At 33.3% G+C, this 72,089-nt stretch overlaps 6 protein-coding genes and 1 pseudogene across 7 annotated transcripts; 1 reads left to right on the forward strand and 6 right to left on the reverse strand.

Moving 5' to 3' along the window:
- Positions 1-13,898: 13,898 nt before the first annotated feature.
- Positions 13,899-14,740, reverse strand: LOC132800011 (protein FAR-RED IMPAIRED RESPONSE 1-like). The gene is made up of 4 exons (XM_060812890.1): positions 14,644-14,740; positions 14,323-14,491; positions 14,035-14,262; positions 13,899-13,983 (listed from the first exon to the last, which is right to left on the reverse strand). The coding sequence occupies exons 1-4, from the start codon at positions 14,738-14,740 to the stop codon at positions 13,899-13,901; spliced, it is 579 nt and encodes a 192-aa protein (XP_060668873.1).
- A 2,662-nt stretch (positions 14,741-17,402) lies between these two features.
- LOC107413084 (UDP-glycosyltransferase 79B9) lies at positions 17,403-18,981 on the reverse strand. Its single transcript, XM_048465196.2, has one exon. It carries the CDS (start codon positions 18,910-18,912, stop codon positions 17,554-17,556), a length of 1,359 nt encoding a protein of 452 aa, XP_048321153.1. The 5' UTR covers positions 18,913-18,981; the 3' UTR covers positions 17,403-17,553.
- Positions 18,982-23,027: 4,046 nt separating this feature from the next.
- Positions 23,028-23,744, reverse strand: LOC132799847 (UDP-glycosyltransferase 79B2-like). The gene has a single exon (XM_060812577.1). The coding sequence runs from the start codon at positions 23,617-23,619 to the stop codon at positions 23,218-23,220; it is 402 nt and encodes a 133-aa protein (XP_060668560.1). The 5' UTR covers positions 23,620-23,744; the 3' UTR covers positions 23,028-23,217.
- Positions 23,745-24,358: 614 nt separating this feature from the next.
- Positions 24,359-26,466, reverse strand: LOC107432493 (UDP-glycosyltransferase 79B9). The gene has a single exon (XM_016043636.4). It carries the CDS (start codon positions 26,204-26,206, stop codon positions 24,824-24,826), a length of 1,383 nt encoding a protein of 460 aa, XP_015899122.3. The 5' UTR covers positions 26,207-26,466; the 3' UTR covers positions 24,359-24,823.
- A 6,398-nt stretch (positions 26,467-32,864) lies between these two features.
- LOC107432491 (UDP-glycosyltransferase 79B9) lies at positions 32,865-34,551 on the reverse strand. Its single transcript, XM_016043635.4, has one exon. The coding sequence runs from the start codon at positions 34,495-34,497 to the stop codon at positions 33,061-33,063; it is 1,437 nt and encodes a 478-aa protein (XP_015899121.2). The 5' UTR covers positions 34,498-34,551; the 3' UTR covers positions 32,865-33,060.
- A 23,563-nt stretch (positions 34,552-58,114) lies between these two features.
- Positions 58,115-60,692, forward strand: LOC107432514 (uncharacterized). 2 transcript variants are annotated; one of them, XM_016043665.4, is made up of 4 exons: positions 58,118-58,651; positions 59,226-59,444; positions 60,106-60,131; positions 60,217-60,692. In XM_016043665.4, exons 1-4 carry the CDS (start codon positions 58,277-58,279, stop codon positions 60,449-60,451), a joined length of 855 nt encoding a protein of 284 aa, XP_015899151.2. In that variant the 5' UTR covers positions 58,118-58,276; the 3' UTR covers positions 60,452-60,692. The 2 variants fall into 2 exon arrangements, with proteins under 2 accessions (XP_048321159.1, XP_015899151.2); XM_048465202.2 differs by lacking the exon at positions 60,106-60,131 and having other exon boundaries at positions 58,115-58,651; positions 60,217-60,354.
- Positions 60,693-64,494: 3,802 nt separating this feature from the next.
- LOC107432527 (UDP-glycosyltransferase 79B6-like) lies at positions 64,495-66,579 on the reverse strand (annotated as a pseudogene).
- Between the last annotated feature and the right edge of the window lie 5,510 nt (positions 66,580-72,089).

The raw sequence follows: 72,089 nt of genomic DNA on the forward strand, positions 1-72,089 counted from the left end.
TAAAAATGTAGGAGATAAAGCTGTGAAAATAAAATAAAGCTGAAATCAAACATTGACCATATAAATACGCGTACATTTAAGTCCGTCCATTGCCACAACAGTATACATTTATGTTCATGAATTACATAAACCTACCTTTGAAAACGACATAAAAAAATCTACAATTAATTGCATCTTAAGTTTTTATTCTCTCTTGGAAGCCACAATTGTCATCATGTTATTACTATTGGTTTACAAGCTCTTTCAGATCATCTACAGACTTATCAACATATCCACTCATTACTATTATGCACAAACTTAATTTTACCAACAATTACTTTTGGTTGACAATCTCATGCAGACCAAGTACAAACTTATCAATATACCCACTCATGAAACTAGGTTTCCCTAATACTTCCTACAACTTTACATGGTTCTTCTTCACCAAAATACCCTCTATTCATCACAGATTTTATAGCCTTGCTCAAACTCTCTTTTGTAAACCATCCTTTATCTTCCCTCTCCACTTTCTCCGCAACCTTCAGCTCTTCAACAAACAGGTTAGTATTAATCACCTGGTCACCCAAATGTGGCACCAAAACAACCTGTTTTGGTATTTTTTTCAGTACTTGTGTTGGAAAATATTGTGATATTTCCTGTATGATTTATTTAACATTTTTTTAACCTACAATCTTTAGAAAATGTAATTTGACATCATGTGGGTTATAAAATCGTTCATGATAAAATGGAAAATAAAATGTTGAAAACATGTGTCTAAGCTGTCGCTATAACATACCAACGGCATTGGCCTTTGTATTTTTTTTTAGGACTTGTATAGGAAAATATTGTTATATTCCTTGTACGATTTGGTTAACATTTTTTTAATCTACAATCTTTAGAAAATATAATTTGACATCATGTTGGTTGTAAAATCATTCATGATAAAAAGGAAAATAAAATTTAGAAAATATGTGTCTAAGCCGAAGCAATAACATGCCAACGGCGTTAGCTTTGGTATTTTCTTTTTCGACTTGTGTTGGAAAATATTGTTATATTTGCTGTATGATTAATTTAACATTTTTTTTATCTAGAATCTTTAGAACAAGTAATTTGACATCACGTGGGTTTTAAAATCACTCAGGATAGAAAGGAAAATAAAATTTAGAAAACATGTGTCTAAAGCCGCCGCTATAACATGCCAACGACGTTGGCTTTGGTATTTTTTTTTCGACTTGTTTTGGCAAGTGTTGTTATATTTCGTGTATGATTTATTTAACATTTTTTTAATCTACAACATTTAGAATAAGTAATTTGACATCAAGTGGGTTGGAAAATCATTCATGCTAAAAAGAAAAAAAAAATTAGAAAACATGTGTCTAAGCCAACGGTATAATATGCCAAAGCGCCAGCTTTGGTATTTTTATTTCCGATTTGTGTACGCTGGAAAATGTTTTTATATTTCCTATATGATTTATTTCACATTTTTTTAATCTTCAATATTTTGAAAAATTTATTAGACATCACGTGGGTTTTAAAATCACTTAGGATAAAAAGGGAAATAAAATTTAGAAGACATGTGTCTAAGCAGACGCTATAACATGCCAGTGGCATTTGGCTTTCGTATTTTTTCTTCCGACCTCTGTTGGAAAATGTTGTTATATTTCCTATATGATTTATTTAACATTTTTTTAATCCACAATCATTAGAAAAAATAATTTGAAATCATGTGGGTTGTAAACTCGTTCATGATGAAGAGGAAATATAAAATGTTGAAAACATGTGTCTAAGCCGAAGCTATGACATGCCCACGGCGTTGGCTTTGGTATTTTTTTTTAGGACTTGTGTTGGAAAATATTGTTATATTTCCTGTATGATTTGTTTAACATTTTTTTAATCGACAATCTTTAGAAAGTATAATTTGACATCATGTGGGTTGTAAAATCATTCATGATAAAAAGGAAAATAAAATTTACAAAATATGTGTCTAAGCCGAAGCTATAACATGCCAACGGCATTAGCTTTGGTATTTTTTTTTTCTGACTTGTGTTGCAAAATATTGTTATATTTACTGTATGATTAATTTAACATTTTTTTTATCTACAATCTTTAGAAAAAATAATTTGACATAACGTGGGTTTTAAAATCACTCAGGATAAAAAGGAAATTAAAATTTAGAAAACATGTGTCTAAGCCGACGCTATAACATGCCAACGACGTTGGCTTTGGTATTTTCTTTTCAACTTGTTTTGGTAAATGTTGTTATATTTCCTGTATGATTTGTTTAACATTTTTTTAATCTACAATATTTAGAAAAAAGTAATTTTATATCATGTGGGTTGTAAAATCATTCATCATAAAAAAGGAAAATAAAATTTTGAAAACATGTGTCTAAGCCGACACTATAACATGCCAACCGCATTGGCTTTGGTATTTTTTTTTTGGGACTAGTGTTGGAAAATATTATTATATTTCCTGTAGGATCTATTTAACATTTTTTTAATCTACAATCTTTAGAAAATTTAATTTGACATCATGTGGGTTGTAAAATCATTCATGATGAAAAGGAAAATAAAATTTAAAAACCATGTGTGTAAGCCGACGCTATAACATGCCAACGACATTAGCTTTGGTAATTTTTTTTTCCGACTTGTGTTGAAAAATATTGTTATATTTCCTATACGATTTATTTAACATTTTTTTAATCTCAAATATTTTGACAATATTATTTGGCATCACGTGGGTTTCAAAATCATTTAGGATAAAAAGGAAAATAAAATTTAGAAAACATATGCCTAAGCCGACGCTATAACATGCCTACGGCATTGGCTTTGGTACTTTTTTTGGGAATTGTTTTGGACAATGTTGTTATATTTTCTGTATGACTTATTTAACAATTTTTTAATCTCCAATCTTTAGAAAAAGTAATTTGACATCATGTCGGTTAAAAAATCATTAATGTTGAAAAGGAAAATAAAATTTAAAAAACATGTGTCTATGCCGAGGCTATAACATGCCAACGGCATTGGCTTCGGTATTTTTTTCCCGATTTGTGTTGGAAAATGTTGTAATATTTCCTGTGTGATTTATTTAACATTTTTTAATCTAGAATATTTTGAAAAATCTATTTGACATCACGTGGGTTTTAAAATCACCCAGGATAAAATGGAAAATGAAATTTAGAAAACATATGTGTAAGCCGACGCTATAACATGCCAACGACGTTGGGTTTGGTATTTGTTTTTTGGACTTGTGTTGGAAAACATTGTTATATTTCATGTATGATTTATTTAACTGTTTTTGAATCTGCAATCTTTAGAAAATGTAATTTGACATCATGTGGGTTGTAAAATCATTTATGATAAAAAGGAAAATAAAATTTGAAAAATATGTGTCTAAGCCGAAGCTATAACATGCCAACAGCGTTGACTTTGGTATTTTTTTTTCCGACTTGTGTTGGAAAATGTTGTTATATTTCCTGTATGATTTATTTAACATTTTTTAAATCTACAATCTTTAGAAAAGGTAATTTGACATCAAGTGGGTTTTAAAATCATTCATGATAAAAAGGAAAATGAAATTTAGAAAACATGTGTCTAAGCCAACGTTATAACATGCCAACGGCGTTGGCTTTGGTGTTTTTTTTTTTCCGACTTGTGTTGGAAAATGTTGTTATACTTCCTGTATGATTTATTTAACATTTTTTTAATCTACAATCTTTAGACAAAATTATTTGACATTATGTTGGTTGTAAAATCATTAATGATAAAAAGGACAATAAAATTTAGAAACATGTGTCTAAGCCGACGCTATAACATGCCAACGCCGTTGGCTTTGGTATTTGTTTTCCGACTTGTATTGGAAAATTTTGTAATATTTCTTGTGTGATTTATTTAACATTTTTTTAATCTACAATCTTTAGATAAAGTAATTTGACATCACGTGGGTTTTAAAATCACTCAGGATACAAAGGAAAATAAAATTTAGAAAACATGTGTCTAAGCCAACGCTATATCATGCCAACGGCGTTGGCTTTGGTATTTTTTTTTTTGGGCTTATGTTGGAAAATGTTGTTATATTTCTTGTATGATTTATTTAACATTTTTTTAATCATCCATCTTTAGAAAAAGTAAGTTGACATCATGTGGGTTGTTTAATCATTCATGATAAAAGGGAAAATAAATTTAAAAAACATGTGTCTAAACCGACACTATAACATGCCAACAACATTGGCTTTGGTATATTTGTTGTTTGACTTGTGTTGGAAAATGTTGTTATATTTCCTGTATAATTTATTTAACATTTGTTTAATCTACAATATTTAGACAAAGTTATTTAACGTCATGTGGGTTTTAAAATCATTGAGGATAAAAAGGAAAATAAAATATTAAAATACATGGGCCTACGCCGATGCTGTAACATGCCAATGGCGTTGGCTTTGGCTAGCTTGCTCTACTTTGGAATCTTTGAATATTTTCATAAATGTTGAATAATTCGTGGTCGTCAGCGAAAAGATTTGCTCAGAACACGAATATCCTGTCCCATCCAATTACATGCATCTAAACTAGCCAATCTTTGAACAGTGAAAATATCTAGGTAGTTAATTTTTGACAGAGAATCCTAACTTTTTGAGCAACATATCAATTTCGATCACCAACGTGTGGGATTTGCTATTAATGATCCCATACGATCTTAACTAAAGTCGACGCTATGGAGATATACTCACGTCGGCTTTGTATGTTTATTATTTAATTGTTTTCGTTATTATCCTTCGCCATTGGAAATTACAATCTCTTAATGTTGCTTACATTGTTCCATCCAGATAGTAAAAAAAAAAAAAACAAAAAAAAAAACAAAACCCAAAAATAGAACATAGGGTTTCATTCTCAGCACAAATACGCTATTTACCAGATCATTGTTCTTGGGACAGACTTGCATGTTTGTTTGAGCCGTTATAATGGTACAACTTATATTAAAGTTCAAACGGATTGTTCATAGTTATTTTCATAATAATCCTAACACTGTTTTGTTTTTATTTTTTTTATTTTTTTGTTGTTGTGTTATTTTCATTTCGGAATTGGCACCATGAGGTGTTTAAGGAAGTTGGGTAGCCTCCTCATCAAGGCAAAGATTTTGAAAGGTACAAGCTCATCCTGATTATCGGAACATATTTTAGAACTGAGGAGTTCAACAGGGTCGAAGTCATTCTGGTGGGTAGAAATGCGAAGTTAAAGTGATAAATACGGACAATGAACAAGAGTTGTCTGTTATAAGAAGAAAGGGATTTTTAGAGATGTTTTGTCTGCTCTTATTGGCGCCTTGCAACTCCATGTGCATGTTGACCTTCTCTGAAAATCCCTTGCATACTTGAACAGACAAATCTTCCTTCATTGTCTTTATTTTTCGCTCTTACTCCTTGTCTCTACCCACCAGAATCCCTTCGACCATGTTGAAATCTTCCGATCTAAAAGCTGTTCTGATAATCATGTTGAGCTTATTCTTCTCATAATCGATGCCTAGATGAAGAGGACTCTCAGTTTTCGTAATCACCTCATGCTGCCAAATCTGAAATGAAAATAAGACAAAAGGCGACGCTAGTAAATGTACGTAGAGTCGGCCTAGGTGCATGTTGTAATTCCCATTTGCTATTTTTGTAAATAGGGTTCTAATTTTGTTAATGTTTTTGTATACGTTGTGTAAAATGAGCCTAATAAATAATTAAACAAAATATTTCTTAAAATAACTTATAAATAAATACCGTCTGATAAGCAAGAAAGAAAATTTCTTAAAAAACCAAAAAACCTTACATAAATAAATTAAAAAAAATACTGACGCTACCTAATCCCTATAGCGTTAGTTTTAAAATCCTTAAATATAACAAGGAAAATAAAAATTAATCCGGCATAAGCCGACGTTATAAGATGCCAACGGCATTGGCTTTGGTATATATTTTTTTCGACTTGTGTTGGAAAATGTTGTTATATTTCCTATATGATTTATTTAACATTTGTTTAAAATCATTTGTAATTATTTAATCTACAATCTTTAGAAAAAGTTATTTGACATCATGTAGGTTTTGAAATCATTAAGGATAAAAAGGAAAATAAAATATTAAAATACATGGGCATATGCAGACGCTATAACATGCCAACGGCATTGGCTTTGTCTAGCTTGCCATACTTTTGAATGTTTGAATATTTTCATAGACGTTGAATAATTCGTGGTCACAGTCAGTGAAAAGATTTGCTCAGAACACGAATATCATGTCCAATCCAAGTACACGTGTCTAAACTTGCCAATATTGGAACATTGAAAAAACCTATGTAATTAATTTTTGACAAAAAATATAAATTTTTAAGCAACATATCAATTTCGATCACCAACGGGTGGGATTTGCTATTAATGGTCACATACGATCATAAACTTGCCAATATTTACATAGCGTCGACTTTGTACATTTCTTATTTAACTCTATTCCTTGTTATCCTTCGCCATTGGAAATTACAATCTTTTAATGTCGTTTAAATCGTTCCATTCAGATATAAAAAAGCCCCCAAAATAGAACGTAGTGTTTCATTCTCATCCCAAATACGCTATGTAAAACGTTGTGTAAAACGAGCCTAATAAATAACTAAAAAAAATATTTCTTCAAATAATTTATAAATAAATATCGACTAACACGCAGGAAAGAATATTTCTTAACAAGAAAAAAAAATGACATAAATAAATAAAGAAAAAAACATACCGATGCTACCTAATCCCTACAGCGTCGTCTTTAATATATTCTAAAATCATTACGAGATCAACAGAAATTACAATAGGGAAGATTATTAAAAATATTAAATAAAGATAAAAGAATATTAAAAATATTTATGAGATCAATGGAAATTACAATAAGGAAGATTATTGTTTGAATTGTTTTTCGAATATTCTTTTTTCTATATGATTTTTTAAAATGTGTTTAAAATAATTTGTAATTATGTATTCTAAAATCATTAGAAATATGTACTTGACATCACATTGGTTTTAAAATCATTAACTATAACAAGGAAAATAAAAAGTAATGAGGCATAAGTCGATGCTACAACATGTCAACCGCATTGGCTTTGCTTTGTGTTCTTTTTTCTGTTCGTATTTACTATGATTATTTTGTTAGTTTCTCTGTCAAGTGACGTTTTCAAAAACTGTGTCAATTACTCTGCATAATTGTCGAACGGGTAAGGGTTCTCAAAAATTGACAGTTTAGCAATTATGTTACAAGCGGCATGCGTATGGATGGGACAAGTTCTTTGAACTTTTGGGGAAATCGATCGGTGAAGAATAATAAGTGTCATTAATATTGATGGAGTGGACATGTTTTCCATCCCAGAGTTTCTTTAATTATTTACATTTGAATAATTAAGTAGATGATATTTTTCGAGCAAAAATATTTATTCTTGCCGTGTCAACTACTCTAATTAATGGTAAAATTAATACTGGAATCAATCAACCAAGGAATTGAAGCATTGGTAGTGTGGCATCCGAATTTCTATTGTCACACCTTAACATCGTTGTTTATCAAATCGACTTTTAAATGTTTGACTATGTAATTAATTTTTCTCTCTTGTTGACCCACTCAACGAAGAGATTCGCTATTGCTAATTTTGGAAAAGTGAATAAGGCTACGTTTGGTATACATAATACATATTGTTTTAAAAATAAGAATAGTTATTCAGAGAAATAGAAAATGGAAAAATGATTGATAATTCCTATTTATATGTTTGGTAAAAATATTGACTTAAAATTAAGATTTAGGCTTTATAAATATTGTCTTTTTCCAAAAAATTTAAATTTGATAAAAATTTATTAAAAATTAAATTTTATATTTATTTATATATTTATAGTATATGATAATCAATTTAAATTTAAATATGATAAGGATATTTTAAAATTTATTCAAATTAAAACATAGGAAAAGGGATTTTGAGGTTTTAATAAGGAATTGCTATTCCTTTAAATGGAGGCTTATCTATTCCTATGGAATAGCTATTACCAAATTCAAAAACTTACCAAACATAGGAAAAACAAAATCTATGGAATAGAAATTCTATTCTTATGTTTATTCCATAAACCAAACATATCCATATAAATCAATAACTCTAAGTAATAAATGGTCGTCAAAAAACCCTAAATGTGTACGCAACATATCAAATTGTATCTGACCAAACTGGGTTTCTGAGCAAATCGAGGACACTAGTCAACACTATTATTATGTGCGTTTTTCGATCCACAATCTTCTCTTTTACTGTGTCTACTACTTCACTGTGTCAACTACTATTTATAATGATACAACCTATATTAAAGTTCATATGAATTGTTCATTTTTACATTCAGAATAATCCTACCGCTGTTTTGTTTTTTTTTTATTATTATTATATTGGCTTTGGTTATATTTTCATTTTGGAATTGACACCGATGAAGTGATTAAGAAAGTTGAGAATCCTCCTCTTGACGCATCAGTTATGAGAAAGACAAGCTCATCATGATTCTCGGATCAGCTTTCACAACCAAGTATTTTGAAAGGGTCGAAGGGATTCTGGTGGGTAGAGGCATGGAGATGAAGCCAGAAATAGAGACAATGCAAGAAGATTTATCTGTTACAGAAAGAAAGGGATTTTTGGATAAGGTTCAATAGGAGATGGAGTTGAAAAGCGCGAAGGAGAGAGTAGAGAAACTGCCCATATGAACATGTACCAAATAATAATACGGGCATTCACGCTTTTCAACTCCATCTCCTATTGAATCTAATCTAAAAATCCCTTTCTTTCGGTAACATAGAAATCTTCCTCCATTGTCTCTATTTCTGGCTTCATATCCGCGCCTCCACCCACCGGAATCCCTTCGACCCTTTCGAAATCCTCGGTTGTGAAAGCTGTTCCGAGAATCATGATGAGCTTGTCCTTTTCAGAATTGATGCATCGAGAGGAGGATTCTCAACTTTTTTGAACATTGCATTGCTGTCAATCCCAAAATGAAAATATAACCAAAGCCAACGTAACTATGTGTCCACCACGTCGCCTTTGGTGCATGTTCTAATTACCATTGAATAAATAAATAAATATGGTTTTAAATTTGTTACAAATTGTGGATATGTTGGGTCAAATCCTTTGTCATAAAGCTTTCTAAACTAATTAAAAAATTTTACACGATCATTGGAACTGACAAATGCAATACAGTAACTATTTTTACTGATAATCTGTGCAAAACCTTACCACCATCAAACGAAATTACAAAGGCAATACGGTCAATAAATTATCCTAATTTTGTGGACGTAAGCCGACGAATGGTCGTTGACATAGTATCAGCGTTTATTCCTAAGACAAGGCTTGTGTATCCACGTAGCGTTGGCATTGGTACCCTTATAAACGTAACATATCTTTTTGTTGTAGCTTGATTCTTTACATGATTTGCAAATTTTTTTTTAAATACCTCAGTAATTACTTTGACCAAAATCGGTGCAACAACTTACAGGAATCAAACCAAATTATGAAGGCAATACGGTCAATAAATTATCCTAATTTTCTAGACGTAAGTCGACAAATGGTCATTTCATAGCGTCGGTGCTTTCCATAAGACGACGATGGTGTATCAACCTAGCGTCGGCGTTGGTACCCTAATAAACGTAACACATCTTTTTATAGTAGCTTGATTCTTTACATGATTTGCAAAGTTTGTTTTAATTCCTTAGTAACTATTTTGACCAAAATCGATTTAACAACCTATAGGAATCAAACGAAATTAGGAAGGCAATACGGTCAATTAATTATCTTAATTTTGTGGACGTAAGCCAAAGAATGGTCATTGACATAGCGTCGGCGTTTCTTCATAAGACCACAATGGTGTATCAACGTAGCGTTGGCCTTGGTACCCTAATAAACGTAACACATCTTTTTTTTTCTAGCCTGATTCTTTCATGATTTGCAAAGTTTGTTTGAATTCCTCAGTAATTATTTTGACCAAAATCGATGCAACAACTTTTAGGAATCAAACCAAATTACGAAGGCAATACGGTCAATAAATTATCCTAATTTTGTGGACGTAAGCCGATGAATCGTCTTTGACACAGCGTAGGGCGTTTATGCATAAGACGATGATGGTGTATCAATGTAGCGTTGGTGTTGATACCCTAATAAATGTAACACATCTTTTGTTCTAACCTGATTCTTTACATGATTTGCAAAGTTTGTTTGAATGCCTCAGTAATTATTTTGACCAAAACCGGTGCAACAACTTATAGGAATTAAACCAAATTACGAAGGCAATACGGTCAATAAGTTATCCTAATTTTGTGGACGTAAGCCGACAAATGGTCGTTGACACAGCGTCGGCTAAGACGATGATGGTGTATCAACGTAGTGTCGATGTTGGTACCCTAATAAACGTAACACATCTTTTTGTTATAGCTTGATTCTTTACATGATTTGCAACATTTTTTTAATTCCTCAGTAATTATTTTGAGCACAATCGGTTTAACAACTTAAAGGAATCAAACCAAATTACGAACGCAATACGGTCAATAAATTATCCTAATTTTGTTGACGTAAGCTGACGAATGGTCGTTGACATAGCATCGGCATTTGTTCATAAGATGATGATGGTGTATCAATGTAGCATCAGCGCTTGTACCCTAATAAACGTAACACATCTTTTTGTTGTAGCTTGATTCTTTACATGATTTGCAAAGTTTGTTTGAATTCCTTAGTAATTATTTTGACCAAAATCGGTGCAACAACTTACAAGAATCAAATGCAATTATGAAGGCAATATGGCCAATAAATTATCCTAATTTTATGGACGTAAGCCGATGAATGGTCGTTGATACAGCGTCGGTGTTGCTTCGTAAGACAAAGATGGTGTATCAACGTAGCGTCAGCGTTGGTACCCTAATAAAAGTAACACATCTTTTTGTTGTAACTTGATTCTTTACATGATTTGCAAAGTTTGTTTGAATTCCTCAGTAATTATAAATCGGTGCAACAACTTACAAGAATCAAATGAAATTATGAAGGCAATATGGTCAATAAATTATCCTAATTTTCTAGACGTAAGCCAATGAATGGTCGTTGACACAGCGTCAGCATTTATACATAAGATGACGATGGTGTATCAATGTAGCATCAGCACTTGTACTCTAATAAAAGTAACACATCTTTTTGTTGTAGCTTGATTCTTTACATGATTTGCAAAGTTTGTTTTAATTACTTAGTAATTATTTTGACCAAAATCGGTTTAACAACTTACAGGAATCAAACAAAATTAGGAAGGCAATACGGTCAATAAATTATCCTAATTTTGTGGACGTAAGCAGATGAATGGTCGTTGACATAGCGTCAACGTTTCTTCATAAGACGACGATGGTGTATTAATGTAGCGTCGGCGTTTCTACCCCGATAACCGTAACACATCTTTTTGTTGTAGCTTCATTCTTTACATGATTTGCAAAGTTTATTTGAATTCCTCAGTAATTGTTTTGACCAAAATCAGTGCAACAACTTACAGGAATCAAATGAAATTAGGAAGGAAATACAGTCAATAAATTATCCTAATTTTGTGGATATAAGCCGACGAATGGTCGTTGACATAGCGTCGACATGTTTTACTAAGACGACGATGGCGTATCAACGTAGCGTCGACATTGGTACCCTAATAAACGTAACACATCTTTTTGTTCTAGCTTGATTCTTTACATGATTTGCAAAGTTTGTTTTAAGTCCTCAGTAATTATTTTGGCCAAAGTCGATGCAAAAACTTACAGAAATCAAACCAAATTACGAAGGCAATACGATCAATAAATTACCCTCATTTTGTGGATGTAAGCCAACGAATGGTCGTTGACATAGCATCGGCGTATCTTACTAAGACGATTATTTTGGACAAAATCGATGCAAAAACTTACAAGAATCAAACAAAATTACAAAGGCAATACGGTCAATAAATTATCCTAGTTTCGTGGACGTAAGCTGATGACAATAATATGTCAACTTAGCATCGGGGTGTGTCCCCTAATGAACATTACATATCTTTTTTGTTCTAGCTTTATTCTTTACATGATTTTGCAAAGTTTATTTCAATTCCTAAGTAACTATTTTGTACAAAATTGGTGCAACAACTTTCCACCATCAAACGAAATTACAATGATGAGGGGAAATAAGCAAAAACTACCATACGTCAAATAAGGAACTAAAACGATGTGTACTTGTTAATGTAGCGTCAGCGTTTCTATAAACTGACGGTCAAGCGTTACTTTCAAATCGGCATTGTTCCACGTTAAACCATTTTGAATTATTTTATAATTTTCCCATTTTTTAAATTAGATTTAAAGTTTTGATTAAATTTATGTGTACTTATTTTGACCAAAATCAGTCGAGAAATATAAACGCATCAAACGAAATTACAAAGGTAATCCAGTCAAAGTATTATACTATATTTGTGCCCCTAAGCCGACGAGTGGTCTTTAAAGTAATGTTGGCATGGACTGATAAGACAATGATGAATAGTCAACGCATCGTCGGCATTGGTCCCTTAATAAAAATAATATTTCTTTTTGTTCTTGCTTTATTTTTTACAGGATTTTGCAAAGTTTGTTTAAATTCCTCAGTAAATATTTTTCCAAAATCGGCTTAAAAACTTACAAGCATCAAACGAAATTACAATGCTAAGTGGAAAGAAGAAATAAAAAAAATTTGCATGTAATTATTTTGTCCAAAATATATTTGGGGTACAAAGCCGACGCGTTTACAAGGCAGTAGCGTCGGCGTAGTCCTTTTCGATATCCAAAAAAATGTTATCATACTTTGTATTTGGAGGCTCAGACAACAGCCCCAAACTAAGGAAACAATTATTGCGCGTCAGTTTTGCAAGCCTGGTAGTCCACACGCAGGGGTCATCCCTTAAGCTGCTAATGCGGCCCTGCATAACAAAATGTGGAAGACTATAAGGACTACTTTCGAATAGGCATCAGGGACAAGATATTTAACAAGCATACAATAGTTATAACCTAGTTTTATACCTGTAGAATTAAAACTGATCAGTGTCAAATTCAAATTTTGATTCTTGTTGACATATATTCTCTTGTTATTGGGACCTACATAGAAACCATAATAGTTTGTACATGATGTAATTGTTCCAATTGCATAAAACCAATAAATAATACAGTTTTTTTTTTCTTACAGATTGTTAAGGACTGGACATTTTCTTTTGTCATGCGCTTGGTCAATTTTTTCACATCCATTGCAACGTCGACCTCTATGCTTAGCAGCATTTGTTGCCTTCTCTTTCCCCCCTTTTAATCTTCTTCCACATCCCTTTGCCCTCACCTGAGATAGGTCTTTCAGAGTTGTGTCATTAACATTACTATCTTTTTCAGAAATGCCTCCACTCTTTGTGCTACCACCTACGGATTTAAATTGATCAACCAAACTTTGCAGAGCATCATTCACAATTATAGCTGCCTCTTCATTTGACATGGTGTTATCAACGAGTTTTGAGAAAAGTTTGAACAATTTACTTCGCCACGTTAACATTGAACTACCTTTCCAGTTATCTCTAAACCTTCCTTGTCGTATATTATTTGAAACATGGAAGCTCAAGTCCACATTTTCATTATATATTGATTCGGCAGAGGAATATCACCAAAGAGTCGCAAAAATGCAAAAATATATCTACATGGAATCCCTTCACTCTCAAACTTTTTACAGCTACACAATGCATAGTCCAAAACTTTATCATAAGCAATTTTCTGAAACCTTGGGACACCTCCATTTGGACAACTCTGGACCGTATATATTTTATGTGTATCATTTTCACTAACAATTTGTGGCACTGTTACTAAGCTATGCCACAACTCATCTTGAAACTTATAAAAAATCTTGCGTATGTATATCTCAGCCATTTGCTTCTCCATTTCCAATGGCAATTTCAAAACAGGCTTCTCCACTTAAGTCTTCATGATGTTGATGTGCAAGTACCCTATTAAATTAAAGTATAAAATCCATCAATAAATTTTTCTTCAAAATGTACCTCTTTAAAAATGCATAAGAGCTTTCTGTACGTTGGCTACTTGACATTCCAGCTGAGAATACATGATTAACATATGCCGGCACCCATCTCGAACGTAGTTCAAATATTGACTTTAACCATTTATTGTCATGTAGGTTCGCCTTTTCGATGATAGAAGCCCATTTTCTTTCAAACTCTTCTGGACGTTCTGATTCCCAAATGCAATGTTTGAAATCCTTGTAAAAATCCCTATAAGTGATTGTATTTAAATATATAGAAAACTTCTCAAGTATGTGCCAACTACAATACCTATGGAATGTATTCGATAAGCTCTGAGCTACAGCCTTTATCATTGCAGGATCTTGATCAGTGATAATTATCTTTGGGGTGTTTGCAGGCATGCTCTTCTTTAATAGCTTAAATAACCAAACAAAAGATTCAGCTCTTTCATCGCTTAAGACTGCACATGCAAATACCACTGTTTGACAATAATTGTTAACCCAACCAAAGGTGCAAATATCACACCATACTAATTAGTGTTGTAAGTTGTATCAAATACCACTACATCACCAAAACATCGATAAGCTCTTCTACAAAACGAATCAGACCAAAAACAACATTTCAATTTACATTCATCATCTGCATCTATTTCAAACATAAATGATGAATTCCTTTCTTGCTCTGTAAGGAAATATTCCTTCAATAGTTCTGCATCTTGTCCCCACATTTCATTACGCAACTTAGCTTCATTGTTATAAATATCCTTCTTCGTACACCCAATATTCTCTATACCCCCAACTTCAAATTCAAGAACACTTATTTGTTGGTGAGTTGGCACGTTTGCTGCTAAAAACTGCTATGTTAGTGATTTTTTGGCTTTAGACACATTACGATGTGACCTCAATAAATGTACTTTTCTAGGGCTTGATAATAGATGACTGTGCTCTTCAACAAATACACTAATGACAAATTTTCCCATTTTCGACATAACCACGGCTAATTTTGCCTTACAATTATCTTTTGTTATCCCTCGACACTTTTTTTCTTACTGTCCTTTTTAGAAGATTCTCCTTCTTTATAACAAACGAATTCTTTCCTTATAACTTCATTAGTACCTTTATGTCTCTTACTGGAATTGCTACGAACATTAAATCCGCCTCTTTTGAATACTTAATGGAAAACTCAAGTGCCTCATCTATCGATATAAACTCTTGTCCAACCGTTGGTTTTAAGTTTTCCGACACTTGGAGAATGTAAACATCATCATCGTCGTTAGAGCATGACAGCAGGGATATTTCTACATCGCCAGTATGATGATTATTTGCTTCATACTATAAATCATTCATGTTGCCATATGAGATAATAAAATCAACATATGATCATTATTAATTTCCATATAATACATTTCAATTCACTTCCAAATCATACTTACTGACTACTTATAATTTATATAACATGCTATTAATCATTAATGCCACAAGGAAGGGATGGAAGCATAGATCTTACAAAAATGAAGCTCACAGGGAAGGGATGGAAGCAATCAAAACTAATAGATAAACATGTATAAAACGGGTGAAACCTTGGCTTCCCGCAATTGGAGCTTCCTCTTCTCCTCTGTCCATATTTCTTTCCCCCCTTTTTTTTTTTTCCCTAAATTGAAAACGAAAAGAAATTCATTAATACACATTGTCAGAATTTAAAAATTTTATTTTTAAATCTAACGGCTTATACTGAATGATTACGATACAGGAAACGAAATACTAACCTTTAACCCCGAGTTTGGTACCACCGACGGCCGTGCACTTTCGGAAAGGTGGCTGATTCGGAAGGATTTGGGATTTTTGAAATGGTCAATGGATTTTTGAAATGGTCAAGTTAAGCCTCTTGGCTACACCGTTTGGTGAAAAATTTATGATGATGGGTGGGAAATTTTAAACGCCAGATCTGTGTGAAAATATGGTGCACGCGAGGCAAGAAATGAATAGCAGGAATGTTAAAGAAATGTAAAATTTCCCACAATTATTTTTCACGTGTGACAAAAAGTAATTTGAGCCGTTCGCAAGACTCATTGTAATTCAATGGCTGAGCAATTTCCCACATTTTGGACCGCACCTTTTTTTTCCGGTCGGTCCTGACCATAGAGGGACTCTATATAGATATAAATATATATATAGAGTGGTGCTAAGCTTTCGTCCTGACCGTTACTCATCTGGACCAAAAACATGCATAAATTGTTGGCTGTTTGATTAAAATTGAAAGTCAGATTAGATTGCCTTTCTCCCCTCTCAATCCCTTCCTTTCCCACCCAGTTCAACACCCATCTCCCATCGTGTTCGAGCAAGCAACCATCAAAGACACCATCGATAAGGTTCTCGTCCTCCGATTTAGTTGTGCTTCCAGTTCTGTTTGTCTTCTTCTCGATGACGCTATATGCCCCCCTCCTCCCCTCTATTTCGTAGGATTTCCTTTTTGCTATTACATTTACAAAATTGATAGCTTTGCTTGATTCTATGTAATTTGTGAATTTTTGATACTACACAGCTCTATTTCTAACTTCTCACAACCATCATACTTGTTGGCATAGATTCGGAGGACGTTCAAGTTTATGTCATTATTTTGACATTACACTGATTCCTTCTACAATTTTCTTCTTCAATGCTCATAAGATGAAAATGGATTTTGAGTATTATTTCTTTTCCTTTCTTTCTTTTTTTTTTTTTTTTTTTCATTCTACGGTTTAATCTTTTTTCCTTGTAATTCGTTTCACTGTATTTTTTTCTCTTTAAACATCATATCTTAAAAAACCCCCCACTAAAGCCCATCTTTCCACTTTGCAAATTAGTTTTTGATGCAAATGAACATTACTGGATTTGAATTGAACTGACTTTTCTATAATTTCATGTAATCATGTAATCCCAAAAATATATTTATTCAATTACATGAAAAGTGTAAGCCATGTATTACATGGGGGTTGATGTCATGAGTTAATTATTTCACACCATACAACAACAATGAAAAGAAACAAAATAAAAGCTAAAAGAAAAAATAGTTGGATATAATCAATTTGTTATTGAAATATAAATTAATATTAAAATTTAATATTGATATTTACATTTATTATTAAAAAACTCAAGATAATGTTAAATTTTAAAAATGATCACACTACTAATATCAAAATAGCATTTATACAATGCTTTCAACATGCCAAACGATAATTTCTATGTCTTCCGACATTGAGCAAGATAATTGAAGCAAAAAATTAATCAATTAGCGTTTCTCTGTTTTATGGCTGATCTGCTTCTCTGCAGTGTTGATTAGGGAGAACTGCAAGTAATTTTAAATTGCATATTATAATATATTATGTATATGCTAACCGAGGGATGCCGAAATTTTAATTGCTTAAAGCAAAATTTTTCCATTATTCTTATTGAAATAGAACAACTACAATATGGCAAGGAAATTGAAAAACATAAACAGCAAAGTCAACCAATTAATTGCTTAAAGCTAATCCATGCCCTTTTATTTACCTTCTTCTACTTCTTAGTTCGCAAGCTCTTCCAAACTCTGGACAAATCTATCAACATACCCACTTGAGAAACCCGGTTTAATCAATTTTTCCCTCAGCTCTAAATGATTTTTCTTCAACAAAATGGCAACCTCACTATCTTTATCCATCACAGATTTTATGGCTTCGTTCAAGCTCTCCTTAGAGAACCACCTATTTTTTTCCCTCTTCACTTCCACCGCAACTTTCAGATCTGTAGAAAGCAACCTGGTGTTCAAGATCTGATCACCCAAGTGCGGAACCAGCACAATCTGCTTGTCACTCAACAAGGACTCCCACATGGATCCAAACCCACAATGGCCCACAAAGCACCCGACCGATGGGTGGCTCAGAAACAATGTCTGCTGAACCCAACCACCATGAACCACCCCTCTCCCTTTCACTCTCTCTTCGAACCCCTCCGGCAATGCCTCCTCGACATTTGCGCAACCGACCGGAGGTTTCAGGGCAATGAAAAACGGCAACCCAGTCAGCTCGAATCCCAATACGAGTTCCTGAAATTGGTCCTTTTCGAGTACATATTGGCTTCCAAATGCGCAATACAGAACCGAACCCGGTTCGAATCGTTGGAGCCAATCAGCCCACCTTTGTTCTAATCTTGATTCGGCTTCTTCCGGCAGAACATACCCTGTCAAAAGCAATGGTTTTTTGTAATGTGCTTGTATGTAGTCGCAGAATTTACCTTCGAGTTCTGTACAGGTTCTTATAGCAAGCACATCACAGTCGCTCATGGAGGTGGTTAACCGCTCGTGCAATTTGGTCATGCAAGTGAAATCCGAAGCGGCGACAAACGACATCATTTCGTCGAGATTAAGCACGACGGTTGACGATGGATAACCAGGTGGCCTCATAAGCTGTTCCTCTGTCAACGGCTTGTCGTCTGTAGCTTCTGGAGAAGGTTTGATACCCGCAGCCATGGATGTTGCAGAGACGACAAGGAAACAAACGGATTTAATCCCGAGTTTCTTCGTAACTTGTGGTATCCAAAATGCAAAATCGTGGAAAACGAAATTGGGTTTGTCGGCGATTAGGATTTCTTCGACCTGTTGACGCGTGAGAAGCATTGCATCGGATACCAGATGGTTCATCTCCATTGGAACGTCGTGGGCTGTCTCTGTACCTTCAGGAAGGCCATCGACGTGGGGAATAGTGATGGTGATGAAGGTTATGAGGTGGGGATGGAGATTATGAGATTGGAGCTTGGATTGAGCTTTTTTCGAAACAAAGATGGAGATTCTGTGTCCTCTCGCTGCGAGCTCGTTGGCAAGGTGAACGTAAGGGATCATATGGCCGAAAGCATACCAGGGGTACATTGCAATATGCAATTTCGCCATTTGTTTTTTTTTTTTTTTTTTGGTTTCTCTGTTTCTGGACTTTGGAAGTGGTGGTTTTTTCCTTTGCTATATGGTTGCGCTGTTGCTTTCACTCTATAGATAATAAAGCTTTGGAATCTAGTAAATTAACACTAGTCAATTAATTGACTGATAAAGTTTACACAATATATATATATATATATATATATATAAAACGAAAAAACTAATTTCAGTTATTAAACATAGCTACTTATACTGTTATATTTATACTGTTAATATTAAAATATATATATATATATATATATATATAAAATTTTGCTATTAAAACACATACCAACCGAACCTAACCTGATCAATGGTGGATGATATGTAATAGAATTAAATGTAACCCACTGTTACCAATCGGTTCCATGTGATTAATCAAATGCACCTTGAATGCTGAGCAAACTATTTTATATATGTTATAAGATTAGGATGTTTTATTAAGCTATAATTAGCGTGATCAATGCAGTATTTGTTAATTAATATTCATATATATACTTGTTTATATCCCACAATCTGCCAAAAGGAAAGATTTTTTTTTTTTTAACTGAAACAAAAGGAAAGATTGTTGATCATACGTTGTTATTGACATTTGATAAGGATCTAGACGGCGAGAAATATGAATTGCGATACCATTTTGCCCATCTCTTTTACCCATAAACAAATATATTAGAATATTATAGCGTGGAGCATGAGATTCCCTGTTAAATGAAGGCTACGACAATAAATGCTTGATTTTTTAATATTTAAACTCCTACTTTATTTAAGCTTAGGTAATATGCGTGTGTTATTCCCAATGTGATTCTATATATATATTTTATGCTGTTTTATTACCAATATTGACCAGTGGATTTGATGACAAAGCCTATATTTATCAATGAATAATAATAATAATCATAGATCTGCTATTGCTTGTTGGGATTTTTCTAAAATTTTATTATTATTATTTTTTTAATGAATATGCATATATTTGAGTTGAAATCCTAATTATTAAATTCATAAATAGCACATGTATAATATATGTATGTATGTATTAAAAAAAAATTATATTCCATATCAATTTTAAAAATATGAAAAAAAAATTTTGAGTAGTATAAAATTCAAATTAAATATATTATCTATTATATAAATGAAAAAAAATGTATTTCCTAAAAACAAAATTCAATTATTTTTTATTTATTATGAAAATATAAAAAATGTGTATAAAAAAAGATTTTTTTTAATTTTACTTTTTTATTCTTTTAATTATTTACTATTTTTATTTTTTGTAATATATTAAACTATTATTATGTTACTAATTATTTTATGTATAATAACTTATTTTAATATATTTAATATTCTGTTTTGTATTTTTTAATTTATAATGTATTATAGAGTACATATCAAATTTATAAACTTTTCATTTACGTATTTTTTTTGTTGAATTTTTTCAATTTTTCAATAAATAAAATAATTTATACACGTACATATCGTTTACGTATTTTTGTTATTCCGTTTTTGACTAATTATGCTTCATAACTAATTACTCTGAAATATTGATTGTCCAAATTTCGAAATTTAATTTATGCTCCTAAAAAGTCAGTAATTATTTATCATAAAAAGTCAATATTTTGGTTTAAAAGATAATTTTTTTAATATATATATATAGAGAGAGAGTCAAGTTTATATTATGACGACATGATAATCTAAAATTAAGTTTTTATCTTTTAATTATATTAAAAATTATGATTTAAAATTTAAAAATAACAAATATATAACTAGTAACATATTAACATCTGAAAATTATATTTAAATTATATTTACATTCCTTCTATTTTGTCATTATTTTATTTAAATATTATGCTTTTAAAATATCATTATTAATTTTATTTTAGTTTTCTATATACATCAAAACAAGTTTATGTGTTAACTTTTATTAATTTTAACAATTAAAAAGTTAAAAAAAGAAGTTAAAAATCTATATTTAATAATTGAATAACATTGTAAAAATATAATTTTATCTTTAACTGTAAAAGTTGATGAAAACTGATATATTGGTCTATTTTAAAAGTTTCAAAAACTATAAAAAAAAAAAAAGGAAATAATGATTTTTTCAAAAACATAAAATCCAAATAAAATAATAATAAAATTGAAGATGTATGAATGAATTTTCCTCTAATATTTCATAATTCTTATATGTTGTTCTCTTTTTTTCTTATCTTTTAATATATTTTTTTGGTAATAATTTTTTAATATATTTCTTTGGCAATGGTAGCAAAAAAAATAAAATAAAATAATAGAGGAAGAAGAAGAAAAGAAGAGAAAGAAAGAAAAAGAAAGAAGTGTTGGTGTTAAAGCAAGGTGTAGTTTTTTGTATAATAAAAAAAAAAAAAATGGAGGCATTGTAGCAGCAGCAACAACAACAATAACTATTTATATGGGAAAAAAATAAACACTTTTTTTAATTATAAAATGCAGTTGTACAAACATTGAAGGAAAAAAATGATCAGGCCTGATAGAATGAAATAGAATAATCCATCAATAATTTAAACCCCATGGATTAAAATTATCCGATGTAAGCCATATTAAATAAATGGTGAGGTCCACACCATTTTATGCACTTCGATAAGTGCATCAATCCCAATCAGATATTGAATTAGGCTTCTTATTACTATCCTATCGTTTTTAAAACAAAATACCAAATGTATCCTTAAGTGTTTTTCCAATGCAATTTGTGAAAATCCCTCAAAATGTGTAAGCAAACTTTTTCCCCGTTAAGGTTTTTATCTACATTTTAGTAATAAGGCATGGCAGGTAATTATTTTAAGTTAATTAAAAAAAAGCATGTACAAAGAGAGTTTTGCTATAATGAGATTTGTATGGGGAACTTCAAATGCTTATGGAAAGTTTTGACAAATTTTTTTGAAATTAGTCTCATATTAGGGCTTTAACACAACTTCTAAGAAAATAAACATAGCTTTTGAGCTCAGAATCTGCTTCTAAAGCCTCTAAAAATATTTTTTACAAAAAATAATAAAGAATAATTTCTTCATAAAACACTTTTGGAAAAACATAAATAACAACCATATCAAATATGACCTAAGTGTTTTAATAATTAGGTTGTAGAGCTTCATATATAGTGTGAAGATCAGTTTTAAAAATTAAAAATATATTTTATTTAATTGGCATTGATTAGCTGGAATTTTAGTAGATCTATATTTGATTTTTTATTTTTAATAGTTTTGATATGACTAATTCATGAATTGTAAAGTTGATCGATATAAATTTGTAAATTAAGCGTATGTTTGATTCTAAGTGATGGCTAAAAAAAATGAATTTTGGACTTATATATATACACACACTGAAAAGCATATCCAAAATTTAACAAATTCAAAAATATCTATCTTACTCTAAAACTTTCTCAGACCCGATTGAATCCACAACCCAAAAGCTAATTAAGATTTTGTCACGTAACTAGTATATATAACTTTATTCGGTAAAAAAGAAAATGAAAATACTACTTTTGGATAAATATTTTTTGAAAAAGCTACTATATGTGGCTTTTAATTAAATTCATGACGTCATTGGGGAGTCCTATTATATCTCCAGCTGCTCAGGTCCCATCCAAAATTGTCTGGTTCTCATTGCATATGCCACCTACCATCATTACAAAAAAAATAGTAATTTCCTTTTAAAAAAATGTATTCTGCACAATGTTGTCTGGTCATCATTAATGCACATCATGCCATCGTTCATTCCAAGAAAGGTAATTTCCTTTCAAAAAAAAAAATTACTCTTTCTTTATTATTTTTCTCTGCTGCGCACTAAATTTTTCTTAACAAAAGTGCAAATTTAATTACCTCAAATGCCAGTAATTATAATTTATTAAATATTTTAAATAATTATAAATTTAAATGAAAAATAAAGAAAATAGAATTTTCAATTTGTATTAAATTTGATGTTTATGTATTTTTTTTCCCTTAACTTTTTAGTTAGTTTAAATGCATAAGATTTTTAGTTGTTATTAACTAACGATTAAAATAAACAAATTATATATATGTTAAAATTGGAGAAAAAAGAAAGCAAAAAAAAAAAAAATGTAGGAGATAAAGCAGTGAGAATAAAATAAAGCTGAAATCAAACATTGACCATATAAATACGCCTACATTTAAGTCCGTCCATTGCCTACATTTATTTTCATGAATTACATAAACCTACCTTGGAAAACGACATAAGAAAATCTTCAATTAATTGCATCGTAATTTTTATTCTCTCTTTGAAGCCCCAATTATCATCATGTTATTACTATTGGTTTACAAGCTCTTTCAGATCATCTACAGACCTATCAACAAATCCACTCATAAAACCAGGTTTTGTCAAAACTTGCCTCCACATTGTATGATTGTTCTTCACCATCAAACCCACCTTACCATCTTTATCCATCACAGATTTTATGGCTTCGCTCAAGCTCTCTTTGGAAAACCATTTATTCTCTTCCCTCTTCACTTCTACAGCAACCTTTAGATCTTCAACCTGTAGCCTTGTGTTTAAGATCTGGTCACCCAAATGTGGAACCAGAACAATATGTTTGTCACTCATCAAAGACTCCCACATGGATCCAAACCCACAATAGCTCACAAAACACCCAACTGCTTTATGAATCAAAAACAATGGCTGCTGAACCCAACCACCACAAACCACGCCCATCTCTTATCCATTAGTCTAAGCATCTTGCTAATTCGCTCGCCTACCATACCCTATTATACAATAAGGTAGTAAGATAGGCTAGTATAACTCAGCTGCTGACTTCTACTAATGTTGAACTAAGTAGCGCTTTTTCCTTTTTGGTGTTAAAAAATAAAATAATAATAATAATAATAATAATAATTTGTAATTGGTAAAGTCGGCAATTAACTAATTGGATTAGGATGTGGTGGTTATTACAATTAATTGAATGAAATCAAATGGTTTACTTAAAAGCATATAAAATTGACATGTGTAAAAGTTTATGTAAACTATGGGCTTGGGTTTGTTTTCTCATTCGGATAAGCATGGCTGTTGCATTCATGTTTCCCCGCCTCTTTAAGACTTATATATAGGTTTGTACCCAGCATGTTCCAAATGTATTAAAGAGAGCAAAAATATTAATGTGCATTTTATTTTCTTTAGCTTTTCCCTTCTTTACATCCGCCCACTCCTTTTTTGTTTTACCAAAACAGTTTTTCTTAACTTCCTCCATTATATTCAAGTCTACATTTTTAAATACATATTCACATATTATCCAACATTTTGAATAACCCATTCTCATTATCTTTCACAACTCAAGTAGGTGAACCTATGAAGAACAATCAGTTAAAAGACAGCAAATTTTAATATAGCATTATTTTATTGATCAAAAAATTAATATAAACATATATGGATAAATAAATTTTTAAAGGAATAAATGAAATTTAATATAATAAATTTTAATTCTTCCATTTTATGGGAAAAAAAAAAAGTTCTTAGCTTTTATATAAACTGAAAACATTAAAAACGACGCAGTTTAGCAACGGCAATAACCACGTGGCAATCGAGATTAGTGGTTCCTCTGGTCGTAGTTTCACTAGTCCTGGCTGCCACATCAGCTATGCCGTAACGGGACTCGGACAAAACGACTCAACAACAAGCAATAAAACGGTGCCGTAGCACTTATACAATTGGTCCAATGAAATTTAAAAGCTGGTAACCGTTACTTATTAAAACAAGCTAAGCTCTATAACAACGACACAACGACTACGCAATATTAAAACGACAAAGCAATTTAGTTATCTTCAAGCTTGGGCAGATGCCACCTGTCGATTTTGCCTCTACACCTGTTGTTATTGCCTTTGCCTCTGTTTCCATCCTAATTAATAATCATGGCTCCGTACATCTAACTTAGTTTCACAAGCTCTTGAAGATTCTGGACAAACTCATCAATATACCTGTCCATTAAACCGGGCTTTTCTAATACCTCCTTCAGCTTTGCATGGTTCTTCTTTACCATAATACCCACCTCACCATCTTTATCCATTACACATCTTATAGCTCTGCTCAAGTTTTCCTTTGAAAACCACCCCTTTTCATCCTTCTCCACCTCCACTGCAACCTTAAGCTCTTCAACAAGTAGCCTGCTGTTCATAATCTGGTCACCCAAGTTGGGCACCAGCACAATCTGATTATCACTCATCAAGCCTTCCCACATGGATCCAAACCCACAATGGTTCACAAAACACCCAACCGAAGCGTGACTCAGTATCTGAGTCTGCTGAACCCAACCTCCAAAAACCACCCCTCTCCCTTCCAATCTCTCTTCAAACCCCTCTGGCAACGCCTCTTCCACCGTCGTGCAGCCCACCGGCGGTTTCAGAGCTGCTAAAAATGGCAACCCGGTAAGCTCAAACCCCAATATCAATTCTCGAAATTGATCATTTTCGAGGGTACATTGACTCCCAAACACGCAAAACACAACCGAATCACGCTCGAAACGACTGAGCCACTTATCCCACCTGTCTTCCAGCCGCGTACTGTTATCCGGCTTCGGCAAAGCCGTCCCGGTTAACAGCACGGATTTCCCGTACTGGGTTCGGATGTAATCGCAGTATTTGCCTTCGAGTTCTCTGCATGTTCTTATAGCGAGTGCATCGCAGTTTCGCATGGCGGTTGTCTTCCGATCGTAGAACGAGATGTTCCCATATCCAAATGGCATTAAGATCCCATTCAACGAAGCAAATTCATAACCACGAAGCACCACAGTAGATGAGGGATAACCAGAGGGTATCTCCTTGAGTTCTTCCTCTTTCATGACCCTGTCTTTCGGAACTTTTCTTGCAGAGGCAAGTACAAAAGCTATAGCTGTTGCAGAAACCACATTATACATAACAGATTTGGAACCAAGTTGCTTAGCAATGTCAGGTATCCAATAAGCAAAATCGAACAGGACAAGGTTGGGTTTTATAGCGGTTAGGATTTGTTCAACCTGTTGACGCATAAGATCCATGGAAATGGCAACCAGATGGTGATCGGAAAAGGGTATGTCGGAGACGGTCTCGGTGCCCGGAGGGAGGCCTTCTACGTCGGGAACGGGGAGAGAACGAAAGGATATAAGGTTAGGGTGGAGATTTTGGTGTTGGAGGTTAAGTGAAGTGTTATTTGGGAGGAGGATAGAGATCCTTAGATCTCTTGCTGCGAGCTCGTTAGCTAAATGGATATAAGGGATTGTATGTCCCATGGCAAACCAAGGGAACATTGCTATATGAAATTCTTCTTCTGCCATGTTTGGTCTTTTGGTAGAGAGTGTTTTGGTACAATAAAGTTTGGCAATTGCAAGCTGAATTAACAAGAAAATGGAAAAACTCAGATGGTGGAGTCTGACTCAACTGAGCAATATTATATATATTGAAAAAGATAGTTTTATATGACGCATATTTAATTGAAGCGGTGCAATGTACACGTGGTGATGCGTATTATTCAAGGAACGTACACGTGGAGGCGCAGAAATTATTCGACAGGATGACCTAATTACGTTACAAACCATTTAATTGTATCATTCCAATTCATAAAACATTTTATGACATATAATTTATGTTATTTTTAAGTTTATATAATTAAATTTTATATTGGTAAGTTATTCGTTAACAAATCAAATTTTTTAATATTTTATTAAAAAATTAATTTGTTTAATCTAAATTTATTAATATATTAATTTCTTTAATAAAATTATCCTATTTATTAATTATTTCTCAAACAATTTGAAATAATAAAAAAATACAAATATTATTTCTTATTATTATTGATTTATTTTAAAGAAATATTTTGGAAAAAATTGGCATAGCCATATATATATATATATATATATATATATATATATATATATATATATATTATTTTTCTTATTACGAGGGTAGACAGAAAATTAATGAATATCAACTAGCTTTCTATAGCATTTCCAACTAATCAAGATTTTCCATAAATTGATAAGAAAAAAAATTCTTCCCAACAGATTTAATACGCTAACATGAATATATATATATATATATATTAATTATTGATTTGAGCTATTTGAAATGAAGAAATAAGAGATAAATTCAGATGATTTCTGAATTATCTATTTTCATATGATCGTTACATAATTTTTTTAATAACCGATAGAAATGTAATAAAAAAATTAAAATTTTAAATCACATTTATCATTTTAAAATTATATCAGTATTTTTTTATTATATATCAATAATTTATAAAAAGATTATGTAAAAATTAGATGACCTACACTTTCCAAAAAATAATACTGGTCCCTATCAGTGACAAACGGGACGAGACATAAAATAGAAGGAGAGTGAGATTTTTAAATGAGGATCGCAATTTAACCAGTTGGACAAGACAAAGGATGTGAGTCCCTAAAAAGAGCTAAATATATAGCATCATTTCTGCCTTCTAACATTGATTTATTAGCTCATGCAGATCCTCCACAAACTTATCAAAATATCCATGCATTAAACCAGGTTTTACTAAATCATTCTTCAATTTTCCATGATTCTTCTTCACCGTAATACCAACCTCACTATCTTTATCCATCCATCACAGACTTTACAGCTCTGCTCAAGCTATCCTTGATAAACCACCCATTCTCTTCCTTCTCAACTTCCACTGTGACTTTTAGCTCTTCAACCAGCACTACGTGAAAATTAATATCTAGCGACACTCACTTAGCGACGCTACGAAATAAACACGTCTGAAAAAACAAAAAACGCGACTCTGAGGTTAATGCGTCAATAAAAATTCAATAAATATACGACGCATCCAAAAACTGTCGACCTCAAAAGGTTGCTAAAAACAAAAAACACGCGACATGTCTGTTAAGGGTCGCTGAATGTAGGACTGACTAGGGTTGCTATTAATACTGCGTGTATATTTTATCTGAATTGTACTGTACGTTTAAATGCTACTCATGAAAAATGAATACCAACCACTAATCTATGTTTACATAATAATAAAATTTAATTATACAAGGTTATTGTTCAATTATATAATTTTTCTTGTATAGCTTATTTTTGCAAATCTCTTAAATAGAATTCATTTATTTCAACTACAAATAACCAGTAAAAATATTAAAGCAACATAACTGAGCTGGTTTTTTTTTTTTTTTTTTTTTAATAGAGGTAACAGGCGACGCACAATCTAAATTGTGCATCACCTGTTACCTTCCCTTTACTTTTTAATTTTTTTTTAAGTTCTTTTAAACAATTTAATTTTATTTCAACAATAAATAACCAGTAAAAATATTAGAGTAACAAAACTGAGATTTTTTTAAAAAAATATATAGTTAACTAGCTATGCACTATTTAGATTGTGCATCGCCTGTTCTCTCCTTTTTTTAGTTCTTTTAATCAATCTAATTTTATTTTAACAACAAATAACCAGTAAAAATATTAAAGGGCCAAAACTGAGCTTTTTTTTTTTTTTTTTATATAATTAACAGGCGACGCACAATTTAGATTATGCGTCGTCCGTTTTCTTTTTAAGTTTTTTTAGTTCTTTTTTTTTATAGTTAACAGGCGACGCACTATTTAGAATTTGTGTCACCTGTTCTCTCTTTTCCTTTTTTCTTTTAGTTATTTTAATAAATATAATTTTATTTCAACAATAAATAACCAGTAAATTTATTAGAGCGCCAAAACTGAGCCTTTTTTTTTTTTAAATATAGTTAACAGGCGACGCACCATTCTTCAACAAATGCATCGCCTTTTCTTTTCTTTTTCATTTTTCAATTTTTTTGTTTAAACATTTAGAAACACATAAAAAAAATAAAATCAAAATAGGGCCATAATAAGAATTGAACCCAAGACCTCCTACACTCTCAAGAAATCACCACACCAACAGGCTAAATGACTTGTATGTACTAATACAATAAAAACTAGCTAATATAATGTCGTCAAATAGATGAACAGGAGACGCATTCCTCAACAAATGGGTCGCCTTTTCTTTTTTTCTTTTTTTTAATTTTTTTGTTTAAACATTTAGAAACCCATAAAAAAAATAAAATTAAAATAGGGCCATAACAAAAATTGAACCCAAGACCTCCTACACTTTTAAGAAATCACCACACCACTAGGCTAAATAACTTGTATGTACTAATACAACAATAAATAGTTAATATAGTGTTAGGCGACGCATTATTTAAAGAATGTGTCGCCAAATAAATGAAGAGGCGACGCATTCTTCAACAAATGCGTCGCTTTTTTTTTTTTTTTTTTGGCTTTCAAAATGCGTCGCCTTTTTTTTTTTTCTTTCAATTTTTTTGTTTAAACATTTAGAAACCCATAAAATTTTTTTTTCTTTCAAAATGCGTCGCCTTTTATTTTATTTTTTTTTTCTTTCAATTTTTTTGTTTAAACATTTAGAAACCCATAAAAAAAAAATCAAAATAGAGCCATAACAATAATTGAACCCAAGACCTCCTACACTTTCAAGAAATCACTACACCATCAGGCCAAATCACTTGGATGTAATAATAAAACAAGAACTAACTAATATAGTTTTAGGTGCCGTAGTCTTTTAAGAAAGAGTCGCTAAATAGACGAAAAGGCGACGCATTTGTCAACAACTGCGTCGCCGTTTCACCCAATCAATTTTTAACTTTTTTTCAATTTGAAAGTTGTTTTTAGTCATTTTTTAATTTTGCAAATATGTTTTTTTTTTTTTTAATTTGTAGATGAGCAATCAACAAAACTAATTAAAGATTAAAAAAAACATGGAATAGGCAACGTGTTTTAATAGACTTGCATCGCCTGTTCCTTCAATTATTTTTTTTTTTTTTAAAAAGCAATTTAATAGACTTTTAATTTTTAAAAACAAGTAAACTATCATTGACCACAAACACATGAAAGTTAAGCTCATTTAACATACTTATGTAGATAAATTGGTCAATAAATTCTTATTGAATTAGAATTCTATATTCGGTATCCTATCTCAAATTTGGTCTTGAGATATTTTGTGTCTCATCTATACACATATATATAAATAATTGAGAAGAGCATTGACAAAAATATTTTCTATTTTTAGATCAATCAAATTTATATTCATTGGATTGCTACTTGAATATATTTGTAGACGAACAATTAAGTAGACGAACATTTAAAAAATTATTTAAAGATTATAAAAAAATATATAAAAAATGAAACAGGCGACGCTTTTAGACCATAATGCATCGCTTGATCCCAAAATTCAAGAATAGGCGATCTTTCTTGAAGAGAATGCGTCGCTTGCTCTCTCAATTAAAAAAAAACAAAAATTTTAAAAGATATGCAAATTTTATAAAAAATAAAGGCGTACTTGAAAAACAGAAAATAAATAGCAATCTTCGATATTTTGCTTCGCATTTTTAAGAAATATTTTCAGTTTTTATTTGTAGATGAAAAATAAAAAATTAATCAAAGAAAAAAAAATGCAATTAGGAGAAAAGGCGCGTTTTTGCCATTTTTTGAAAATTTTTGGCGCGTTTTAAAATTTTTACGCGCTCCTTTGAATCCCTTTTTCTTTTTTAAAACTACATCAAGTACACTACCTAATAAATATTAGATTTGAAAGCAATCTGAGAGAGACTTGAATAGTGAGATATTTCGGGTTTCATTTTTCATTTGCCTACGTTGTCGTCGGCCGAGAAGCTGAATTTCTCTGTGTCGCCCTCGTGATTTTCTGGGTTTCTTCTTTCTTTGTCTCCATCATTTAGGTGAGTTTCTTTTTTCTTTGTGGTTGGCAAAGACATGAGGTGGGTTGTTTTTTCTTTTCTTTTTTTTTTTCATTTTAACTGCAGGTTAGGTTCATTGGGTTTTATTAATCTTACTTTTATAGAAATTTTGTTTGTGATATTGCTTGACATTGTTTTGCTAAGTTCAACAAGTATTTTATGTTGAAGATCAACTTGATTCAAGATGGTCTATTGTGTTAACTTCACCATAACATCATACTTTTGTTGAAGAAGATGTTTTTGGAGATACTATGATGGCTCACAATCCATTTGTCATATAGTTGCCAAGTATTGATGAAAATGATAATGATGATGAATGTGAGAGTTATTATATTTGTAATGACTGTGAGGGGAGAAATGTGCCTCGTCAAATCTTAAGAATAATGGTAATATTTTTTAAATTTTCATTTACTAAATTACAAATTTAATAATGATTAATATTTTATTTATTTTGCATAAATGTTAATAGCTTTTTTAATTTTTCCATAAGCAGTATGAGGGTGTAATATTGTCAGCAACAGGACGTCAACTTCCATCTCAATGAGTGCATTCATGGAAGTTTAATTAATATTAAACTTGTTATGAAAAATACAATAGCTTACAAATTGTGTAAAAATATGTCAATGAGATTATATTTAATTTATTTGATAATTAATTTGTTATGACAAAATATTTATTTTAAATTTTTGTATTCTAATTATTTTGGATGAAGCTAGTTTTCATTTTTTTTGTATTTTAATTATTTTTATATTTTTACTATTTTAATCACTTTTCACAAAATTTTTTTAAAAAAAAAAAAAAAGAAGGGGCGATGCATTAATAAATAATGCGTCGCTAAAAGTGTTGATGTGTCTCTAAATAGACGATTCTATTAATACGTCTCTAAATAGGCGACTCTATTAATGCGTCGCTAAATAGCCAACTCTATTAATGCATCGCTAAATAGGCGACTCTATTAATGTGTTGCTAAATAAGCGATTCATTAGTGACTAATATATTTGGCGACTCTATATAAAACAGTCGCTAATATATTTTTAGCAATATTGTTGTGAAGCATCGCTAAATAAGAGTCGCTATAAGTGGATTAATAGAATATGTCGCTAAAAATCAATATGCGTCGCTAAAAACTCGAAGATAGGCGACTCTCATACTGTGTCGCTTGTTGTCTTATGGATTTAGCGACAGGACGTTAGGCAACTCCGTGCGATACGTCGTTGTTTATTTTGTGCGACACATTTATTGCGTCATTTATCAATGCGATTCTAGTAGTGCAGTAACCTGGTGTTCAAAGTTTGGTCACCCAACTGCGGAACCAGCACAATCTGATTATCACTCATCAAACCCTCCAACATGGATCCGAACCCACAATGGCCCACAAATCACCCAACTGAACAGTGATTCAATTTCAATGGCTGCTAAACCCAACTTCTATAAACTACTCCTCTCCCTCTCCATAGAAAATTCAAAAAAAAAAAAAAAAAAAACTAGCGTTGCAATCTTTAACCACCATAACAACCATTCGGGATGTTGAAGAGCATAACTATTGACAATTTAGAACATCTCCAAGAGATTTTTTAAAAATAAAGAGCATGTTTTGTACAATAAAGAGTATATATATGTTTAAAAAGTTAAACTTTAAAATCTTCTCCAACAATACTTTTTATATTATATTTTTTGTTTTTGTTTTTTCAATAAATACTTATTATTATGTTTCTTTCCCTCCTTTTTTTGGTTTTTTACCAAAATTTCTTCTTAATTATTTTGTTATTTCCCTTTATTTTTCTTCATAGATCTAACTAAATGATTAAATATATTAACATAATAATCTTGGAATTAGATAATCATTAAATAATTGAGAGTGTTTTTGGCTTTTCAAATTTGGAAAGCCAAACTCATTCTGTATTTTAAAAAGATATAAAAAATCTATTAGGGATGCTCTTAGTATAGGAGAAGTGACCCAAAAAAGTTCACACATTTGTAGAGAGGCTATCTAAGATTTTTTAAGTGTGAGCTAGCCGTATAAACAAAAACAACAATAACATTTTAATAGACCATTATTTTGGTATCAATAATAACAAAACATCATAAAATTAGTCACTTGTTTCAGCCCACATAGACCCCTTTTTCACAAACTTATATATTTATATAAATATAAATATATATAAAATAAAACCTTAATGAAGCCATCTTTAACTTTTTAAATTAAAAATATATAGATTCATTCATTTAAAAGGTTTGAATTTGATAAGCAGTAATATACTACATCGAATCCAAAAATTTCAAAATATTAAACCCACTTATCTTCAATAAAGCCTAATAATATATATATATATATATATATATATATATATATATATATATGTCTTAGCTATTCAGCACCGAAACTATATAATTGGATTTACAAGCTCTTGCAGATTATGGACAAACCTGTCAATATACCCACTCATAAAACCTGGTTGCCCCAATACTTTCTTCAGATTTGCATGGTTGTTCTTCACCATGATACCCACCTTACTATCTTTGTCCATTACGGATTTAATAGCTTTGCTCAACCTGTCCTTTGGAAACCACCCATTTTCATCCTTCTCCACGCTCACCGCAACTTTCAGTTCTTGTGCAAACAGCTTGGAGTACAAAGTCTGGTCACCAAAGCGTGGAAGAAACACTATCTGATTGTCACTCATCAAAGACTCCCACACGGACCCGGACCCACAATGGTTCACAAAGCACCCAACCGAAGGATGACTCAGCATCTGCGGCTGCTGGACCCAACCTCCATAAACCACACCTGTCCCTTTCACTCTATCTTCAAACCGCTCGGGCAAACCCTCTTCCACCGTTTGGCAACCCACCGGCGGTTTCAGTGCTATGAAAAACGGCTGCCCAGATTGCTCAATTCCCAATACCAGCTCCTGAAATTGTTCCTTCTCGAGTATATATTGGCTTCCGAACGAACAAAACACTACCGAACCCGGCTCGAATCCGCTGAGCCACTTAGCCCACCGATCTTCCAACACCGTATTTTCCGATTCCGGCAAAGCAGAGCCCGTTAACAGCACTGGCTTCCCGTACTGGCTCTCTATGTAATCGCAGTACTTGCCTTCGAGCTCTCTACATGTTCTTATGGCGAGCGCGTCGCAGTTTCTCATGGATGCCGTCAACCGCTCGTAAAATAAGATTTTGCCTTCACCGAAAGGTCGGGTAAGAGAAAACAAAGAGCGAGCTTCGTGACCACGTGGCACAACAACAGATGAAGGATAGCCATCGGGTGGGACCCGCACTTCCTCTTCGGTTATGGGTCTGTCTCTGGGTACATACTTTGCAGGGACAAAGCCGTAAGCCATTGCCGTTGCTGAAAAGATATGGTAGCAAACGGACTTGATACGGAGCTCGTTGGCAATCTCGGGAACCCAATAAGCAAAATCGTGGAAAACCAGATCGGGTTTCGCGGAGATTAAAACCCTTTTTACTTGATCACGAGTGAGATCCATGGCAATGGCAAGCTCATGGTTCAATGGGAGGGGTATATCGGAGACCAACTCGGTCCCCGGAGGGAGACCGTCCACGTGTGGAACGGTGATTGGGTGGAAGGTTATGAGGTTTTGATGATGGAGATCAATAAGATGTTGGAATTGAGTTTGAGTGTTCTTTGGAAGAAGGAAAGAGATTCTATGGCCTCTTGTTGCAAGCTCGTTGGCAAGATGGATATAAGGGATTATGTGGCCTGCAGCATACCATGGATACATAGCTATGTGAAAGTTTGCCATTTCTATTCTGTCCCTCACCGTTTCTATTGTTGTGCTGAAATATATATTTGCCATTTATTTTTCAAAGATAAACAATATATTATTACTTCTTTTTTTTTTTTTTTTTTAAATCAATCGAGAATCGTGATGCTATTTTTTTTTTTTTTTTCCCTTCCCTTATCAATTTTATCGATATTAGCTTTTTCCCAGACGACAAAAATAATTAATGTTCTTTCTGAACTGAGTAAAATGAAATGGACATTAGAATACAAATAAGCACTCATTGATAGAGATTAGTAGTTCACGTGAGTCTATCTTCAAGATTCCCTTATCTATTGTGAATAGTTTTTATCATTATTTATTTGTAATCATCTACACCAACTGTACATGTATATAAATATTAGTTTCTTATTCAATAAAAAACAACTTTCCTTTATCAGTCAACAATAACTTTCTCATGGTATCAGAGCATTAAAAGCTCTAACAGAGTTTTTTTTCCGATCCAATCTGTGCCGAATTTTTCATTTTTTTTTCTTCCTTCCTTTTTTTTTTCTTTGCTATGGCTGACCACACACCCATCTCTTCTGCTTCTTACTCTTCTCTGACTGATACTCCTACCTATGACTTTGCCAATTTGGTCTTCAAAACGTTGCTACACAAGCACCAATTCGGCTCACCCCAATTAACTTCTTCACTTGGAAAGCACAGTGGGATGCTCTCCTTTATGGTTACGCACTTACCGGTTATGTTGATGGCTCTCTACCTTGTCCTTCCCAATCCTCCAACCAGCCATATTTATTTTGGACTCGGCAAGATCAGCTTCTTTTTGGATCTCTCCTTGCCTCTCTGTCTCCTGACCTTGCATCAATGGTGGCTTCAGCTAAAACATCCCGTGAGTTATGGAGCAAGCTATGTCTCACTTATGCCAAGCCATCTCGATCACGCATCATTCGACTTCGGGAAAAGCTTGTTCGACCACAAGGATCACGCAGTATCACAACTTATATGTTTGAAATCAAAGCCGCAGCAGATGAATTAACCTTACTTAATGAACCACTCAAAGATGAAGAGATAACAATTTATGTACTCAATGGCTTAAATCATGATCTAAAAGAAATCTCTGCTGCCTTGAGATCAAGGGATACAGAGATCTCATTTGAAGATCTCCATGAACGTTTGCTAGAATATGAAGCCTACATTCAAAAGTCCAATATTTCCACTCCTGAAGACTCTCTCATGATTGCTCATGTTGCTAATAAAAATAATGGTCCTAACACCTTCCCTCGCAATCCTCAAAAGAAGTTTGGTACCAGATCTCATTCTACTCGTACTTTTTCCCCTTCTCCTACCTTTGGAGGCTATCGAGGGCGCTGTCAGTTGTGTGGTCAACAGGATCATTCCGCCAGATTTTGTCCACAATTGAAACAACAGTGGACTTATAATCCCCAGCCTGGTCTTCTACCCACCCCTCGAATTCACAAAATGCCGCAAGCCTATTACTCCAGTCAGCAGGATCACTCAATTCCTATCCAGAACCCACCCCAAACATCTTGGCTTCTTGACTCAGGTGCCTCTCACCATGTCACTAATGATCTCCACAATCTGAATGCCCATTCTGACTATGATGGAACAGATGCAATTATGGTTGGCAATGGTAATGCTTTAAATATTACTCATATTGGTACAGCTCATATTCCTGCTCATAATACATCTTTTCTACTGTCAAATGTTCTTTGTGTGCCAAAAATGACTCGAAATCTGGTGTCTGTTTCTAAATTTTGCCATAATAACAATGCCACAATTGAATTCTCACCCACTGGTTTTATTGTGAAGGATATACCAACGGGAATGACTCTACTTCAAGGACCAAATAAAGGAGGTATCTATGAGTGGCCTTCTCCTCCCCATTCTACTGTTCCTCCACCGTTTATCTATTTTTCTAGTGTCAAGACTTCCTACAAGGATTGGCATTTTCGTTTGGGCCATCCCTCCAATAAAATTTTAAATCATTTAATTTCTTCATTTTCTTTGCCTGTCTCATCCTCAAAAAAATTTATTTGTAATCCATGCAAATGTAATAAAGCTCATAAGCTTCCTTTTCATATTTCTTCTATGACCAGTTCTAAACCTTTACAATTATTATACTCTGATGTATGGGGTCCTGCACCTATAACCTCAATTGATGGATTTAAATATTATGTCATTTTTGTTGACCATTTCACTAAGTATATCTGGTTTTATCCATTAAAACAAAAGTCTGAGGTTTATTCTGTTTTTGTAAAATTCAAAACTAATGTGGAAAATTTTTTTGACACGAATATTATATCTTTTTACTCAGATGATGGTGGTGAATTCATCAAATTAAAATCTTTTTTTGAACAAACTGGTATAACTCATTTTTTATCCCCACCCCATACACCAGAGCATAATGGTTATGCAGAAAGACGTCATAGACATGTTCGGGAAACTGGTTTAGCAATATTATCTCATGCTGGTTTACCATTAAAATTTTGGTCTCATGGTTTTCAAACTGCAGTCTATTTAATTAATAGGTTATCTACTCCTACTCTTCATCTAAAATCCCCATTTGAAATTCTTTTTCAAAAACCACCCAATTATCATCATCTAAAGGTTTTTGGTTGTCTTTGTTATCCTTGGATCAAACCATATAACAGACACAAATTAGAAGCCACATCCACACCCTCTGTGTTCTTAGGATATCAACCTAATCAAAGTGCCTATAAATGCTATGATTTATCTCTAAATAAATATTATATTTCTAGGCATGTTACCTTTGTAGAATCCATATTCCCATATAACTCTCAATCGGTCTATCCCCATAATTCCAAAAATATTAATACTTGGGATTTATCTATTCCTTCTATGTGTGGCCCGCACACAACAGTTCCCTTTATCTCTTCTATATCTTCTCACAACCGACTCCCATGTGAACCTTCCTTTTCTAAGTCAACCTCTCTTTCTCCACCTACTCCCACTAGGAATTCTTCTCCCCACCTAACCCCACATGATGACTCCTTTTCTAAATCAACTTCTCTTTCTCCACCTAATCCCACTAAGACTTCTTCTTCTCATCTATGCCCACGTGATGCTTCCTTTTCTACATCCAATCCTCTTTCTTCACCTACTCCCACTAGTTCTTATCAAAAGCTATCCCCACGTGATATTCCTTCTTCTAAGTCACCTTCTCCATCTCTTCCTATTCTGTCACAGCATGCCACTCAATCAGTGCCTCCGTTGTTTGGTCCATAGGAAGCAGCAGGTCTTTCTCATGGTATATCTCCTCACATGTCATCACATCTTCCTCTGAACCCACCGAGCTCACAAAGAAAAAAATTCACTGATCGCACGCATGCCATGCGAACCAAGTCTCTTAATAATATTTTTAAGCCCAAGCTCTTCTCTGATTTCTATATGGCAACCTCTCACTCACAGCTTTCAGAGATTGAGCCCCAAACTGTCTCCCAGGCGCTCAAAGATGAAAACTGGCGTGTTGCAATGTCTGATGAGTTTAATGCATTAGTTCAAAATGGTACGTGGGAATTGGTTCCTCCTAGTTCCAAATATAATCTGGTGGGTAGTAAGTGGGTGTTCAAAATTAAGAGAAATTCAGATGGTACCATAAACAGGTATAAGGCTCGCTTAGTTGCCAAGGGATTTCATCAACGACCAGGCATTGATTATTCAGAAACATTTAGTCCAGTCATAAAGCTAGCAACCATCCGAATTGTTTTGTCAATTGCTTTAACTAAAAACTGGCCATTGAGGCAACTTGACATTAACAATGCTTTTCTCCATGGCCATCTAAATGAAGAGGTGTACATGAAGCAACCTCAAGGGTTCATTGATTCCACTCGGCCGACCCATGTTTGCAAGCTCAAGAAAGCAATATACGGGTTAAAGCAAGCCCCCCGAGCATGGTATACAGAATTGAAGACCTTCCTTCTCTCATATGGGTTTGTCAATTCTATATCTGATGCTTCTCTATTTATTTTTCACCATTCAGACATCATTCTTTATCTGCTGGTATATGTGGATGATATTCTTTTGACTGGAAATAATTCTTCTGCCCTCTCTACCTTTGTTAAAGCTCTTTCGAATGTCTTCTCTCTTAAAGATCTTGGTGGTTTGAATTTTTTTCTTGGAGTTGAGGTAACTTCACGTACAGATGGCCTACTTCTGACACAAAGAAAATACATTCATGATCTCTTGGCTAAGACACATATGCTAGATGCAAAAGAAGTTTCCACGCCAATGTCAACCTCTGCTACTCTAACTCTCATGGATGGAACTAATCTGACCGATGCCACTCAGTATCGCCAGGTTGTTGGAAGTCTTTAATACCTATCTCTGACTCGTCCTGATATTTCATTTGCTATCAATAAATTGTCTCAATTTATGCATAAGCCAACTGAAACTCACTGGGCTGCTGTCAAAAGACTTCTTCGGTATCTTAAAGGTACAAGTTCCTTTGGTTTATTTCTTACACGTCACTCTTCCACCTCTCTTCATGCGTTTTGCGATGCTGATTGGGCCGGTAATAAGGATGACAGTACTTCAACCTCTGCATATGTCATGTATCTTGGTTCCAACCCAATTTCTTGGATGTCCAAGAAGCAACGTACAGTCTCTCGTTCCTCTACTGAAGCTGAGTACCGCTCGGTTGCTACTGCTACATCTGAATTATGCTGGCTTCGATCTTTGTTATCTGAGTTAAAATTAGCTATACCTCAAGTTCCAGTTATCTATTGTGATAATGTGAGTGCTACGTACATTTGTGCCAACCCTGTTCTTCACTCTAAGATGAAACATATCAAGGTTGACTTCCACTTTGTCCGTGAAAAGGTGTCTCAAGGTGATCTGCGTGTGTGTCACATTTCCAGCAAAGAGCAAATTGCTGATGCTCTCACCAGCCACTGTCCAAACAAAGGTTACAGTTTCTTCGACCCAAGCTAAGTGTTCTTTCCACACTTAGCTTGAGGGGGCATGATAGAGATTAGTAGTTCACGTGAGTCTATCTTCAAGATTCCCTTATTTGTTGTAAATAGTTTTTATCATTACTCATTTGTAGTCATCTACACCAATTGTACATGTATATAAATATTAGTTTCTTATTCAATAAAAAACAACTTTCCTTTATCAGTCAACAAGAACTTTCTCACTCATAGCCCGTCTTTTGGATAAAACAAAGGGTGGCGTTATTGCCACGGTAGTTTTCACCTTTCCAACGGTGATTCTTTTTTAATTTCCTTTTTGCCCTTTCTTTAAATTTAAAAATATTTCTCCAAGCCGACCTATCTTCTTCCTTAAAAAACCCAAAAAAAAACACAAAGAAAGCTACCTCTCCTCTTCTTCTCATTTCTCGAGTGTTTTCCTCTAAATATAAAGATTATTCGAGTCAAGCAAGCCAGGCTGGTCATGATTAATATGCTTGACTATTTTAATGCCCTCGCTCACTCCCAGGCTTTCTCTTTCTTTTTTTTTTCTTTTTTTTTACTTTTTTTTTAGTTGAAATAAGTGTTTTACAAACTAAAACCCCAAAGGCAAAAGCTTACAAAGAGGAGTTGATCTCACAGCTTCTCTTCTGGTAACAAAAGTAGAGAAAATGCTAGGAAAAGAGTTCAAAAACAAGGTTTCAGTGGTGGAGTTCTTTAAACACCAATTACACACAAAGTAGGTTAAAAGATTGGCTTTTAAGCTTCAAAACATCAGTGACTATTCCTTCTGATGCCTAGTGGATGGTTTGAAGGTCAGGTTGTTCAGATTCAGGACTACATTCCTGACATCTGATCCATACCATATTTTAGTCCCAACCTTCCTCCTTCGCCATAACCAAAGCCTGCAAAACTCCAAATGCTTCAGCCAACTCCGGTATATCCAAATGGAACTGAACAGTCTTGATTTTTATTATTTCTCTGTTGGATTATATGCAAAACGTATTTAAAATTGGAGGCTTGAATATAAGAAGCGGTTGAAAAAATAGTGCTTAACTGATGGCAATTGAAAGGAATAGCTAAAAGAAAAGTATATGGACGTTATTATTGCTCTTCCTGGTACAAGCCTATCTATAAGCTTAAAGAGGCGGTGAAAAGGTTCACAACCGCCATTCTTGCCCAAGTTAGAAATCAAGCCCAAGCCTATGGCTTTTATTTTTACACATGTTAACTTAATATACTTTTTCGTAAACTGTTTGACATCCTTTCATTAATAGCAATACATATGGAGATACTATTGCTGATCAAAAAATTGTAGAAAATATATTAAGATGTTTACCAGTAAATTTCGATCATATTGTTGTAGAAGAGTCCAAAGATTTGAAAACATATTCTTTGGATCAACTATTTAGCTCTCATGAGAAAAGAATGAGCAAGCATTCAAATCAAATTGCAACATTAATTGCAACACAGGTGTCATTTCTTCAATCTTAAGGAAACACCACTCAATCGACTTTGCCAAATTACAAATTATATTATTATTATTTTATTTTTTAACATTCTCCATGGTGGTCTCTAGCAACGACACCTATTATCACTTCTCACAAGCTTTCTCTCTCGTTTAAGGAAGTGTATCTTTACATTGTGTTTGCCCCATCATCATTAATTAATACAAAGTTGTTGAATATTTCTATACATATTCATAGATATATGAATTAAAGGATTTGTCCCTTGCTCCAATAAATCCATGGTTTTGCGATCTCTTTCGCCATTAATGGAGAAGAGAAAGGCCTCAAGTTGATTGAGTAACTCAAATATATATTGATTGAGTGAATGAAAGAAGAATATTTGGGAATGAGGAAAAAAAAGGGTTAAGTTGGTCTCTGATAGAGGAGAAAATCTTGCATGCAGCCAGCGCACTTAGTACCACTTCAAGTAATTTTATGCCATATGTAAGAAAATGCCATGTCATACCTGCTCATCAACTCAATTAATTTTTTTTTTGGAAAATGTAAAACTTTTGCACGCGCTTTACTGCTTCTTTCTTCCATCCGTATGGCTCCTACAGCTAACATTTTTTATAGATCTCTCTTCCTCTCCTGGTCGAATTCTTAAGAAATTGAAGAACACCAAATTGTTATGGGCTTATGGTAATGGTAGGTTTTTGAAGAACCAAAAAACTAAAAAAATACAAGATTCAACCAAAGGTTTCAAAAACAAAGCTCAAATGAAAAGGATAAAAAAAAAAAGCGGGCTTTGTTTCTCTAAATCTGAGGGGCTAAAAAACGAATACAGATTGGATGTCTCCATGGCTTCAAACAACCTTAACTTCACTAGATCTAAACCTCAACCAAACTCTTTGTTTTTGCGCTTTTCTTTTTTTCTTTTTTTTTTAATATAAACTTTAAAAGAGCCAAAAAAAAGAAAAAAAGAAAGAAAAAAAAATGAGGAACAGAGAAGATAGAGAAATACACAGAGAGATAGAGAGAGTTAAGCTGTGAAGCTTCATAAAAACAAAAAAATGGTGATAAAGACATAGAAAAGTGAAGCCTTTTTTTATGGAAAAAAAAAAAAAAAAAGAAGACAAACAATCAAACAAAGGCACACCAAAGAAGATTAATAATGCTATTTTTCTTTATTTTTTTTAATTTTTAATTCTTTTAAAGGATTTGCAGCTTAGGCTGAAATGTGCAGATAAATAAGATCGGCGCGTGTAAAAAGATTTCATCCTTAAAAAAAATAATTAAAATAATAATGAGATGATAAATTAATCTGATGGAAGAGAGACCAGGAGAGGAAGAGAGATCTATAAAAAAAATGTAAGCTGTAGGAGCCATACGGATGGAAGAAAGAAGCAGTAAAGCGCGTGCAAAAGTTTTACATTTTCCAAAAAAAAAATTAATTGAGTTGATGAGCAGATATGACATGGTATTTTCTTACATATGGCATAAAATTACTTGAAGTGGTACTAAGTGAGCTGGTACCACCGCTGCATGCAAGATTTTCTCCTGATAGAGTGGGCTGGCAGATGAAGCGATCTATGGATGACCAGAGAAAGTAGCAGCAGCAGAGATAGACAGCTACCTTATTTAAGCTAATTTTATTATTTCAAAGCTTTGAAAAAAGGTAAGGGCAAAAAGTGGCAATTGCAAACGAATTACCGTGGATGAGGTGAAACCTGCTGTGGCAAAAACGACAAAAGCCGAAGAAACAAAAAGGAAAAAGAAAATTAATGTCTCTTTTTTATTATTATTATTATTTTTTTTTTATTTTTTTTTTTTTTGGGGGGTAACAACGGTAACGTGTCGCTTGGGTTTGCGAGTGCAACTTTTGTATGCATGCTGCTGTACATTTTTAAATTACTCCACCTCATGTGATATATGAAAATTTTTGCTTCAAAAACCATTGGAAATAATCCGTGAATAACGATGGGTAAAAAAAAAAAAGGTTGATAGAGTTTGTCTAAGTAGCAAGTTTGAATGAAGTGGATGTTAACTTGGATTACTAATGATGTAGCCTTTTATAATTGGCCTGGTCTATATACTACATGGTAGACCTAATCTACTAAATAATTTCTCTTGTTTCTAGAGCAAACTTTGGAAAATTCCTTGACTATATGAAAGAAATTTTGACCCAAATTCTGGACTAGATTTAGTTGCAGCTATAAGAAAATAAGTAACTGGAAAAGCTCAACTTGTATTGATGTAGAATCAAATATAGATAGATACACTGTAGCTGCAACTACGTTGGTATATCAGATAAGCTATATTTAAATTCAAACTATAACTAAATGTTCCTATATGTAAGGAAGAGTTATGTACAGATATCTAACTAACACATATGGGTTACAATATTCTATCAGCAGCTAATACCAAAATTTATTGACCGATCGAAAAACAAAATAAAGCTCAGCTTATAATATATTACTGTTAAAGTAAATAACCCATTTTTGATTTACCTCTCACAAGTTCAAGTTTTTAAAAATAATAATATAGGATTGTGATTTAATATATATCAAAACAGTAAATTTGCAATCATTTATTGGTTTTGCCTTGCGTTCCATGTACTAGCAAGCGAAGTATTAAAGAATATAATCCAACTCTGATCCATTTCTTATAAATTCTGAGCTTTTAATAAAATTGATACACAGTGCCTTGTCTCTCTCCAATATCATCATAAATTTTTATTTATCTATTTATTTATTTTTGTAAAAAAAATGTTTTTAACTTTAAAAAAAAAAAAGAAAAAAAAAAAAAACGTTTCTTGCTAATATAGAAAGAAATAAAGTGGCTTTAGCCAGTTGAGCTAGCTGTCCCCACGAGTATCTATTTATGTTAATTTTTGGTAAAGTAAAATAATAAATATATAAATATGCTGATCATTGATCTATTTTTTATTTGTTTGTTGATAAAATTAATATTTGCACTTGTAAGATATTTATATGTAATTTTTAGTCAGATATAATTTGTGTTGTATTTAATTAACTAATTAGTATTGAATATTGCTATCCATCTTTATATATATATATGAAGCACGTATTCTATTCCTATACAATTACACAAGCGGAAAAAAAAGCAAAGCATGTTTAATTTATTAAGATTAATGTTTGGTACCACTGGTTTGGTCACATAAACAAACCAACATTAAGAGCTACTGGGTGAAAATATAACATTACCATCATTTTGTATCCTTTTCTAGCCCTGCCGATGGGTTTATTACAATCTCTCGCAGATTGCGAACAAACATATCAACATAACCACTCATGAAACCTGGCTTTTCCAATACTCGCCTCAGATTTTCATGGTTCTTCTTCACCATAAGACCCACTTCACTATCTTTATCCATCACAGATTTTATAACTTCACTGAGATTCTCCTTTGAAAACCAACCATTTTCATCCTTATCAACCTTCACCGCAACCTTAAGCTCTTCAACAAACATTTTGCTGTGCAGAACCTGATCAAGCGGGCGAGGAATCAGCACTATCTGTTTCTCTCATCAAAGACTCCCACACCGACCCAGACCCACAATGGTGCACAAAACATCCAACCAATTTGTGACTCAGTATCTGCGGTTGCTGAACCCAACCACCATAAACCAACCCTTTCCCTTTCACCCTCTCTTGGAACCCGTTCGGCAACGCCTCTTCGATGGTTTCGCATCCCATTGGCGGCTTCAAAGCTATCAAAAATGGACACCCAGTTAGCTCGAACCCCAATACAAGTTCTTGAAGTTGGTCCTTTTCCAAGGATGTATTGGCTTCCGAATGAACAATACACAACTGAGCCTGTCCCGAACTGTTCGAGCCAATTAGCGAACATTTCTTCCAAGGGAATTTTAGTATTGCTACGCTCATCCGGCAAAGCTGAGCCCGTTAACAACACCAGCTTTCCATACTGGCTTTGGATGTAGTGGCAGAACTTACCTTCCAGCTCTCTACACGTTCTTACAGCCAAAACGTCGCAGTTTTGCATTGAGCTTGTAAGGCGGTCGTAGAATGAAATATTGCCTTCTCCAGATGGAAGCGAAGGAAATGAAATAGGAGCGATAGAATTTATTGAAAGATATTGTGGGATACTCTTGGTGGAGAAAGGAAAATATAGAAACTTTTTTTTTTTAATGTAATTGTTACATATGTTTTGGAAGCAATGGCTTCCTATTTATACAAGTACAAGGTGGGTTCCTTAGCCAATTAAACAATTCATGAATGTTTTAGGTTCTAAAAAGCAAAGTTTAACTTAAACACTTACATACATGAGGAAGTCAAATCAAACTTAAACTCTTACACACATGAATATCCTTAGAAGCCAAGCCAAGTTCAACTTGAACACTTACACACATGAGGAAGTCAAGTCAAACTTAAATTCTTACTTGCCACCTAAGTATTTCTAGAATTCTCTTTAAAAATGTGCAGCATTAATTGCAACACTCCTCATTGTGCACATTTCTGTTACTCCAATCTTGCTTCTTAGTAGTTTGAATTTGTTTCGAGGTAGTGCCTTGGTGAAGATGTCCGCTAATTGCTCTTCAGTCTTGCAGTATTTGATTGCAATTTCTTTATTTGCCTTAGCTTCACGGACGAAGTGATATTTTCTTGTTATGGAACATTGGGTTCTTCACCATTGCTATTGCTGACTTGCTATCACAGTATATTATTGTTGGTTCATTTTGTGGTTCTCCAAAATCTTCATATATATACTTGAGCCATAATGCTTGACTTGTGGCATAAGTAGTTGCAATATATTCTGCCTTTGCAGATGATTGTGCAACTGTTGCTTGCTTTTTTGATGCCCAAGAGAAAATGCCTGAGCCAAGAGTGAACGCATAGCCCGAAGTGCTTCTCATGTCATCTGCTGATCCTGACCAGTCACTGTCTATGAATCCAAGCAGTTGTGAATTAGAAGTGGGTCTATACCATATACCGTAGTGTAACACCCCGTCCCGAACCATGTCGGAATTTTTGCACGTTGACCGAAGGGGTCAAAAGTTGACTTTTTGATTCGGTTGGAATTCTAGGTTGACTGAGGTACCGTTACGAAGTACACATTGGCACGAGTTCGTAGACTAGTAGCACATTGAAAACGGAGCTACGGTTTGAAAGTTATGAGCAAAACAAGTTGAGGTCCAAACTGTCCAAGGGGTGCCGGAGTTGATTTTTTATTCATGCAAGGTTGAGCGTTGAATCATGCATGGTTGTGAAGTGCTCGTCGATACGAGTCCGTAAACTAGCGGCACATCCGATTTGGACATGTGATTTGAAAGTTATGGATCTATAGAGTTTTTCAAACGCCGTATTATTTTAATATTATTTTTAAATGCGTAACGATGTGCCACGTGTGACTTAATGAAGGTGACCATGTGTCACCATGTTGAGAAGCCACATGTCAACCATGTGTAAAAATCAAATTATTTTATTATTATTTTAAATAATAATATTATTATGTAATTGTTTAATTTTTTTTAATTTTATTTTCTTTTTCTTTTTCTTTTCCTTTTTCTTTTCTTTTTCTTTTTCTTTTCCCCCACGTGGGAAAAAAGGCCACGGGCCCGACCATCTTCTTCTTCTTCTTCTTCTTCTTTCTTTCTTTCTTTCTTTCTTTCTCTCTCGACCGTCTCTCTCTCTCTCCTTGCTGCACTTTTTCCAGCCACCGGAACCACTCACGCGCCGGCCAGTGATGAGCGGAGGGAGGAGGCGAGCTCAGCCGCCAATTTTCACGGTCACCGGCGGCCGGACGCGCGCCGATCGGGCCGGAGAAGCCGTCGGCCGGAAAAATTTCTCTCTCCTCTTTTCTTGTGTTTTCCGACCATCCCAGTCCAAATTAAGCCTCCTCTCCCTCTATTTTGGGTCCTCTAAGTCCAAATATGGCCTCCAATCTCAAAAATTCGAAGCGGGTTGCGAGATACGAGGAATTGAAAACCGGCCGAAGCTTTCCGGCCAAATTCCGGCCACCTCCGGCGGAATTGGGGTCGATGGAGACCGGATTGGTAATCCTCGTCGCTCAAGCTTCGATTCGGTATATTATTCGACTATTTTGGTTAACGTTTGTGTTTGACCCCCCGGGTACCAGGTATTATTTACCCGATTAAAATATTAATTTATTTGACTGTGTGTGAATTGTATTCTAGGAGCACCGGTGAGTCGTGGAATTGATCCCATGGTGGATCATGGTTTAATTGCGTGCTCTAGGTGAGTGACCCACCTTCAAAAAAATTATTTTGGGCAATTAATTATGTTTAATTGGTATTTAAATTATGCTCATGTGGTGTGATTTAATTATGAATTATATTATGGTTTAATTTATTATGCATGAGCAAAGTGTATTTTAGTAGTATTTGTACGTGGTTTTAAATTTGATTTTTCGGGCATAATTGGGTTAAATATTTTACGAAAATATTTGTTTAAATTTTATAAATTATGCCCGCGGTATTTTTATGGTTGCATCTCGTATTTCGAAAAAATTGTGGTTTGTTGTTATCGCTGGTTCGTACCGATGTATTAAATAAAAAATATGTGGGATGGTAAGTGTGAGAATTTAATGTATTTCCCACGGTAATTTTGGAAAACGGTACGGTTGGTTAATAATGTTTATTTTTAGACACACTCATACAGTATTGGTGTTCTGGTGTATGGACACGTGGTAGCGCGCAAGTATTATGTGGTTTAGCGCGCATGTATTATTTCTCCCGTTGTTGCCATTGGACCGTGGGCAGGCAAGTTTGTTTTTTGCCACAGCCGCCCCCTCCCTTGGCCGGGATAATGGTTTCAGCAGCGGTACTGTCGGGACGCCGAAGTGCCGTTTGCAAGTTTCTCTCTTTAATCTCCCCGCCAGTCGGTGCTCGGGACGTTGGGTATCGGAGGGCATCACTGGTATATGGTGTGGTGCGTCAGGTGTAATTTTCAGATAAAGTTTCAAACCCCAAAGGTGTTCAAAATTTATTTATTATAATTTATTACATTTTAATTATATATTGGGGTATTTATTATTTATTGTTTATCAAATGGTTTGATCCCTTGGTTTTCGGGAAGTACGAATATCGGGTTTTGTGAAAATGTTTTAAAAGGGGAACATTTCCAACGGAGCGAATAGTGAGGGTTTTGAGAGAAATTGCTACTTCAAATGTTTATTTATTTATTTAATTAATTGTTCGGTATTGATTTATTAAATCCTTTTATTTGGTATTATTAATATTAAAGGTGTTCAGTAGTTCAGGTCACTCACTGAGATGATTAGCATCTCACACTCTTAAATTTCGTTCCCCTAGGTCCAGGTTGGAGACGTTGATTGTCCGGGGCGAGCCCAACGTCTCAGTTCGTTGCCGAAAGTTCAAGAAGTATTTCTTCCCTTTTTCCTCTTCACCTTGTATTGTTTCCGTATCTGTCATTGTATAAATTCCACATTTTTGTAAAATGCTCTGTATACTGTATTGGACGTGTAGTTATTATTTATACACTGGGTTGCTGCTGTTGTTATTTGAAGTGCTGAAATTTGTGGAATCAATTTGTAGTATTGTGGGAGGAATAAGGGGATGTTTATAGAAGTGTGTTTTCAGTGCAGGTAATTTTTTGTTAGTCCTACCCTTAGGGGAGGTGCTGCCGGATTTTCCGTTGGAAGGTTCGGTGTTATTTTCCTGAGATCAGGGCTTATCTAGGGTTCCGGGGAAGGAATTCTGGACGGGTCCTGACAGTAGTCTTTAGTTCCTTGTAGATATCTAAGTATTCTTTTTGCAGCTCCATAATGCACTTGAGTTGGATTCTACATGAACCTTGATAGCAAACTTGTTGCATACATGATGTCTGGTCTAGTAGTTGTTAGATATAGAAGACTTCCGATGAGACTTCAAAATGTCAAGCTATTAGCAGGTGGTGATCCATCTTCTTTCTTCATTGTCTGACAATTGTCAAATGGTGTTGCGACAATTTTGCAACCACTCATCTTGAATTTTTTAATAATACCTTCAGCATATTTGTTTTGAGAAGCAAATATTCCTTCATCACATTGATATGTCTCAATTCCGAGAAAGTAGTGCATCAAGCCCAAGTCCGTCATTTCAAGTGTCTTCAACATCTTTTTTTTAAATTCCTCAATCATTTTCTCATTGTTTCCTGTATATATAAGATCATCAACATATAAAGAAACAATAATAGTGTTGTCTGTACCTTGGGTCTTGATGTATAGTGTAGGCTTACTATAGCTCATTCTAAATCCTTGCTTAATGAAATAGGTATTAATTCGGCTGTACCAGGCTCACGGAGCTTGTTTTAGCCCATATAAAACCTTCTTTAATATTAGCACTTTATTTTCTTATCCTTGTACCTTAACCCATGTGGCTGCTCAATGTAAATTTCTTCTTCTAAATAGCCGTTAAGGAATGCAGACTTCACATCTAATTGATATATTTTCCACCTCTTTTGAGCAGCTAATGCTAGGAGCGCCCTTATAGTGTCGAGACGAGCAACAGGAGCAAATGTTTCATTGTAGTCAATTCTGAATTGCTACGAATATCCTTTTGCCACTAGTCGAGCCTTATGTTTTTGTATCGATCCATCAGAGTTAAGCTTTGTCTTATATATCCACTTAACTCCAATGACATCTTTGTTCAAAGGAAGATCCACAAATTCCTATGTTTTGTTCTTTTCAATCATTTTTATCTCTTCTTCCATTGCTTTGACCCAGAATTCATGTTTTGAAGCTTCTTCAAAAATCCCAGGCTCTACTATGGCCAAGTTGCATGATTCATAAATCTTGCTTAATAGTCAAGTTCTTTGAGGAGTTGATTCTGGAGATGAATCCTCCGGCTCGAGTTGTTGCTGCATTTGATGAGTTGGAGATTCTTGATTTGTCTCCTAAGGTCCTTGAGTTTCATCTGGCTCCTCCTTTCTTTGTTGTTCTATTGCTGGTACATAAATTATCTTCCTTTCAACTTCTTTAGTTTCCCAGTTGTAGGATACATCTTCATCAAACTCAACGTCTTGACTGATGATTAACTTATTTGATTCCAGGCTATAAATTCGATAGCCTTTTGATTGCATGCTATAGCCAAGAAAGATACCTTTTTCTGTCTTGTCATCTAATTTGGTTCTCTTTTCCTTTGGTATGTGGGCATAACAAATGCACCCGAAAACTTTGAGATGCTTTGCTAATGGTTTTCTCCCATTCCAAGCTTCAATTGGTGCTTGTTTTGAACTGCTTTGGTTGGGCATCTATTTAGTAGATAGACTACAGTAGAGACAGCTTCTGCCCAAAAACTATTCGGAAGTCCTTTATCTTTCAGCATTGTTCTAGCCATCTCCATAACTGTTCTGTTTTTCCTTTCGGATACACCATTTTGCTCTAGAGCATATCCGTCTGTAAGTTGGTGCTCCATACCTTCATCTTCACAGAAATTGTTGAACTTCTTGGAGATGTATTCCTTTCCTCCATCACTTCAAATTGTTTTGATTTGGTAGCCACTTTGTTTTTCAACTAAATTTTTGAATTTTTTGAAAATCTCAAAGACTTGTCATCTTTCTCGCAGAAAATATACCCAAGTCATTCGAGTAAAGTCATCAATAAATAAGATGAAGTACCTGTTTTGGTTTAGTGATGGAGTTTGCATTGGTCCACAAACATCGGTATGAATTAGCTCCAGCGGCTTCTTTGCTCTCCATGCTGTGCCTGTCGGGAACGGTTGCCAATGTTGCTTGCCCTGTAAACATGCTTCACAAGTACCATTGATATCTTCAATAGTTGGTAAGTCACGCATCATGTTCTTTTGTTGAAGAATCTTGAGGCCGTTGAAATGAAAGTGACCAAATCTCTTGTGCCAAATCCATGAGATGTCTACTTGTGCCTTCATGGCAGCTTCACTAGCATATTTCCATTCTATTGGAAAAGATCTATTTCCTTTCATTTTGATTTTTGCAATCTTCATAGTCTTATTTGTCTTGTCATATATTGTACATGAATCTCCTTCAAAGTGTAGAGAATATCCCTTCTCTATCATTTAACCAACGCTGAGGAGATTTTGATTTATAGTAGGGACTAACAGTACATCAGTAATGTACCATTTACCTTTTTGGTTTCTAAAGCAATGGTTCCTTTTCCTGTAGCCTCTATAAATTCCCTATTTCCAATTTTGACTTTTGTTTGTATTTTATTTAGGGTACAGAAAATACTTTCATCTTTTGTCATGTGGTTACTGCAACCACTATCTAAATACCATGTGTCCTTTTTATCTTCACCTTGTGAAACATAGAATATATGATTTTCTGTGTCCTTCTTTTCAATAAAATTAACTTGATGTGTGTTTTTAAAGCGACAATCTTTCTCAATGTGCCCAAATTTTCTACAGACTTTGCATTGTGGTTTTCCTTTAAACCAACAGTCTTTTTCCAAATGACTTTTTCTTTTGCAAATATCACAAGGAGGATATTTGCTATTTTTGTTTTGATTATTCTTAGAATTTTCTTGTTGTTTTTTCCATCCATCTTTGGTATTTTGAGACTGCATTTTTATTTTAGACTAAAAGGCATTTTTCAAAGAATTTTCATTTCGCCTACTCAATCTTTTCTCATATGCTTCTAGAGAGCCCATTAATTCTGTTGCTGTTAAATTTTCAATATCCTTTGATTCTTCTATAGCAGTAATAATTGCATCATATTTTTCTGTGCAACTAATTAAAATTTTTTCTACTACTTTCTTTTCAAAAATATTCTCTCCATAGGCTCTCATTTGATTAACTACTTCTTTTGTTCTTGAGTAGTAATCTTTAGCGATCTTATTGTCTTTCATTTTTAAATTTTCAAAATCTCTTCTCAGAAACTGTAGTTTTATGGCACGTACCTTAACACTGCCTTGAAATTCCTCTTGTTGGGTATCCCATGCCTCCTTTGCTGTTGTAGCTCCCATAATTCTTGGAAAGATTTCATCCGCCACGGCTTGTTGCAGAACGAACAAAGCTTGGGAATATTTTTGTTGATTCTTATCAAGCTCCTTCTTTTGATTGTCATCAAGATCGGTAATATCAGCAGGAATATTGTAGCCCTCACTGACAATATCCCATAGTTTTTGGGATCTAAAATAACTAGTCATTTTTATAGACCAAAAATCCTAGTTTTCACCACTAAAGACTAGAATTGGAATTGTGCGGAAGGTGTTCTCGGCCATGGTGAATGAAAGTAACTACACCCAGTTTATGAACGAACCTGGCTCTGATACTACTGATAGAATTTATTGAAAGATATTGTGGGATACTCTTGGTGGAGAAAGGAAATGAGAAAGGAAAATATAGAAACTTTTTTTTTCTTTTAATGTAATTGTTACATATGTTGTGGAAGCAATAGCTTCTTATTTATACAAGTACAAGGTGGGTTCCTTAGCCAACTAAACAATTCATGAATGTTCTAGGTTCTAGGAAGCAAAGTTTAACTTAAACATTTACACACATAAGGAAGTCAAATCAAACTTAAACTCTTACACGCATGAATATCCTAGGAAGCCAAGTTCAACTTGAACACTTACACACATGAGAAAGTCAAGTCAAACTTAAACTCTTACTTGCCACCTAAGTATTTCTAAAATTCTCTTTAGAAATGTGCAGCATTAATTGCAACAAGGAATAACTTCATGACCAACAAGCACACGAGCCGAGGAAGGGTAGCCAATTGGTGGCTCTTTGGCTTCTTCTTCCGATGAAATGCTTGGTAAATGTTTAGTGGGGACAAGTAGAAAAGCATGTGCTACAACAGAGAAAATATGGTAACAAACCGATTTGATACCGAGTTGGTTGGCAATGTTAGGTACCTAGTAAGCAAAATCGTGGAAAACTATGTCAGGTTTCGCGGTGGTTAGAAATAGTTTAAATTGGTCATGTGTTTGATCCATGGCAATGCCAAGCCAATGGTTCATAGAGAGGGGTATATCGGAGACAATTTCAGTGTCTGGAGGGAGGCCATCGACATGGGGGACATTGATTGGGTGAAAAGTTATGTGGTTTTTGTGGAGATTAAGATGTTGGAAATGGAGGAGTGTTCTTTAGTAAGGGGAGAGAGATTTTATGTCCTCAAGAAGCGAGCTCGTTGGCAAGATGGAGGTAAGGGATGAAATGGCCTACGGCGAACCAAGGATACATGGCTATATGAAGATCCGCCATTGTTGTTTTGCACTGCGATTTGTGTGGTTTCTGGTTTGTTGGATAATATGCAAAAACGTATTTAAAATTGGAGATTTGGATAAAATAGAAATAGTGGACCCAAGACAATACAATTGAGAGGAAGAGAATTAAAGTTCCCTCTTCATTACAAAATATGGGATCAAAATTTGGGATCTAGTTTTGCAATAGGCCTATATGCTTATATATATATAGAGGAGTAGAGGTGGTGGAATTCAAATTGAAATTGAATTCTCCTTTGGTGGTGTTCAAATTGAACTTGAATTCTTCTAAAGTAGTAGAGTTCAAATTGAGTTTGTCCTCTCTTCCACTTAGTCAACAAAAGCGGCTTAATGGATAAGGCTAATGATGCTTCCTTGCTTAAGTCATCCTCTCATCCTCTTACAAATACTTTGCCATGAAATTACAAATTATTATTTTACTTTTTTAACACCCCCTCTTAATATGTAATTTTGGCAAAGCTCTTAAAGTCTTCTAGCTTTTCTGTTGTTGTCGGCTTTGTACTTCTGAATTGTTCCATCTTCTTTGTATTTGGTTTTGTAGACCCATTTGAGTCCTATAACATCTTTTCCTTCAGGTAGATCCATCAGTTCCCATGTATCATTCTTTTCAATTGTTGCAATTTCTTCATCCATTACTTTAATCCAAATATCTTCTTTTATTGCTTCTTCAAAATTTTGAGGCTCACATGCAAAAAATGCAATATTAGTAGATTCGTAGATATTTGCGAGTGAGCGTACCTTTCTTGGTGGTGATTCATCATCTAAAGATATATCCATTCTTTGGACTGGGCCTGGAGTTTCTTGACGACTTGTGCTTGGACCAGGGTTTTGAACTTGTTGAGAATCTGACTTATTCTGAATAGGAATTTCTTCAAATATTTTTGCTCCTGTTTAAGGAGTGCTTTTCCAATTCCATGCTGCAGATTCATCAAAGATAACATCTCTAGAAATTATCAGCTTAGTTGTTTTTGGATTGTACAGCCAGTAACCTTTTGACTCACTGCTGTATCCAAGGAATATATATTTCTCTCCTTTTTCATCAAATTTTTCTCTGTATTTTGAGGGGACATGTGCGTAAGCTATGCATCCAAATACTTTAAAAGTTGTACCTGGGGCTTTTGCTTGTGCCACGCTTCATATGGAGTCTTATTCAGGACAGCTCTTGTTGGAGATCTATTCAAAATGTAGACGGCATTGTTGACGGCTTCTGCCCAACAGTCATATGGAAGACCTTTCTCCTTAAGCATACTTCTGGCCATTTCTGCAATTGTTCTATTTTTTCGCTCAGCTACACCATTTTGTTGCTGGATGTGTCGAACAGTGAGCTGTCTTTGAACTCCATTTTTCTTACAATACTCTATAAATGGTTTAGACATGAATTCTCCTCCATGATCTGTTCGAAGTGTCTTCAGCGGCTTTCCGACTTGCTTTTCTACAAGCGCCTTGAATTCTTAGAATACCGAAAATGCTTCTGACTTTTCTTTTAGAAAATATACCCACATCATCCGGGTATAATCATCAATAAACAGAAGGAAATATCTTCTTCCATTCAGCGATGGAGTTCGAGTTGGTCCAAAAATATAATAATGTACCAATTCTAATGGTGCCTTTGCCCTCCAGGTACTTTTGGGAAATGGCAATCTATGCATTTTTCCATATATGCATCCTTCACAGACTCTATCTATGTGGGCAATAGGAGGTAGGCCTAAAACCATATTTTTGTCTTTCAATAATTTTAGGCCATTATAATTTAAATGCCCATATCTTAGATGCCATAAGTATGACTCATCTAATTTTTGACTTTGAAAAGCTAATTTTTTATCACGTGGCATAATAAGAGGAAAAACATTATTTTGATTCATTTTTATTTTTGCCACCATGATGTTTTTATTTTTATTGATAATTGTGCTTTCTTCTCCATTAAAAATTACAGAATAATTTTTTCGAAGTAACTGGCCAACACTTAAGAGATTTGATGTTAAGCCAGGAACATAAAGCACATCATAGATGAGTTTAGAGTTACCTCCTTTGGAGTTTACTGCTATTACTCCTTTTCCTTTGACTTCATGCGATTTTCCATCTCCAAGCTTTACTTCAGATAAAAATTTTTTATCCATCTTCACAAAGAGTTGTGGATCACCTATCATATGATTACTGTATCCACTATCCAAAAACCATGTATGTTTTGATTCTTGTTTAACAGACACACATGAATAAAATACTTGACTATCTTCAACCTTTTCAGAATAATTAACTTCATTCCTTTCTTGCATGTCTTTATACCAACAATCTCTTTGTGAGTGATTAGAAATTTTGCACTTTATGCATTTAAAACGACAATCTTTTGACTGGTGCCCAGGTTTTTTGGCAAATAATGCAATAAGGTTTAGAATTATCCAGGAAATTTCTTTGCTCATAATTGTTTCTTCCTCTTCTGCCTCGGCCTTGATTACCACGTCTTCTTTGAAGGAACCTCCTCTTCTTGTTGAGTTGCTTGTTGAGGTTGCTGAATTTCTTTCTGTGATGTTGCAATTTGATTTGAATGCTTGCTCCATAGGTTGGTTAGAAAACTTGCTCATTCTTTTTTCATGTGTTTCGAGAGAGCCAAATAGTTGATCCAAAGAGTATGTTTTCAAATCTTTGGATTCTTCTATAGATACAACAATATGCTCGAATTTTGCTGGCAAACATCTTAATATTTTTTCTACAATTTTTTGATCAGCAATAGTATCTCCATAACTTCTAATTTGGTTAATAATTCTAGAAACTCTAGAAGAAAATTCTTGGATATTTTCGTTTTCTTTCATTGTTAAATTATCGAATTCTCTCCAAAGAGTTTGACGTTTAATGGAGATTACCTTTTCATGGCCTCCAAATTGTTGTTTTAGAATTTCCCATGCAGCTTTAGGTTTTGTTGCATTTGATATTCTAGGGAAGATACTTTTGCTTACTCCTTGCTGAATGAAAAGAAGTGCTCAAGCATCTCTTTGGATGTTTTCTTGTACTCCTTCTTTACTACTTCCGTCCAAGACTGCAGTTGCTCGGGACTTGCAGGCTCATCATAGCCTTCTTCAATTATATTCCACAAATCTTGTGAGATAAAAAAAAAAAATTTCATTTGGATGCACCAAAAATCATAATTCTCACCGGTAAAGATGGGAATTAGATTTTTGGGCATAACTAAAGGTTGATTGGTTATTGGCTGCCATGGATATTTTATAAAGGGGACAAGAACGAGGCTTTGATACCAAATTTGTTGGATAATATACAAAAACGTATTTAAAATTAGAGATTTGGATAAAATAGAAATAGTGAACCCGAGACAATACCATTGAGAGGAAGAGAATTTAAGTTCCCTCTTCGTTACAAAATATGGGATCAAAATTTGAGATCTAGTTTTATAATAGGCCTATATATAGAGGAGTAGAGGTGGTGGAATTCAAATTGAAATTGAATTCTTCTAAAGTAATAGAGTTCAAATTGAATTTGTCCTTTCTTCCATTTAGTCAACAAAAATGGCTTAATAGATAAGGCTAACGATGCTTCCTTGCTTAAGTCATCCTCTCATTCTCTAACAAATACTTTGCCATTAAATTACAAATTATTATTTTACTTTTTTAACATGGTTTTTGCTAGGTTGATCTATAAGCAGAAGGTCTGCAGTACTTATGTAGAGTTCACTTTATTTTTAAGAGAAAAAAAATAATAATAAAAATGATATTGTTTTTATAATTGCTCCATTTGATCACGAGATGCTTATATATTAATTATGAAACGAGAGTCATGATAAGAACAGTTAAATATAAAATGCCCTGTGATTATTGAAATGTTGACACTGCTTTCATAGAAATCTGAACAGATAATTAATAATGAAATATGAATATTATAGTGAAAGGATTTTTTAATTACTTGCTGATTGTTGTGTGTGTTTTTTAAAGCAAATACAAAATGAGTATTCTATATTTTAAATTTCTTTATCTACTTTTTGAATGCCAGTTTATGTCCCAACACGGCTAGTCTGTTTCTTTTCGAAGCAAGCCCTTTTGGTTCGACTTATTACATTTGCGTATTTTGGGTTAGTCTAAAACCAACAACAGATTTGATTTACCAACCATGTTCATATCTTTATTTCTATATGTTCATCTTAATTTTGTGGTGAGCTTTGCCTTCTTTGGTATGTTATGGGGGTCCTAATGACAATGTTGTGGGGTTTCTGATTTGAATCACCCAATTATGAATAATTTATGTGTGAAACAACCCAGTTGCTAATAGGATATTCAAGAAATTTAATTATATGATCCCTTTGAGACAGTCTAATTCACATTGAATTAGTGACAACCTCCAGCTTCCAGATTCAATTAGGCCTGTGATAAAAAATTTCTCCATTTATCAAAATAATAATAATAATAATAATCTAATTTGATGGTACTTATGGATTTAAATTGGTGTAATTAGCTGTCACATTTCAAAGTATACCTCCAAGATATCATTTCTTTTTCTTCATTCGGACGTACCCTCCATTTGTTCCTAAAATAATAATGTAAAAACAAAAGACATTAGGAATATAACTTAACCTGGACGTTATTGCCTCTTGATCTGCTGACCTCACCATGATTTTTTTATTTTTTATTTTATTTTTTGGGACTTACCCACCTTGATTCAATTGCCAAAATAATGTGTTTGGACATTTAATTCGCAAAACGAATTAGAGAATTAAACATTTCTGTTTCAGGTCTTCCTAATTGAATTCTCTTTTTTTTTTTATTCGATAACTTGGGAAAGAAAAACTAACGTCAGGCTGGTTATGATATCATTGTCAAGTGGGCTTATTCCAAAAGAAAAGATGACAAAAAAGAAGGTACCTGAGAAGTTCAAGAACATGGGCTTGATCTTGACATTTGGACCTTATAAAATGGGCTAGTTAGCTTTTAGATATGGGCCACATGGTGCTGCATCAAAAAGCCTGGTGCAAAGCCCAAATTAGGACTGAAGGAATTCATATTACTAGGAACAAATTGAAAAAGGTTCCGTTAATCTCTTATCTGATATAAAATCTAATAAAAAGTCGAGTATAGATATTTAAAAATATACCCGTCTCAAATCCACCAGAATCTTACATCCAAAAAAAAAGAAAAAAAAAAATGAATGAATGATAATATTTTCTTCTGATTGACAACAGAGAAAACCCAAGAAAACAGAGTGATATTCCAAAGCCCAACTCTGCTATTCCTAAGAAGATAATACATTCAAATGTTGCAGTCCCAAAACATCCTCACCTCTAGCTTTCCCTTCTCTTCCTCTAATCCCCACAACCACTTTCTCTTACCCACTGTTTCGTCTTCTCTCAGTTTTCTCCACAGACCCAATACTTTCTGCTCTTTTCCACTCCAACCTCGACACAGAACCCTGCCATGGCTAGCCCAAGTCGCCGAACCAACCACCTCTACGGAGACTAATGCGCAGGAAGAAGGTCCCATCGAACTCTTTCAATCTGATTCTCCTATTTTTGCCACCAATGACGAACCTTCTTCTATCCAAGTGGCCACCAGCGTTCTTCTCACCGGAGCCATATCTGTTTTTCTCTTTCGCTCTCTCCGCCGCCGTGCAAAGCGTGCCAAAGAATTGGTACGAAATTAGACTACCATTCTATTTGTTGCTCTCAATTTCAAATTTTAGGATTTTTTTTTTTTTTTGGTACAGGATTTTGTTTATTTTAATTCTTGATTTTGTCAGTGATGTAATAATTCAGCCTTACATTGTGAACTGGGTCTTCCTTCTTCAGTTCAATGCTGCATTTTTATTTTCCGTTTTCCTTGATTTCTTTTTTTTTTTTTTTTTTTCTCTTCTTGTAGTGCTGTGTCTATTGCTATTCTATTTCGCGTTGATAGTCAAATCCCACATGTTAGCATGTAAATATGATTCTTCAAGTTTGGTTAATACAAGAAATTGGTTTTGATTTTGGTTAGTCGCTTTGATTTTGCAGTTCTGCTGTATCTAATTGTTACAACATAATCTTGGGGCACTGGGTTTTATATTTTGTCGATTTATCCATTCACTTCTATATGTCTCATGAGAAATAAAGAAGTTGGATTTACATTTTGGGTAACTTCTTAATTAGTTGATTTATATATATATATATATATATATATATATATATATATATATATGTATATTGATGAAGATGGTTTTTGGTGTATAGAAATTTAGGTCTTCGGGAGTAAAGAAGTCACTGAAAGAGGAGGCACTGGATAGTTTAAAAGCAATGGGGTCAGCGTCAATTGAAGCTAAAAAACCACCTTCACCTGTTCAGGCATTGCTGGGAGGAATATCTGCCGGTGTTATTGCTCTTATTCTTTATAAGTTCACTATTACTATTGAGGCTGCTCTCAATCGTCAAACAATTTCAGATAATTTTTCTGTATGTTCCTCAAATAATGCTCCATTTACTTTAATTTAATTATTACCTTACGTAATACTATCCCTCTATTTAAGTTCAACCCTCATATTATACAGAGCCACTTTATGCCACCGAAAAATTTTGAAATACTTTTCATCTTCATTTTTTTTTTTTTTTTAAATAATTGAATTTGTTGAATTGTTTCTCATATATTAGGTGTAGCTAAGGGCAATACGAACTGAGCAACAAGAATCAGAGTTATTAAGTCTGATGAATATGTGCAAATTTGAATTCTCTACTCTTCATTGAATGCGTTGATAGTAAAAGTAAACTCCATATCTGTTCTTTTTAGTATGTTAACTCTCTCAATTCTCAGTATTATGACTTTTATAGGGGAGTTCTTAGCTAGAAAAACTTGGATAAATGGTTATGTCAAACCTCTGTTTTGATTTTGATTCTCAAATTATGTGTCAAATTAGGTGATAACCATGATCATTGAAACTCTGAAAGAATTTACTATGGAAAGTGTTGTGTAATCTGACTCTCCGTTTATGTGTGGTTGTTATTGTGTGAACCGTTTTCTTGTAGTTTGAGATTTAACTTTGTTTTATGGTAAAATTCAAATGAATAGTCAAGTTAATCTGCAAATGTTTTCATTTGTATTTGATTTCCTACTTTTCAGGTTCGTCAGATTACAATAACCATAAGGTAGTTCCAACTACTACTTCCTTCCCAGTTGTCTAGCTGATTAGTTTTCTAGATCTGTGATTACCTCTTATTGGCAATTTTGCAGGACCATTGTGAATGGTTTGTGCTACCTTGCAACATTTGTTTTTGGCATAAACTCTGTTGGTTTATTCCTTTACTCTGGTCAGCTCGCAATTAATTCCTTCATGGAAGGATCTTCAGAGAAAGAAACTGAGATTAAGGGTAAAGAGCAGTTTGGCTCTCTGGATTCAACAAGTGGGAGTCCTGAAGTTAGCAGTGACAGCAGCAAAGAGGATCAAAATTCAGATGAGGCGCAATAATGGAAGTGAAAAACTAATGTTGAATCAGAGGAATAGGTAATTTTATAAGTAGGAAATTTATCTTTTGGTTTTGAGCTGTGCCTATTTTATGTATTTTTCAAAATAATATTTTTAAATTTATTTAACTTAACTTTCACCTAGCATGAGAAAATTTTCTCAATTTTTTCATTGAGGATAGTATATTTTCATTAAAGTTGTCAATTTATTTATTTATTATTTAATATTAGCCATTGTTATGTTATTTGAGTATATTAAACTGCAGTTTAGCTATGATGCATACTAGGTATATATCATGATTTGTGCTCCTGATATCAAGCAATATGTTATTTGACATTAGGTGCGCAAATTATGGTACATATCTTGTATGTACCATGGAAAAATTATATTAAGCTGTCTATTAAATAAGATACTTTTTCAATAGAAGGATCTATTTTGGAATTATTTTGGAATTGAACCTTATTTATTTAGGCTAAATATACAGCACCATTTAGTCTACTAATATATCTACGAATAGTAAACATATTATTATTTGATTGGTTTATATTTAATAATTTCTTATCTTTTAGGATTTTTTAAAAAAAAAAATTTTTAACTTCTATTGAGCTTTGAAAATTTTATTCAAACACCTAAAATTTTCTAGGAAATTTTTTTATGAAATTTTTTTTTATATATAATTTCCACTATCTTTTTTGGGCCTCGAAAAATTTTTGTGACGCTTATAATTTATATATTTTCTTTTACTTTAAGGGGTAATTTGCAACTTAAAACATAATTAAGAGGTATTGATGCAACTGTATATTTAAATGACAATACTACTTCTCCCTCACTATGCATGTGACATTTGACAGTAAAATCAACAATGTTAACAAGTTGTGCTTATGGATCATAATTTTTGAAAGTTAAAAAGTATTGCCGCCAATTTTAGAATTTAGGGGGCAAAATACCACAAATTCACTAGTTCAATTCAAGGACATTGGCACAAAAAAGTCTTATATTTAGTAGCTACTGTACCTTAGGGAGAAATAGTATTGTCATTTAAAAAAATAGCTGCATCAATTACGTTTGAAGTTGCAACTTACCCGTAAAAGTAAAAGAAGATTTATAAATTATAAGTGTAAAAAAGTTTTCATGGCCCAAGAAAAATAGTGGAAATTTAAAAAATAAATTTCATAAAAAAAATTCTTAGAAATTTTAGGTGTTTGAAAAAAAATTTCAAAGCTCCATAAAAACTTGAGAAGTTCAAGAAATTTTTTTTGAAATCATAAAATATTTTGGATGGTTCAAAATAATTCAATAAGCCTTAAAAAAAAAAATCTAAGCTTCATAAATATTTTTAAAACCTCAAAAAAATAAAAATAAAAAATAATAATAATAAAAACTAGAGGCTCTTAAAAAAAGGCAAGATATGATTTAGTTTTTATTTCGGATGTCCAAGAAAAAAATTGTTAAGACCCAGAAAAGTTCAAAAAACTCAGAAAATTTTTTAAAAGGCCTTATAATTTTTATAGCTCTACAAAAGGAGTAATTTTAGATTTAGAGGGATCAAATTTTAAAATCAAATTTTTAAAACCAAAATTTTGATATACAATGATTTAGCATTGTTTTATTGATTTTGCCTTCCATTATTGAGGGGCATTATTAGTTTAACAACCATTAATAAGCTGTTACATCATTAGATAACCAAATTTTTGTTATTAAATTTGCTACATGTAACATTGCCTTTGCAATTTTATTTTATTTTATTTTTTTAGTGTATCGAATTTTTCTTGAACCTTTATAATATTTATGTAATCCATAAATTTTATAATATTTTTTTGGATCTTTTTTTAGGCTTCTTAAATTTTTTAGAGCTTCTAGAGGCTTTGAAAAATTTTGAGGGAGTTTAAAAAAAAAATTAAGACATTGAATTATTTTAAAGCATAGGGAAAAACAACATGGGGCAGTGGGGACTGCCCCCACGTGGTTTTTAAAATTTTTACCATATGGATAATATTTTATAAAGTTTTATGCAATTTTATAATTTTTCCCCATATGGCTATTTTGATAACTTCTTCGTTAGGAAAATTTCATTTATATATTATTTTTAAATTTTGTTATTATTTTATTTAGAATCCACATCCTTAAAAATTCGCTATTTATGACCCCTTTAGTTTTATAAAATTATAAAAAGATATTAATTTATCCGTTTTTATTAGTTTTTACAATTAATTTAAAAGTTAAAGGCAAATTTTATATTTTTATAATATTATTTAATTATAAAATATTTTTTTAACTGATAAAAATTGATAAATAAATATGTTTTGATATATAGAAAATTAAAAAAATTAAAATAATTTTTCAAAAGCATTGGAATTTAAATAAAATAATAATAAAATTAAAAAATGTAAATGAAATTTTCATTTTTATTGAAGGTAATTTAATCATTTACTTGAGATATATATATATATATATATATTCGCTGAAAAGTATGGGTTTTATGAAATAAAACCAAAAAGAGCCTGAAGGCCAACAAGCCAAAGCTCAGACTCAAGATCTGTACTCCGTCTCTCCCCCGAATCTTTTCATTTTCTATGTTCAATTGTACAATTTTGCCTTTACAGACACTTCGATGGTTTTTTTTTTTTTTTTCACTAAGAAAAAATTTCCTTTCATTAAAGGCCATATTATCATTTAATTAAGACATCTATTCCCATTCTTTGTCCAATCGTACGATCAAATATATTAAATGAATCATATTGCTTTTTCACCTTCTCTATTGCCCATCTCCATGTCCTTACCTCTTTAATTTACACATTTCTTGGAAAGTAGTATTTAGTTTTTTTATCATATTTATTTATCCTTCATATGTACAAAAGATCCTCAATGTATATATAATATATTTTAATTGTTTTTTTATTTTTTTTAACTGTAGAATCCATTAGAAATGGTACAAATTGAATATTATTTTGAGTGTATATATAAAATAAAAATTTTATGTTATTGTTAAATTGGGTTTCTTAGCGGGTTAGTGCAATGAATTTTGGTTTTTTGTTTTTTTTTTTTTTTTTCATCATAAACTAATCATATTTTTTTATATAATGTTTGCAATATTTTGTTGTACCACATCTTTTTTATCAATATAATACTGTTAAATTTTTTTTATGTAATTTTATTTTTATTATTATTATTATTCCCCCGCAACATGAAAATCCTGCTTCACCCCTGTTTTAAAGCTTTTAAAAATTTTCAAGGGCTTCAAAAATAATTTTGGAACTTCTTGAACTTTTATAGAGTTTCAAAAAAAATTTCAGACTTCTTGAATTTTTTTCAGGGCTTTGAAAAATTTTTATTAGATATTTTTTGTTGTTTTTCTAAGCTTTAAAAAATTTTATGAAATTTTTAAATTTTATTTTTAAGGATTTCAAAGGCAATTTGCAATTTGGGTATGGTTAAAGAGGAATTGATGCAAATTTATTTTGAAATTGATAATACTATCTTCCTTTTTTTTTTCTTTTTTTTTTTCCATTAGCCACATGAGTAATATGTGACATCTAGCAGTATAAAAAAAATGTCTTTATAGATCATTTATAAAAATATATATATATATATATGTATATATAAATAATTTAAGGGGTATTACTGCCAATTTAAAAAGTTAGGGGTAAAAATGAGCTCCGGTGCAAATTAGTCTGCATTTAAGTTCATTAATACTCGATAGGGCGCCATACCTTTTCTCCTTCACTATTAGTATTATCTTCAGCTTTACTCAGTTCCTGCCCTGGCAGCGTACTAGTGGAGAACCTGGATAGACAGGTTGATTGCGACTGAAAATAATTCGGTGGACACACGGTCTGATCTTCTGAAACAAATTGGAACCACACTGACCCATATAATGTGACAGCTTTTTTTTTTTTTTTTTTTTTACTTTTTTTGGAAGTGGGTATTGTGAAATCAATCTCAAGACTTTTTATGTATCTCAATGTAGAATGTTAAAATATTGTACCACCAATTTGAAAGACAAACAGTACAGAATGCAAAGAAAAAAAAAATTTAGAAGATAGAGCTGAAATCAAACATTGACAATATAAAATACGCTTACATTTAAGTCCGCCTATTGCCACAACAGCATATAATTATTTTCATAAAGTACAGAAACCTACCTTGGGAAACGACATAAGAAATTTGACAATTAATTGCATCTTAATCTTTATTCTCTCTTTGAAGGCCACAATTATCATCATGTTATTACTTTTGGTTCACAAGCTCTCTTTCAAATCATCTACAAACTTATCAATATATCCACTCATAAAACCAGGTTTTGTCAAAACTTGCCTCCACATTGTATGATTCTTCTTCACCATCAAACCCACCTTACTATCTTTATCCATCACAGATTTTATGGCTTCGCTCAAGCTCTCTTTGGAAAACCATCTATTCTCTTCCCTTTTCACTTCTACAGCAACCTTTAGATCTTCAACCAGTAGCCTTGTGTTCAAGATCTGGTCACCCAAATGTGGAACCAGAACAATCTGTTTGTCACTCATCAAAGACTCCCACATGGATCCAAACCCACAATGGCTCACAAAACACCCAACTGATTCATGACTCAAAAACAAAGGTTGCTGAACCCAACCACCGAAAACCACACCTCTTCCTTTCACCCTCTCTTCGAACCCCTCAGGCAGTGCCTCTTCGATATTCGTGCAAGCGTTGGGCGTTTTAAGTGCTAGGAAAAATGGCAACCCAGTTAGCTCAAATCACAATACCAGTTCTTGAAACTGATCCTTTTCGAGGATCAACTGGCTTCCAAATGCACAATACACCGCGGAGCTTTGCTCGAAACCGCCGAGCCATTTAGCCCACTTTTCCTCCAATATTGACGTATCAGCCGACTCCGTTAGAGCTGGCCCTGCCAAGAACACTGGCTTTTTGTACTGGGAAGCCAAGTAATCGCATAGATTACCTGTTGAAATAATTAGCAATACATATTAAATTCACTTTTCAGTGTATGACATTGAATTACCATTTCAAGTTTACGTTGATAGGAGGTGATGTTGAATTACTGTGTTTTGAATCGAATTACCATTTTTATTAAAAAGTTTTTTAATAATAATTTAATATAGTATTATAATTTAAAATCCTAAATGTTTAGGTTCAAGTCACGAACTACGAAACTACCCATTAAAAAAAAAGAATTAGCTTTTGGGATTAATAATTCAACATTACCTTCAATTTCTCTGCAAGTTCTTATGGATATTGCATCGCAGTTTTTCATTCCTGTTGTAGTCCTCTGATAGAAGTTTATCCCCTCACCAAAGGGTGCCGAAACGAACATCAAAGATCGAACTTCGGAACCACGAAGCACTATAGTAGACGAAGGATAGCCAGAAGGTAGCTCCCTGAGTTCTTCCTCGGTGATGGGCCTGTCGGTGGGCACATTTCTCGAGGGAACGAGAACGATGGCGAGTGAAGCTGCAGAAACCACACTGTAGTGGACAGTTTTGATACTGAGAGGCTTGGCAATATCTGGTATCCAATAGGAGAAATCGAAGAAAACAACATCTGTTTTGTGAGTTCTTACAAACGACTCTACTTGGTCCTTCATGCGGTCGATGGCGATGTTGAGCAGACCATTTTGAGCCAAGGTTATCTCCGAGGCGGTCTCGGTGCCCGGAGGGAGACCGTCGACGTGAGGAACGGTGACGACGTGGATGGTTATGAGATGTGGGTGCTGAACGAGATGTTGAAGCTGCAACTGAGCTTTTTTCGGCAAGAGAATGGAGGTTCTATGGCCTCTTTCTGCAAGTTCGTTGGCTAGATGGAGGAAAGCTGTCATATGGCCTGCGCCAAACCATGGGAACATGGTTATGTGTAGAGCTTTCATCTTTTCTTTTCCTTTCCCTTTTTTTTTTTTTTTTTTTTTCTTTTTTTTCTTTTTTTTTTTTTGTTTTGGGTGTTGCTAGGATTTTGTGTTTGCTTTGTTAAACAGGCTGCTATATTGCTTTTGTTCAAAGCCTGTATATATAGAAGACATTGTTTTGAAGAACTTGGTTGGGTAGGTAGAGAAACTTTTCCTTTTTTTTTCTGTTTTTTTACTGGTATGTGTTAAAAAGAAGTTTTGTTATTTGTGATTGTTAACGATAAACATTAGTTGGTGGGATCCAAATAACAAATACCAATTCGATATAATTAATAATATTTTTAGACAACTAATGGAATTGTCACATTGCAATATTCTAATGATTTCTATATTATTGATTAATGGCAAAAACACATATTATTTATCAAAACATTTACCAAATATACACATGTTATAAGGTTTTTTTTTTTTTTTTTGGGTAATATACACATATTATAAGTTACTAAAACAAAATAATAAATTTTTTTTTTTTTGACTAATATACACATGTTATAAGTTACTAAAAGAAAATTATGAGATATGTATATTGGATAAATATTTTGGTAGAATTAATGCTACATTTAATATGTCAACATTATTGTGTTGTACGGACAAAGTAAATAAATGGTTTCCACATTTGTTTTCAATTTATTTATTTTGGGGTGGAAGATTCAAACCAAGTAAATGATTCTAACAATGGAAAAGCTTGTTTAGCAGTCACCATTCTCTTTTTTTTTTTATGGATAACACCCAACGTTCTTCGTGACATCAATTCATCGTTTTATTTATTTTTTTTTTTTGGTTTTTATTTCCTTTTTTTTTTTTTTTTTTTTTTTTTTTTTTGGGTTTTTCCCCTCCCGGGAAGGGAGTAAAGCGAATGCAGAACGCCTGCGTGCGATTACGATTAATTCTATATGTACCAAATTAGTAAAACGCCTGTTTCCGATGACTAATGTTTGATCCATAATGTTCGATTTGCTGCCGGTTTTTGAAGCATCATTAAACGTATAATTCTTAGATACTGTTCTCATTATTATTGTTTCATAGTTATATTTTGATGTTCAATATTAATTTTTGTAATTAATTATTTGCGGGGTGACCATTTTATCTACTCTGATAAACGCAACAATCCCACTCAAATATTAAATTAGGCTTGTAGTATTATATTTTTTTAATACAAAATACCAAATATATCCTTTAACTTTTTTCGCAATGCAATTTGTGAAAATCCACCGGCATGTGAAAATCCCTCAAAATGTGTGAGCAAACTTTTTCACTATCAAAGTTTTAATTTAATAATTTGACATGGCAGGTAATTATTGAGTTAATTAAACTGAAGCATGTATGAAGAGAGTTTTGCTATGGTGGGCTTCTTATGAAAAACTTCAAATGCTTATGGAAAGTTTTGTCCACCATTTTGAAATTAATCTTACGTTAAGGCCTTATTTGAATTTGTTATTGGAAAACTAAAAATAGCTTTTAAGGTTTAAAAGCTATTTTTTAGAAATGTTGACATAAGTTTTTAAAAAGTGTTTTGGAGGTTCAAAAATACTTCTAATCAAAATCAATAAAAAAATAATTTTTTCAAAAAATATTTATGGAGAAGTAGATATATAAGTATACACATAAACAAAAACAGAAACAAATTTATAACATATGATTAGGTTTTATTTAATGTAGTTTTCGATAAATTAAAAGTAGTTGTTGAACTTTAAAAATTATTTGTAAAAATGTTTGAATAATTTTCAAAAAATAATTCAGATCTTTTCAAATATTTACAACCAATATCAATAAAAAATAATTTTTTTATGACCTACTTGTGTATAAATAAAAGTAAAAATTATACCGAATAAGATTTTAATGTTTTATTAACTTACCACCATATATAATTATTATATATAACTTTATCTCATTTTGTGTGTAACTTGGTGAATTAAAAATGAGATCATAGGCACCTTGTCTATGAACTCTCTTTCCTGTATTTTTGCTTCTTTTATTTTCCAAGAGAGTGGCTACGAGACCACCTCAACTGGCTCATGTCCCCAGCAATAATCAAGTTTGCATTTCCCCCAAAAAAAAAAAAAAAAATCAGCACGTTCCCGAATCCAACATTCTCTTGTCATATTAATGCACAGGCCACCTAACTCTCATTAAAAAAAATGTAATTACCTTTTGAGAAAAACAAAAGTGTATTCTTTCTTTATTATTTTCATCTGCTGGGCACTAATTTTTTGTTCGCGAAAGTGCATAACATCAATTTAACTAATTTACAAAACTACCAAAAAAAAAAAAGTGCATAACATCCTTAAGGCCCAAAAAAAAATAATAATAATAAATAAAAATTATAAAAGAATATGCCATTTGTGTGGAATTTAATGAAAAACAAACATAAAAGAATATGTCCTTTTTTTTTTTAATACCTTACAGTGTAAAATTTAATTACCTCATATGTGAATTAATAATAGTTATGGTTTATCAAATATTTTAAACAGCTATAAATTTGAATAAAAAAAATAAAGATACAATTTGAATTTGTATTAAATTTAGTGTTTATGTTTTTTATTTCTTCCTTAAGTTTTTTGTTAGTTTAAATTTCTAATCATTTTATTTGTCACTAAGGTTAGAAATAAGCAAAATACACATATTTAAATAGAAAAAATTAAAAATTAAAAGCTAACCATATTACAAATGTTACCTAACTTTTTTTTTAAAGTTTTATTTTTTTTATATCTGGTTAAAAAATTTAAATTCTGATTATTGTTCAAAAATATAGTAGTTATTATTAATGGGCTTGTCACCATATATGTTGTTGGTTGTGAAATCTTGCGTGTTTCATTAAATATTAGGATGAGGTCAACATATTAAAAGAACTATTAGGAATTGAAGTAAGTTTGAGATAATTAATGCATTACCTTTATGTTTTTTTTTTTTTTTTTTTCACAAATCATACAATTATTTTCATAAATTATGTATAATTTTTATATATGTGTGATTGACTCAATTAATATATAATTCACATAACACTTAAAACGTTGTAGATTTAAAATACCGAAAAAAATTGGTATAAATTATTAAAAAAAATTGCTTACTCTGACATAGAAAAAAAAAACTAGCTGCTCCTAGCATTAGCTATATAATATTTGCATCTTAAATTTTTTGGTGAAATAATTGCATCTTGAATTTATTCATTTTTTAAAGCCACAATTATCATGTACTATTCATTAAAAAAAAATGCCATATATTATTTTTGGTCCAAAAGCTCTTGCAGATCTTCAACAAACTTATTAACATATGTAGCCACTCATGGAACCAGCTTTTATCAATACTTCCCTCCACTTCCTACAGTTCTTCTTCACCATTAAACCCACCTCATTATCTTTATGCATTACTATTAAATAAGGATCATAATCTTCTATCTCCATTCTCCTGTCTCCAATTCTATCCCACTAATTGATATGTGACATATCATTTAAAATGTTAACCTCTTTTCTATCGTTTCCTGCCATTTAATACTATCGTCTTCAACTCCTTGTTATTATTATTATTATTGTTATTTTTTCTTAAACCCTATATCCCATGTGTTGGGCAAATATGAGTTTCATGGTAGCAACTGAGGATGTTTCAAAGATTGCTGAAGAGGATTTTTATGGAGAGATTGTTGAAGGATTTCCCAAAAGGGAGAGTCGTGCCTAAGCCATTTCTTCTCTCGTTGGAAATTTTCTAAGTTTAATTGGTCCGTCCAAAAATTATCTCAAAAAATATGATAATTGAATAAATGTAAATTAAATTAATTATTCAAAAGTCTTGTTCAAGCAACAAAATGGATTTATGGATTTATTAGTGACAACAAGAAAAATGGTTTGGTCAAAGAATGATAAGAAGTGTAAGAAGGTGAACACCTCAACGAAGGCGGACGAAGATGAGTACGGGGCCTAGCTTCGAGCCGAGTCCGGCTCGTTCATGGTGGTAACTGAGGGGAGTTATCTACGAAGGATAGAAAACCCTAGAGGCGATTTTGTGGATTCATACTCAAAGGAGGAATTAGGAATCAAAAATGGAGAGATCTCACCCAACCGGAGGGAGGAAGAGGACAACTTACCACCAGACACAACCAGTCAGGTGCAACCACTTCACATTGACAACACTCAAGCGACGACCACGGGAGGAGAGGAAAGTGCAAGTCGGTTTCCACCGCCGATAGACGACGGTACCAGAATCAAGGCGTGCAATTTGAAAAACCCTAATCCTAGGGAACTACAGCCGCCTACGACGGACGTGTCTGACAATGAGATTAGACCCTATTCTACCAACTCTAACTCACGCAAAGGAATAGTCAGCATCGAATCTGAAGATCCCATACCCAACACTGACAGAACATAAGCTAGGGTTAGGGTTGATAATGATTCTTGCCTAAAGGAAATCCCTCTCTCGACCACATGTGAGGAACAGTTGAAATTTTAAAATCTGCCTATTTTCAGATAAGGATTGTCGACGACTAAAGCCGATTTAGGGAAAATAGTGGTGGGCCAAAAACGAAAGGCCCAAGCGCCAGATCCAAAGCCCAAAGCCCTTCCACCTAAAGTGGGTCCTCATGCAGCACCTAGTCACGTCAAAAAGAAACGAAAGGCTAAAGGGCTTCAATGCAACCCCATTGAGGGAAAAGCCCAAGTCAGAGATGCCCCCATTACACCGTTAGCCATTTCTGCAATTCAGACTCAATAAGATTTTGAGGCAAGACAGTATGCTTTCGTGGGCCCATCCTTTGTTCAAGACTGTGATGAAATTCAAAAAGTCCTAACTACAGAAGTTAAAGGAGAGACGAAGTTAGTGGATGTAGTGGTTAAATTCTCCCCACGAGCAAGATTGAATAATCGAACACGGAAGATCAGCATGGATGCCAGTATGGAATACAACCCCAAGGAGGATTCCTCTAAGAACTCCCAACATGAAAGTGAAGTGGCCGAGGAGGTGGGCCTTATCAAGCCCCCACCTCCCAAATGAGTTTGTTAGCCTGGAACTGTCGGGGGTTGGGGAGGCCCTCGACAGTTAGAAACCTTAAAGGTCTCATTCGCAAGCACTCCCCAACGGGGCTTTTCCTCTGCGAAACCAAATCTTCTAAAGACAAATTAGAAAGAATTCAAAGGAAATTGCTTTTTGATAATCTTTTTGTAGTAGAAGCAGATAACCATAAAGGCGGTTTAGCTTTGTTCTGGGTTAATAGTTGGAATTGTATGATTATCTTTGTGTTGAAATGGATTATAGGTGTTATGGTGAATTCAGACCCCTGAGGTAGTTGGATGTTGTGGTGCTGTTACTGTCCTGCTGAGAGGTCATTAAGGAAAAGAGCTAGCAAGGCTAGTTAAAACCGGACTCACTTCTTGGGTTTGTGTAAGAGATTTTAATGATGTGGTTAACCAAGATGAGAAGATTGTGGGTAGCTCTGTGTTAACCAAATCGTATTACTTTCTTAGAAACTTTATGTTTGACGTGGAAGCATTGGATTTAGGTTATACTGGCAACCCTTATACTTGGTGCAACAAAAGAAGTGGTAGGGCCAATATCCGATAACGGCTTGACAGGGTTTTAGTCAGTTCGGACTGGAGGACTAGCTTCGAGCAAGCCGATGTCTTACACCTTTCTAGTGAAGCGTCGAACCATATTCCAATTCATCTCATTCTTACTCTGGATCATCTCAAGGCAAGACCGTTCAGGTTCATGGAAATGTGGACATGGGAACCAAGTTGCAAGGAGGTGGTGAAT

The sequence above is a fragment of the Ziziphus jujuba genome, chromosome 11, assembly GCF_031755915.1.
Source record: "Ziziphus jujuba cultivar Dongzao chromosome 11, ASM3175591v1".
In the NCBI taxonomy this organism is placed as follows: Eukaryota; Viridiplantae; Streptophyta; class Magnoliopsida; order Rosales; family Rhamnaceae; genus Ziziphus; species Ziziphus jujuba.

Bases quoted from the DNA above. Each gene is read 5' to 3' on its own strand.
- LOC107432493 (XM_016043636.4), bottom strand. From the start codon at position 26,206: ATGGCAGAAGAAGAATTTCATATAGCAATGTTCCCTTGGTTTGCCATG.
- LOC132799847 (XM_060812577.1), bottom strand. From the start codon at position 23,619: ATGGGCGTGGTTTGTGGTGGTTGGGTTCAGCAGCCATTGTTTTTGATT.
- LOC107432491 (XM_016043635.4), bottom strand. From the start codon at position 34,497: ATGGCAAATATATATTTCAGCACAACAATAGAAACGGTGAGGGACAGA.
- LOC107413084 (XM_048465196.2), bottom strand. From the start codon at position 18,912: ATGGCGAAATTGCATATTGCAATGTACCCCTGGTATGCTTTCGGCCAT.
- LOC107432514 (XM_016043665.4), top strand. From the start codon at position 58,277: ATGTTGCAGTCCCAAAACATCCTCACCTCTAGCTTTCCCTTCTCTTCC. The intron at 58,652-59,225 runs GTACGAAATTAG...TTTGGTGTATAG, and splicing joins CAAAGCGTGCCAAAGAATTG to AAATTTAGGTCTTCGGGAGT. The intron at 60,132-60,216 runs GTAGTTCCAACT...GCAATTTTGCAG, and splicing joins CAGATTACAATAACCATAAG to GACCATTGTGAATGGTTTGT.
- LOC132800011 (XM_060812890.1), bottom strand. From the start codon at position 14,740: ATGTGGGGACAAGATGCAGAACTATTGAAGGAATATTTCCTTACAGAG. The intron at 14,263-14,322 runs GTATTGTAGTTG...AATCACTTATAG, and splicing joins TTATCGAATACATTCCATAG to GGATTTTTACAAGGATTTCA. The intron at 13,984-14,034 runs GTACATTTTGAA...TTAATTTAATAG, and splicing joins TCTTATGCATTTTTAAAGAG to GGTACTTGCACATCAACATC.